Here is a 60,948-nt window from a genome sequence, read left to right as displayed (position 1 = left end):
TTAAATTTTTTATATTTTTAATAAAAAAATTTTAGTTTTTAATAAAAAAAATTTAATTTATAAATTTAACATGTGTCACACAATATTGATAAATCCTTAGGTAGCGTTTGTTTTGAGGTAATGAGATAGAGACTGAGAGACTGAGATTCAGTATCATATTTGTTGGATTAGAGACTGGTACTAAAATTTCTGTTTCTGACCCCAAAATTTCAGTATTTCAGTACCTCCAAAAAGTAGAGACACAGGGACTGAAATTTTTAGAAACGGATATTGAAACTTTAATAACATTTCATACCTAAAATACTCTCATTTCAATTAATTAATTCCAATTTTACCCTTTGTACAAATTAAATTAGAGCTTCATTCTTGTTTCAATTTCTGTCTCCCACTTTGCACCAAACAAAATACTGAAATTTATTTCAGTCTCTATCTCTCAATATCAGTCTTTCAATCTCTGTCTCTCTAACAAACGCTACCTTATTATTATTACTCACATCTAGGACACTATACACTCACTACGGCACAGATAATAATGTTTTCTTGCAAAGATTCTTCTCTTTCAATTGGTTCCATTCCATCATTAATTCACTTCACTATTGTGTATACATTATACAATATCAACATTACAGTGGAATGCTATTCCAACAGTTTTAGGAAAGTAATTTTTCTTTAATCAATAATCAACGAATAAAATAGTTAATAAACAAATATTAAACGTTTGAATTATTATCATAGGATAAAAATTAAAAAAAAATAAAAATATTCATTGATGATTAACTTAAAAATTTAATTCCTAGACATTTTCAAGGAACAAATGTGAATATATGTTTAGAGAAAATAGAGTGTTAGACAATTTTAAATTCTTGAAATAACATTCTTCAAAACTATATTCGCCCAATGTTTCCATCAATCTTTTAGTATTATATTTACTTTCTTAGAGTTTAGACTCGAAAAAAAATGAAAAAGAAAAAAAATGCACTTCACTATCACTCAATCAATTTCATGTTGGTGTTTTGGAACATGTTTTTTAATGGGATTGTTTAGTTGTATTCTAAAGCAGTCATGGCAGAAATGCAATTCAAGATATTTTTTTTTCCCTTCTAAACGTTAAACTAAATTTTGACAAAACAAAAGCTCATATTAATCATATCTTTTATTATTTTTCTCTATTTGCTATATGTTGTACACAACCTCCCCCACCCAGATGTTGAAGTCAATTTGCAGGAAACATTATGCAATTACGAACAAATTCTTTTTTATTCACTTTAACCTAAATAATTATATTTAGTACCGTAATAAATTTATCTTTTGATGAATTAGTCATTCATTCAAATATTTCTCTTAAATTCTGACATTAAATTTAACGTTAAAATATTTTCCCATTATCTTTGTTCTTTGGTTCATCATTCATATGTGATTTTCCACTTGATTATCCAATCTAGAAGATCATCAATACATTTCAAATTTTAAACAATGATTTAAATGATAATGCAGTTATGAAGTGCAAGATACTAGGTATTACAAATTGTCAATATCCCATTTTTTGCTCTCCTTAGAAATGAGGATATATTTATAAGATCATTGGATGAAAAGAATGAAGCATAAAAATGTTAAATTTGAAAAACCCAGTTAGTTGCTTCTTTTTTCTGTTAAAGCAACTTCTTTAATTGAGCTAAACAACAAAGATTAAAAAAAAAAAATCAATTTGTGCACATCATTATGATGAAGAAGAAGAGCCAATAATCAAAGGCGACGACGGTGGAAGGGCTCGCCTAGTTCTACTTCTTCCCCTGCGAATCCCTGAGGAAGTAGACGACGCAGGGGAAGAAGTAGATGTTGAATTTGTTGAAGCAATGTTCTTATCTTTGTTGTTGTTGTTGTTGTCTGAGTCACTTTTCAATGCTTGCTTCTCTGCTTCACATGGCTTGTCTTCTATTCTATGATGCCTAACTTTGGTCGAGTTCAATGTCACGGGAAGAACACAGTTGCACATAAAACCTGCCATGAAATTTGCCCAACCAATCCAAAAAGAAAAAAAAATTCAATCAATGTTGGATTAATTCAACCAAAACTGTGCAACTATAATGTAAAAATAGATACAGTAAATTTCACCTGCAATGAGGTTATGCAATATTAAAATTATAGAATACCCGGCATCCCTGTATCTTATAAAATTTAATGCATGTGAGTGAGTGAGGGATTTGAATGTAATTTACCCTAACAACCAAGTCTTATTCTACTAAGTGAGGGATCAACATGAGAGTTCAACTTGAATGTGCACAAATCATAGCTAAGTAATTTTCATCACCACTTAACAATCATAAGGTACTGCAAAAAGGTATTATAAGTTGGAGAAGTGGAGTAAAACTAGAAAGCAAGACAGTGCATTAGCATCAAAAGTTGTAGAAGTCTAACAAGTTGCGAAATTTTTAATTTGGATCAACACAACCAATCATTAAACATTTATAAGTTGAATCAACATTTCACTGAAGTTCAACTATAAGTATCAGTTTGGTTTGTAAATGGAACGGAGAAGAAATTGACATAGATTCAATTCACATATGAAATCAAACATGTCGTGAACTGAAAAAGTAATGATTTAACAACTAGTTCAATTTTAAAACATTGAAAACAAAACTGGTGTTTCAATTATGGTCTCCAATAAATTGCAGTTGTGTCTTTCTCATGAATTTTTGGCAATTATTAACAACATAACTATAACCATTACCACAACATAACATCATGGGAATCACAATGGTATCAGCTGTCAAATTTTCATAATTCAGTAATGACAATGTATCTGCATCTGAGATTCTTAAATTAAAATCAAAAGGTGACTATTGTAATGAGTAGTAAGTTGGCATACCAATTCGGGCAAGACGATTGACCCAACTGGGAATAGGATTTCCGGTTAGCCTAAGACAAGTATCATTGCAGAAATGGTTACAGTTTTTGGTGATCAAGTTGTAGGCGTTGCCTTTGTAGTCAGCTGCAAGTTCTTCCATCACCGCTCTCACTTCGTTCGGCCCCATATCTGTTTTCCCAATCAGTATTGTCTTCCTGAATCTAAACCCTTCACACCTCTTTGGTTCCCCTTCGAATATCCCCGTCGAGGAGTACTCGTGAGCTCCAAACGCATACTCCACACTGTGCACTGCAAACAACAAAATTTCAAAACCAAAACCAAACAGCTACATGAGAAAAACAGAGTCAAATGCATCAACTTATAATAGAATATGGTTTCATTTTGCAGTGTTAATAAATCAAATATGTCACTCTCACTAGTCACAACCATTGAAATTTCTACAGATCAATTCATTTTTAGTAGGTTCTTTCATAAATGACGTAATGTTTTTACAAGATTAGCTTAAACTACAATTAACCTCTACTATAATACACGAATTTTGTTGAAACCATGAGCAGCTAATAAATCTTCATAACTTTAGTCATTTAAACCATACATGATGCTAATAAAACTTCATGATTTTCATAGCCTATAATTGAGATTCTTAAATTCAGGAAAACTTCATTCTTAATGCAAACCTAAACAAACAAACTTCATTTGAAATTAAATTATACTGTGACTAAGATATTCTAAATTTTTCTGCGGCAGTCTACACTAGTCAAAATTGAGTGAGAAATTATGAACACTTTACAAAAATGCATAAAATGATTTTGCAGTTTATCCAATATATAGAAATGAAACACATTACTACCGTTTTTCTTTTCACTAACAGATCCTAGATCTGAGATAGTTCGTTCTGCAGATTCAAATTCCAAAAAAAAACAAAAAAAGAAATGGAGTAATGAAGATGAGTTTCAACAAAATTAAGGTTCCAATTAAAATTCTAAAAAACAAAGAGAGAGAGAGAGAGAGAGAGAGAGAGAGAGAACCTTCGACGCCGGAATGGTACACTCCGAGTCCGAACCAGTAAGCGTAACCGTTAATTGGCGTAAGATCGTAGACGTTCAGGTACACCGGCACCGATCCCGAAACGACGCCGTTTCGAGAACTTTTCCTGCACAGCATCATACGCCGTCGTTTTGCTCCTCCTCCTCCTCCTCCTCCTACTTTTTCTTCTTTTTAGCTTCTGTTACAAAAACAGCATCGTGCAAAAGAAGCAGCACATGAAAACAGTTAGTGTTTGTTTCGCTTCAAAGTTATTCAGTTTTCCCGATTGGATATCAGAATTTGCAGAAAACAAAGAAGAATGTGAAAGGAGTGTGAAGCTTGTTCTGATTGATAATAATGAGTTCCTCCGGCGACTGGTGTCGCCGGTGATGAGTGAGAGTGAGTGAGAGTGTGTGTGCGCGTTATGTTTTGTTTGTTATGTTTATATGTTTCTATATAAACTATAAAGTATAGGAAACTCAAAATAATAATTCAGAGCGTGACATTTATATTTATAATTTTATATTTACATGTATAATATCTCTCTATCTCTATGATTATATAATTATATTAATGTGAAAATTCGGTGCAGTCGATTTCACATGAACTTAATAGTTAAAAATTGTTAGATAAAATTTAATCAAATCAATCAAATTATCTAACCGTTTTTAGTTATCAACTTCACGTAAAATTAACTGCACCTGAATTTTTATTTTATATTAAATAATTTATAAAAAACTAATATAAATTAATTTAATGATTAATTTACTGATTCACTTAAATAAATATTAAAATTTAAATTTTATTTTATATATTATATATAGTAATTTATTGACTAATAATAAATATTTAAATAGATATTTGATTCACAGTAAATTAATTATTGATCTACTAAATTTAAATATTACTCGGTTAAGATGAAGGTTAGATAAATTAGTCGTTAAATTAGGTTAATAAACAATAGCGATTAGTATGGCCCTTTAATTGAGTTATCTGTTATTGATGTGAAAATAATTCAATATTTTGGAGAAATAAAACATTTTACTCTTTTCTTTTTACCTTTTTTGTTTTTTTCTTTCTCTTGCAACATGTATGTTTTTTTAAGTGAATGCCCTTGGATTTGAGTAAATTACGGTTTTGCCATAACATGGGGCTGGTCTTGGATGTAGGATCTGAGTTGTTTTTTATTTTTTCTTTATGTAAGAAAAAAACTTAGGATAAATAAAGTAACGTTTGCTCATAATTGTGGCGTGTGGTGGGGTTCTAATGCTATTATGCATATATTATTAATGAATTATGTTACTTGTAAATCAAAATTAACTATTAAAATTAATTATTTGTATAAAATTTATAATAAAATATAAATATATATTAAAAATAAATTAAATTATATATATTTACATATAAATATACTAATAATTAATTTTAATGTCAAATAATATTTATTATTATTATTATTATTGTTGTTGATGTTATTATTGTAATTCTGGTGATTGATTAGTGGAAATTTTAAAATTTTAAAGTAAAGAAAAAGTGTGGGGTAGTGATGATTTTGGGCCTTGGTGGAAAGGAGAGTGGGGCCCAAAAATATTATATAGGTCAATTCAAGAATTATTTATGATTTGAGAAGATTAAAATTTTACTTAACTTTAGTATATGATATCTTCTATGCTACTTAAATTCCACTCAGAGAATTTAAACATAAAAGAGTATATCCCACTTTATTTTATTTCTAATTTACCTAATTAGACATAATTTTCACAGACACTAAAGAATTTCTCTTAATATATACTTAAAAGTAAATAATGTGCAAAATAGCTTGATATTTTGTACCATGCAATAAGTTAGGGAGTGAATATTATAATTTTTAGTTAATAACACTAATTTTTAGATTAATCGTATGATTCATTCATTCTCACTCGTATTCCCTTGTTTGAGAATCTATTCTTTTATCCAACGTCATAAAAGTGGTGAAGATGGAAAAGACCATGCCCTTGACTAGTGGTTGACTAGGTTAGGTCTCTTATTCTTAGATTTTTTTATAATGTTAATCATAATCATTATGTATAATTTATTATATAAGATATAATTAAATTTCTACCCCCACGTGGGTGTGGACGTGTGGTTAACTAATAACACAAAACAAACTCTAACCACAAAGATATATATACATTCCATAATAGGTTTGGGGACATCAATTTCATGTATTGGAATAAAGTTGTGTCAAAAGTTTTATAGCTTCAAGTAAATAGGAGAAATCTATTAGTCAAAGTCTCAAAAGATTGGTTCATTTCATTTGTTTGTTTTAATTAATAGATAACATAATTTAGATTGAATTATTAAATTAGTTTTGTTTATAAAATATACTATCTTATCTTGAAAACCACGACTCAATTTTAGTTGCTTACATTGATTAAATAAATTATTAGAAGGTTTTCATTTGAAAAATTTTAGTATTTTTATAAAATTACTATAATTATTTTTTTCTATCTTTTCACTATTAATAATAGGATTTTGACTAAAAATTATTTAATTTTTTTCAAAAAAAATACTTCTTTACACACATTAAAAAAATTATAATAACTGAAATCTCCAAATTAAATATCCATTCCAAAATTTTGTCATTTTGAAATTTCTATCGATTAAAAATTCAATGAATTTGAATACAATTAAATGAATTAATATATAGATCTAGTGAGCTTTCAATATACTAAAATTTTTCTCCCCCAAAAATATACTACATCTTTAAAATAATAAATAATATTAAATAATTGAAAGCTAGATATGCTATCATAAAATGAAACATTTTTGAAAGATATTAGGACTTTTATTTTATTTATCGGTTAAAACGTTTTTTGATTCCCAATTTCACATCAACATTTTAACTCGTTATGCTACTATTTAATTTGCTATGTTACCATTTAACTTGTCATGTGAGTATTTAACTAAGCAAACTAGTAATAGGATTAAAATAAAAATCCTTAAATTTTTACCTTGGATCAAAAGCTAAAGAAAAAATTTACAAAGAATAACATAAAAAAAGTATGTTTTCAAAGGCAAAAAATTATTTATTTTTTTCTACTATCTAGTCAAGGTCAATGAATTACTGCATGTACAAGGTAGAATTTGAATTTTTATACTTTTTTTTGTTTTCCACTGTATCTCCCAATTCAGCAGGCAAAGGACTAATCTGTCAGCTCCATTTAAGGGTTTGCTGCTGGCCAATGGGTTGCTGCATGCACAAAGCGGGATTCGACACTTACTTAAACAAACTAATTAACTGATCACTAAACTAATTGCTTGACAATTTTTTTATTATTATTTTGGTTTAGGCCTGGAAACCAGAAACTGGCCCACTGCCGTCGCTCCTGCTTCCTCCAATGTTGCCTTTCCACATCGCCAATTTATTTACATATATATAAAAAAGACCCCAAATAAAAATGGGCCTATTAAGGTCCAATAACTTCAATTAATGGGCCCGGTATTGGGTCCATCTCGGAGATCCGAATTCTGATTTGAGCTTGAGGTTGAGAAGGTGGGTGGTTTTTACGTCGTGAACGTCATGTTTGGTGGCCGAGGAAGAAGCTTGCTACGCTTTTCGCAGCGACTCGGTTTTCCTCAAACGACGTCGTTTTGCACCAACGCTAAAGGCACCACTTCCAGCAATGCCAACAAAAACGACGTCGTTCCCACCACCGACGAAAGGTACCGCATGCTCGAGAATCTCGACATGATGACCGCCGCTAAGATCCTCTTCTCCGAAAATCCTAACAAGAAAAAATTTGGGTATTGTTCTCATTTCCCTTTTCTTTCACGTTTTCCTTGTTTGATGATTTAATATTTGTTGGCAATTGGTTGTTGAGGTTAATCATCATTTGGGTTTTGCTCTGTTTGGCATTTCGTCGAGCACCTTCACTGCAATGTTTCTTGTGCTTTGTTTACTTCAATGGGGAGTCAAAATCTGATATTAATTTAGTTTGAGCTGTTATCTTCACTTCACTAACTCAGTCTGCATTGTACTTGGGATTCAACTTTAAGCTTAAGAATCCAAGTTCAGCTTTTTCATTTTTAGTTTGAGTAAGTCTTCATCTTGGTCCACCAAAATTTTGGATACCACTTTAGTCCTTAGTATTGTGAAATGACAAGCAATTTAAGACCAAACTGATATGTGAATTGATGCTTATTTTACACATTGAAGACTGGATCAAAATCGTTGTATAGGCCAAGTTATTTTAGAGGATTAGTTTGTTTTTGTTGGGAAGATTCGTAGCTTTGTTTACTCTGTTTCCCTTTTCATTAGCAAGAATGAACCGCTAGTTTTGAAGCCAAAGTTTAAGTTTGTTGGATTTTTATGAACATAGATCAATAAGGTGATAGTTGTTTTATTATTGCTAAGTTTACTGAATTTTAATGTGATGGTAATGGCAGAAAAAAAAATTCAAAATCTTACTCTCTATCTTTTTTTTTTTTTGTATGTTCAGGTTTGATTTCCATCTGGTACAATTTTTTTTCGCCTGCTTGCCTTCATTGGGTATGATACTGACCCTTGTTCAGTTATTCTTGAAGCATGAGCTTCATATCAACATCTAAATAATTTATTTGTTTCCCCAGCCGTATATTTGGTGGCGCAGTATGCTCGATATGAAATGAGAAAAATGGAGGCGGTATGTTCTTTCTCCCCTTTTGATTGATATTATCATGTGAGGGAAACTTTTTGAGTTTTGTATAAATGATGTTAGGATCCTCAGTGATCTTATGTCTCTTCAAAATCAGACCATTTCTTGGTTTGGAGCTCCATCTAAGTACAGTTTATGTAATCCCTTTATAAATGAAAACCTATCCACTTTTAAAGACTACTCCATGTTCTTTGATTGTATCAATTCTTATCTGATATATAATGTATACATATTTCTGCAATTATTTGTTGTGGAAGCGTATATATCTATTTGACCTTGTAATTATTGCTTTCGAGTAAACAGAGGATAAGTAATCCATTGTTTAAGTTATTTTCCCTCTTGCTCTAAAAATTTTGTTAGGATGTAGAGAAGAAAAGAAAACAGAAAGAAGAAGAGGAAGCTAAGGAAAAAGAAAAAGAAATGGAATTAAACCCCCCTGAGGAAAAAGAAGCAAAATCTAATGTGGAGCTCGTGGAGGTGAAAGAGAGGCTTGAGAAACTTGAAGAGACTGTTAAGGAGATTGTAGTTGAATCAAAGAAACAATCAGACAGCAACCTAGCGAAAAATCAGATAACTGATGCTGAGAAGAAGTCCCCAAAATCATCCGAACCGAATGATGCAAGTAGCAGTTCACAATCGAATAAAGCTGTAGGTGAAGACCGTCTTGATAAGCACAATTCTCCAAAATCAAGGCCAGATTTAGGTGAAGAGGGCAAGAGTTTAAATGCAACTCCAAATCCTTCTCACCCAGACCCAAAAGGCCAGAACCAAGGTTGAGGGTTTTCCTGAGTTAGTGTAGTAGGATGTTTAAAGAAAATTTTGAGTCATTGTACATAATTAATCAGAATTCAGAAGTCATAGAGGTGTGTATTGATTTTATTTTCTCCTCAGAAATGAATAGTAATTTAATCATGTTCCAAGTTTTCTTGAGGCTATATTGGAAAGGAAGATTTTTATTTGGGAAAAACCATGATTTGTGCTTCTGTTGAATTGGTACTGTAGGAACTAGGAAGCTATTATAGTATTGTGTTGTATATTATGCATTTTTCCCATGGTTGATACAATATAAACGCAAAATGTGGAAGTTTATCTTGGTCTATATGTTATTTATACGCTTCAATTTTGTAGCTACACTTGGATTGAAATGATTATTCCACCATTGGTGCATTTCATTAATAAGCTCCAAATGTTTTGAATTTTGAAAGGACTGGAAAAATAAATGGTATATGGCTATATGCTGATCTAAACCACCTCCCCCCCCCCCCCCCCCCAAAAAAAAAAAAAAAACTATGAAATGCTTTTGTGAAAATCGGACATGAGTTTTTGAACTTCTAGAACATATTTGTTGAACTTGAAAGGTAAAAAAGGATAGAAAATTTCATAAGTAAAATTTGATTTATAAATTTTAAATGAAACTTGTCTATTAAACATCAACCAATTTTATTATCTTTAATTACACATAATTATAAAAGTCCAAGAAAAAAAACGCACAAAATTATAAAATTGCAAGCTTGTCCTTATTTAACCCAACCGTTCAATAGCAAATTAGTTAATTAAAATAAATACTAGTACTAAATTGTAAATACCAAAACTACATTTCTGCCTTCTTTGTTTTTGATGTCATAAACCTTGCTAGCTACACTGCTTCGAAGCTCTAAAACCCTAGTTCAATGGCGCGCGTGTTCCGTTCTCTCAGAAAAACCCTAGTTCACCATCTTCACCATCACCATCACCATCACCATCATCAGAAATTGCTTCTTCCACAGCTAGCTCGAAGAACTTACTTGTCGGAAATGCGCAATGAAGCTTTCGAAGGGAACATGCTGAGGCTTCTCCGTCGCGAGATTCAGTATGAGCTCCAATCTTCTCCTCCAAACCAGGTTTCTCTTTTCCCTATCTAATTGCAGTGCCTCTCGCACTTCACAATTTTCTATTTTGCATTTCATCTTCTTCTTTTTTTCTTTTTTCAGCTCAAATTTGATTCTTGTTTTGCGTTTGAATTTTGATTAAGGGATCAACTTTTACTATCAGGATTTGCTTTGTTATTGAATGGAATGTTGATAAGAAAGACGAATTTCTAATTTGAAGTAAGCGTTTGAGATTTAAGGGGATGTTCGGTTTATAGTTTGCAAAGCATGATTTCTTCCAACTGAAAAATAATTTTTTTTAGGAAAAATAAAAAAACTATCGTTTGAGGAATGTAACCAAAACATGTTGAAATGAATAGAAACTCAATCATGTGTAGGTTGTGCCAACTGAAACACAATTATGCCATTAGTTTCGAGAAGCTACTGAATTTAGCTTCTAGCTCCAAAATCAGGTTTGTGAATTAAGAGCTCGAAAATCAGCCAAACAAACTGTTAGTGCCACTTGAACACTAGATGTTTTGATCCAAATTAATGGATGAGATTTGACTTATTTCTTATTGGGATGGTTGCCTTTTGTATCAATCACACTGTGATTCTTTAATTTTGTTTTCCTTAATAAATTTATCAGCAAGCAACAGCATTTGGAAGCTTTTCCGGCTCTTGCGAGTTGGATTCGACGAATTATAACTTAATTTTGGAGATGTGCCTTGTTTTGTTTTGTGTTTTGCAGGCAACTACTTCCAAGTTTGATTCCTTTGTGGTGGATGGACGACCCGGGGAGCGATGGATTACATTGAAAAGACAATATGCAAATGAAGATATCAAAGTTGAAGCCACCATGTTCGATGGGGTTGCTCCAGCTCCGACTACAAGTGGTGGTGTTGCGAATGCGGACGAGGAGCAGATGCACATTACCGTGATTGTCAGCATCTCCAAGGGAAACAGTAGCTACCTGGAAATCATGTGCTCTGCTTGGCCAGACAGTATAGAGATAAACAGGTTGGTCACAAGGTCGGATGAGAACATGTCAGACAATCCCTATTCCGGTCCCGAATTCAAGTAAGTTTACTTATTCTTTACCGCTAAGAGTCTGTTTGATTTATGTTTTTGCAACCTGTTATTATGTTCAATGCTTTCTATTATTAAAATTTAGAACTTCAGATATAGCTTGATTTTGAAATGTGTTTTGAATCTTTTCTCCGTTGGTTCTTTGGCAGGGAATTGGATGATGAATTGCAAGATGGGCTTTATGATTTCTTGGAAGTAAGGGGCATAAATGATGAACTTGCTGTTTTCTTACACGGCTATATGAAAGGTAAGGATAAAACAGAGTTCATCAAATGGATGGAGAGGATTAAGTCTTTTATTGAAAGGAAATAGCAGGATCAAAAGTTTTGGATGATAGAAGCCATTATTAGTTAACATTTCTATGTAATTTTGATACTGAGATTTGAACTAAAGCAGGTATACATTTTTACGGAAATATTTGATAAAAAAAAAATTTAGCCAAAATCAGCCAAAATTTGTTTTATTTAGCATTCGTTAATGAATGTTAAATAAGATAAATTTTGATTTTTTTTTTGTCTTCCTAGTATTATCATATTTTTATTGCCCCTACCTCAGACTTATTGTTGACGTTGGTGGGCATCATAAGAAAATATGTTTTAGTTTTTTTGTTTTTTTGTTTTTTGTTTTTGAAGATTTGATTTTTATGCACTTTTTCAATGGGACAATTATGCATTGTTAAGTAGGTAGGGGTGGTTTCTTTTGAGATAATGTAGAATTCAATTAATTTTATTATCCACGCGATAATAATATATAGATATTAAATTACTTCTTAAATGAAAAGAATAATATTATAGATTCTCATAAAACATTTCCACTATTTTGTTTTTAGCTTGAGGAAAATTGTATAACAGGTGATAAGATGAAAGATGGAATCATGTTTTCATCTCCTATCTATCAAAACATATCCTATGACCTTTGGTATATGTTTGTTCACCTTTGTGATCATGATGTCTGGTTTTTACATATAAAAAGTGAAGCGTGAGTGAGAATGTGCGGTAGCTATTGATTAGTGGTAGAAAAGAAAAGCTGTGATTATAAGTGGCAAGCAGATTGAATTATGAGCGTTCAAATTCAAATTGATCTAATTAAACTGTTTATTTAATTTAAATAAAAAATTAATTAAAAGTGTATTAATTTAGATTTGATTAAATTTTAATTATGACAAATTGGATCGAATTTCGAATTTAATTCTCAAGACCATCCAATCTAAACCGATAATATAATATAATATTATTGTTTTATTATTATATTTAAAATTTATTTATAATATTTAATTGATTATATATTTTATTTTATTCATATATTATTATTATTTAAAAAATATTTTATGAATTTAAAATTTATTTATTTATTTATGTTAATCAATCTGTAATTTATTTTCTATTGTTATGTTATTGTTAGTTCTTTAAGATATGATTTAAATTATTGTTGTTGATTTAAGATTTGATATTGAGACTTGTTATATATGTTTATTTTTTTAGTTTATAATTCATTCTATTTCATCATATCTGAGATGAGATATGGTTCCAAAGGATGAATTTAAAATTTATTTATTTATTTATGTTAATCAATCTGTAATTTATTTTCTATTGTTATGTTATTGTTAGTTTTTTAAGATACGATTTAAATTATTGTTGTTGATTTAAGATTTGATATTGAGACTTGTTATATATGTTTATTTTTTTTAGTTTATAATTCATTCTATTTCATCATATCTGAGATGAGATATGGTTTCGAAGGATGAACGAGAGAATTTCAATAAGATTTTATTCTTAAACAAAAAATCACAAATTTAATTAAAATCTAAACGATTTGAAATTAGATCAGATTATTTAGAGAAAATTATCTATCATCTAATCTAAATTGCACCACAAATAAAATTAATATTCGATAAGATGAGTTTGATTTAAAATTGATTCAAATTGCATTGCAAACACTAGTAGATTAAATTAGATATTTGCTTAAAATGGTTTGAGCTTATATATATATATTCTTGAATTGTCATTTTCCCTTTGGGTGTCACACTGAACCAAGAACTCATTCATCCGATATTTCTCGTCCTCTAGTAATGTTTAATATGTTCAATCACATCTAACTCAGACAGTGGTTGGAATACTCAGACACTAGTTTGGACCTTGCTTTGCTGCATTTTAAATTAATTGCATTAATTTACCACAACCTGATTCTTTAGTTGGAATAAAGTATCTGATGTGGACTTAAGTATTGGTACAGAGCATGAGGCATTTAAGGTTATTTTTCCTCCTCAATAAGAAGGTTTCTTGGTATTTAAACATGTGTCCTTGTCTTTACAGGGACACAAAGTAGTACATTGAACACCCAAATCCAATAGCTTATTGGTTATCAACTAATTAAGTGATGTAATTATGGAAGACATTCCTACTCAAACATGTGGGTACCCATTATGGGATGGATTCTCTCCCAAGTGTTTTTTGTTTTTATCAATAATAATAATAATAATAATAAATCAATGATAAAAAAAAATTAAAATTCAAATAACATATTTAGAAAAAAAATTATTATCTATTCACTAAACCAATTCACACGATACTCAAAAAAACTTTTTTTTTAGTATTTTATTTGACTCATAATTTTTTTTATCATTGTTTTATAAATTTTAATACTTAATTTATATACTGAATTTTAGAAGTTATAAAGGATGGATATTCACATAAACATGTTAACGTATAAAATTTTACAACATGCAGATCGTTGAAACGAATATTTTATAAGTCTAAATATGATAGAATAAAATCAGACAGGGTAAAAATTCGTTTTTATCGACTCTACTGCTGTTCTATTAGTAAACAGTCAAAACTCATATTCTTAAAATTAGATTTGGATTATCTAAATTTTGAATTTCAAAGAATAAAATGTGATCTTTCACAATTTATTTTATAGGTGAGACAAAAAAAAATATAAAAAAAATCATTTAAAAATAAAAAATCACACTTTATCTTCTAAAGTAAAAATTTAAAATTCAGAGGATCCAAATTATTTAAAACTATACATAGGTATCATTTCAAAAGCACAATCATAATTCACAACATACAGAAGGTAGACAATGACATAGCTGGTAGTGTAACGAGTGTATATATAAATAGTTTGTTTGGTTTGTTTCCTTAGGTTTGTTTTTGTTTACCCCTTTAAGTTGTGTTACCGACTTCTAGAACTAAATTGAGCTATGGAAAATGACATGAAACCTTAGAGGACTAAACAAACCTGAATAATTATATATGTGGAGCACCTTTGCACTTATTCATACAATTTTAAATATAAAGTTAGTTTTGAAATAAAACATGTCCTTATTGCGTATTGTTTCATATGGTTTTGTTAAACCATAAATAAAGGTTGCCCACATAGACCTAGTAGCTAGCAAGATGATGTATTGAACTTGGTAGCAAGTCATATAGAGAATCATAGTATATATATAAAATAACTTTTTGATTGTTTTATTACGGACCAATAAGTGATTATGACTTGACTAAGTTTTAAAGTAGAGTAGTATATATTAAGAATATATATAATACACAACAAACATGCAGATGAGGACATAAAATCTCACATGTGTTACTTTATCCTATTAATATATTTTGATGAACAATGCTCAAATTTTTGCTCAAAATTTCACATTCTAGAAGAAAAAATAGCTAATAGTATAATAGCTAAAATATTTGATTTTTAAAATTTTTGATATTATAATTTTAAACGAGTCAATCAATTTTAAAATTTTATTATATTAGACGATTTTACAATTTTATGATTTAAATTTTACTACGATTTTATATTTGTTAGAATATAATTAGGATCAATTAGGATCAATTAAAAATATTTAGTATATCTGAATATTTAGTATAGAATATTACGTCTTTATTATTACGATTCTTTTTAGTTCCTATAAATATCTTTCTATATTGTATTATTTCGAGATAACTTGAATACACTCAATAATACACAAATTTTTTCTCCAATTTAGTCTCTTGTTTTTAACAATATTTACGTATTTAATTTACTCTTTTAATTTTATCTAAAATTTTTTTTTGTGTTTAATAGTTCGACACATGTCCATTGTATTGGTCCAGCTTTTGGTTTTCTTGGTTGAGAGGCAAAATTAAAGGCTATTAATATCTTAATGGAATGAATGGTGATTGGTGAAGACTGAGTTATGCTACCACAAAGTTAAATAGACACTTCAACCGAAGTGCTACAATTTGGGAATAAACAGATTAGTGTAAGAACCTAAACTATCATAATCAAATGCCTAGGGAGAAAAAAAAAAATCATAGATCATATCACCATATCTCCTTGTTAGTGTAAGATAAGATTACTATGATTATTAACGGTCATAATGACTAAGCTTTCAGCTGTTTTTTCATACACATTATGCTTTTGTTTCATGATTAAAATGAGATTAGTGTAAACATCATGCTGATATGGACCTACAAAATTTGTGGGGTCCTCCTTTTGGTATGTCCTTAAACAATTGTTTACTTATTAAATAAAGTAGTAATGTATTAAAACATCACTATAAATTATAGAAAAGTAAGAGTATATACACAAATAAATTTTTAAAAAAATTTTAAAAAATTTTATTATATTAAGATCTTTAATTTTTGTAAAAATAAGATATATAAATTTTTATTTGAATAAATAAATACTTAAAAGTATGACAGAAGAATTTATATGTTTTATTTTTATAAAATTCAGAGAATTTAACGTAATAAAAATTTTTTGAGGACGAAAATATTCAATGTAAAATTTTTTAGTTTTTTTTAGGTATATACTCGGAAAATAAATTACCTTTCTAATTTATTATCTTACACATCCTCCTAACTATACTGAAGAAGGAGAATTTAATTATTTTTTTGAGACTAATAGGATTTTCATTGAATGATTGTAATTACTTTCTACTTGATTTAATAATACTCTTAAAGAAATATTATGTGTATATTAAGTGTCACATATTATCTCCATTTGCATCTATCTACTTTATTATTAAATTAAACATAAAGTCTAATTGATACTTTTAGTAACAATAAATAAAGTATAAATCAATACATCATTACAACTTATTATATATATTTAGACTTTAGGTGAGAAATCAAGGGCAATCAAGATTCAAGATTTTAATCAATTAAAAGTTCTCATTTTTCTTCTTTTAATTTTAATTATATTAAAATGATGATGTGATGGGAGAGCTGAGTGTGATTGTGTGGCTCAATTTCACATGGCATGCCTCACCTATTTCTTTTGATCCCAATAGAGATGGTCTATTCCTCCAACTACAAGTGGGTCAAAGTTAAAATCAAAAGTAGGGGTCACACACTCACATAATCACACCCATTCAAAACAAGTAAATTGCAACAAAAAACTCACTAGACTCCAAATTTCTACACACTATTGTGGACCTTATTAGTTATTATGTCACCCCAAAACTCATTGAGACACACATATATATACCTTGATCCAAACAGTACCTAAGTTGACACTATATAGTGCATTGTCAAATATGAACTATATATACTACTATAACCAAATACAATTCCCTTAGACATCTTTTAATGCTTCCTTTTTATATAGAAAATTCAATGACTATAACTATTCAATGCACATATAAAAAATATCAAAAATACTATTCGTAAACTAATATATTTGTGTATAAATATATGTATAATTTAATTTATTTTTAATTTGTATTTATATTTTGACATATATTTTATACTGGTGGTTGACTTTGATGGCTGATTTTAGTGTATATGTAGCATAGTCCAAAAAATATAAATTATACCACATGTATACTAAAATCAGCTACCATAATTAGCTACTATAATATAAAATATATTTTCAAATATAAAATATATATTAAAAATAAGCTACACAATACATATATTTATAACTAATTTTAGTCTACAAATAATATTTTTTAAAAAATATGAATACTCAATTGTCAAGTGAAATCACCTACTCCACCTTCTATGTTGGTTTTTTCTAATTGGGAACTAAGTGTTCAATTATATATTTTTTCTTTGGTAAGTTGATTATATATATATATATATATATATATATATATATAGTTATGTATGTAATAGTAGTACATCACATGCATGCCCCTTCTTTCTTTGTTAATAGTGTTATCAAATCAATTCTTGAACAGTCAAAAGGAATTGAAGAATCGCCTTAGCATTTAGTTGAGAAAATTAAGTTTGGTTGCATTTAGTTTTAAAAGTTTGTGTTAGCTTTTTTGCCTTTTTTTTCTGTTCAGATAATAAGAGAATATAGAATCCTTACGCTATTATTATTATTATTATTATTATTATTATTATTATTATTATTATTACAAAGGGAAAGTTTGATGAAGTTGTGAAGATGGAAACAATGTCCATGGAGATAGAACTCTTATTTTACAAACAAGTTAATTTGCAATTAGCTAAAATAATGCATTTACAAATTACAACAGCTAGAATAAGATCAGATACATGAAGATAATAAAATGATATAGGTGGAAGCTCTTTCATTAAGAAAAATACACAATTAAAAGAAGAAAAAAAATTGTAATTAACTCCTCCAAACCTTATTTATTTCTATGCAATTTACATTTTAAGTTTTTAAAATATAAGTTCGATATTCTAAAATTTGTCAAACGTTATTTAAAAAAATGATAATAAGACATTTTTTTCATTGAATTATAACGTTTGACAAATACAGAATGTCGAACGACAGATTTTAAAAATTCATAAATGTAAATTCACAGAAACAAAAATTCGAGAGAAATTAATTACAATTTTGGAAGTGAAAATGCTTTAGAGCTTGAGTGACAAATCAAGCTTCTGCAACTTATTTTCATGTTTAGAATTCAAATGAGAAACACTACCAAACCAATATCCTCCAAAACCTTGTGTCACAAGCTTTGTAGGATGAAACTTCCCTAACCTCGGCACGCCACCGCTGCCGCCGAAAACAGCCATGGATGATGGTGATTCAGATTCCAAACCATTATTACTATTCAGCTTCCGATTTGCAGGGTGTGAATCCAAATAAAGCTTCTGTCTCTGCCACCCGTTTTCGCGACAGGTCGTCGCGAAAAAGGGTGGCTGAGAAGAAGGTTTATTGATCATAGAATGAAGCTGGATCCCAAGTGGCTTGTTATAGGATCCATTTGAAGAAGAAGAAGAAGAAAAAGAAGGAGAGAATCTGTATCCAAAATCTACCATTGATGATGATGATGATGATGGAGATTTGTGGTGTCCTCTTCTTGCTAATGTTCCTTCTCTTTTGTGTGCATTTTGATGCCCACCAAGTGCTTGAGAACTGTAAAACTTTCGCTGGCAATAGTTGCATGAGAATGTTCTGTGCTCCATTTCATGATTCTTGTTCTTGTTACCTTCTTCTTCTTCTTGGGTTGAATCTGATGAGTTTTCTGATGAATTTGGATCAAGGAAGTTGAGAAGGTTCAGCTCTTGCTTTGTTCTTGATTCATCATTGCTTGAAAGACTTAGATCAAGTTGAAGAACAGTACTAGTAGTATTCTCTTTCACTTCTTGATCATCATCTTGATCTTTGTTCTTTGATGAAGATTTTTTCAAATTCTCCAAGGTTTGAAGGTCCATGTGCAAAGATTATTATTATTATTATTGTTATTATAAAAATAAAAAAAAATATGAATAATAATAATAGTAATAATGTGTGTTTGGTTTAAGAGAAATGAATGAAGGAAAGAAAGAAAGAGTGAAAGATGAAGTTTGTTGTGTTGTTAGTGAATGATGAAAGAAGAATAAAAGGGTCATTGGGTATGTATAGAAGTAGATATAGCACTATTTTACAGTTACAAGGTCTTAATATTGCAAAATCTAAAAATTAAGTCATCCAATTTTTTATTTTTTATTTTTATTTTGTAGTGATTGCAACTTGTTGGGAACTAACACTAACAAGTACGGTTGATGATGTAAATGTGAGTGAAAAGAATGTCACGACAAGAATCAAATAGGGAATGTCAAAAATCTATCTATGTGTATAGAAATCAATGTATTCATTCATTCATTCATACATACATAGCTAGAGCTAGTACTTTGAGTAATTGAGTTTGAGAGTAAAAGTAGTACAATGTAAATTTTAGAAGTGTTAAGTTTTATGTAATGACAAGTGTAATTTTTTTAATATAAAAGTAACAAATTATATTTTGAGAAAAAAAAAACTCAAAACCGGACAAAATTTATTATTTTTTATTAGTATTTTAGTTATTGATTCAATTTTTTTAGTCTAATAATCTAATAATATATTTTTAGACTTTTTTATTTAAATTAAATAACTATAGTAATTATGAAAATGAATAAACGCTAAGATATTTACAAAAATGCATCTTGAGACATATCTTGGATGCTGAGGGGTAACCTCAAAATGCGCATATCTCGAATGCTTAGTTCCCATGTTGTGACAGAGTGACGTTGAGTCACATCTTGGGTACACCTAGGATATGTATTAGGACGGAAATAAGATACTAAACATTCGAGATAAACACGTAATGTGAATGGAGTTTTAGCATCCAAGATATGAGTCATCATCGTGGATAGAGTCACAGCATCCGAAATAAGTTCGCATGCGTATATAAGTTACAGCATCTGAAAATTATGTACATAATCACAGCACGAGAGCTAAGCGTCCGAAATATGTCCATTTTGGGATTATCACCTCACCATCCGAGATGTGTTCTAGAATGTATTTTCATAAATATCTTAGCGTTTATTCATTTTTGTAATACTATATTTATGTAATTTAAATATAAAAAATCTTATATTTTTAGCCTATATTTTTTAATAATATTGATTAATTAATGACAAAAAAATAAAATTTGCTGACTCTTTAATATTTTTTATATTTTTATTTTTATGACTTTTTTTATTTTATGCCTAGCTATTTAAATAGTAAATAGTGAAAAGAAAATTTAATTCATCAATAATAATAATAATAATAATAATAATAATAATAATATGCTATGACTAATATTCTATTTTCTACTATAACTAACTCTATTTTCATTAATTGGACTATTAATAAAAAAAATCAATTGATAATGTAAACTTTTTTTTCATAATCAACAAATCATATTATTCCATTTGCATTCCCCTATTCATTGATGATGTATGTAGTAATAAGAACTAAAAATCTTCCAAGCTGATTGAACTCCTCCTGCCAACACGTGCAAGTCCATAACCCCTCCATTGGTTCTTGTCTCTCTTTTTTTTTTTTTTTAATTTCATGTCTTTTCAGTTTTCACATTGCTATGTGTTGTAGCTATGTACCTTTTTAAGGGTATATTCACGTCTACATGCTATGACACACTAAAAAAATCCAAGGTATGAACAATAGTCAATAGACTACATACTTTTTATTTTTAATTTCTGAGAATTATTAGTTTTAGAATAGACTTGTCTAATGAAAAAAGCTGTGATGCTCTTAATTTCTTAATCAACATGGTGGATTTGTAGTATCTCCACAGAAACTCTTGTCTTTGTCCTCTTATTATTGTTTGTTTACCTCATCATACCAAATAGACGTGTCCATTACTTTATCACTAATTTATTATAATTATACTATATTAAAATATATAAAATAATATATATATGGTTAATAATTTAATTTAATTTAATTTAATGTTAATTTTCGGTATATTTATAATATTTTTTAATTTATTAATATCTAAGTGATATTAGCATTATTTTTTTTTCGTGGGTTTGATAAAAATATAGACACGTGTCAAGTACGTGTATATATGTAGCCATTGATTCCTAACAAGAAATAAAGTGGTCAAGGAATAATATAATGAATAATTATTGTGCCCTATATGTTCTTGTATAGGTAAATTACTTGATTTAGTCTTTAATATTTAGGTGAAGTTTTAATTTTATTTTTAATATTTTATTTTTATTTTAAAGTTTTATTTTATTTTAATTTTTTAATTAAAATTAATATTTTTAAAATACTCTTTTCTTCGATTATAATTTTTTTTAAATAGTGATAAAAATTATAATTGTAGTGATTATAGTAGTGATTGTAATGATTTGAATATGAAAATAGTAAAAAAAAATAAGAAGATAATAATAAAAAAAATTAATTTTTGAGTTCAAAACAAACAAACAAATAAAAACAAGAAATAGAATTAGTGCCATTGATTCTCGTTAAAGTAATACTTGTATAAAACTATTATTTTATGTTTGATAATGCATAAAAATTAAATCTTTTGAAATATAAACTTAATTTCAGCAGAGAAAATTCTAAAATATAGAAGGGAAACTAGGAAATAATATACAGTTGAATTTATTTTCTAATAATACAAATTAAATTTAAAGATCACACTACATCTAGACAAACAATCAAATATCTATGCTAGCTAGCTACTATATGTTATTGCCCTCCTTGTCAGTTAGTGTCAACATTAAAAGGGTCCAATTGGATATTTTTAAACTATACTTTATATGAATGAGATGGATGTATGGTATGTACATGTTTAAAGCTGGTTTGATTGCTCTCAAAGATTTTCATAAAGAATTTGGGATTCATGCACTCACCAAACTCTCTCTCTCTCACTTCTCCTTCAATCAATACTCTCTGAATTTTGCATTGCTTTGTCATTTTATTTTTTTGGTTTTTTACAGTATCTTTTAATACGACAAATTAAGAATTAATTTGTCGCGATACTGAGTTTTATTTAAAAATTTATTGTTGACCAATAAATTACTGCATATACAAAACAAGATTCAATTCCCAGCACTTACTTAAATGGAGTAATGAGCTAACCACTAGTTAAGAATTGGCACACAAGCTAGGTACTTATCACAAAGTGTTCTATATACTAAATAGCAATAATGGCTTGTTTAGTGGTTACTTGATCTCTCAAAGGTATTTATTACCAATTATTTCAAATAGTTACTTATAAATGATGATATTCTCTAAAAAGGTGTATATTAAGAATATCTAAAGACAAGGGGTAATAAGTAATAACTAATAAATAATAACTAAAATAATTCAGCTTAAAGTTAAATTTTGATCTTTTAATAATATAAAATATTTTATACAATTATATTCAATCAAAATAATCTTTTTAATGATAATTTATGCAATAAATAAAAATAGTTGTTTTTATTAATGTAGCATTGCGTAGTTAAATATAGCAGTATTTAAATTCAAATCAATTTAAATTAAATCGTTCATCCAATTCAATCTAAACCGAAAATTGATTAAAATCACACTAATTTAAATTTGATTGGATTTTATTTTTGCAAACCACATAGATCGAATCGAATTTCAAAACTACTATTTTACAAAACCAATCCAATCCAATTCAAATCGAACAATGTACTATAATAATATTATTTTATTATTATATTTATAATTTTATTTATAATATATTTAATTTATTATATATTTTTATATTATTCATGTATTATTATTATTTAATAAATATTTTATAATATTTGAAACTTGTTGTGTTATTGTTGGTTATTTAAAATTTGATGTTAAAATTTGTTATGTATATTTAATTTTTGAAAAAAGCCAAATACAACCTAAGCCAACTCAATCCAACTATAGACCTCTTATTTTTCAACTAATTGGTTCTAGTTGGCTACCCTAGCTCCTAATTAGTCCCTAGCAAAACCGTTAATTTTTTTAATTTATAAAATCGTAAATCTAATCTAATCCAATCAAAACTGCTTGAAATTAGATCAGATTGGATCGAATTTTTTTAAAATATCATCCAATTCAATTTGCAGGGTAAGTAAAACTAGTATTCGGATCGGATAAAATTTTTATTCAAACTTGATTCAAACTATACTATAAACACCCATAATTAAATACATGTATAAAATTATTTTATGATGATAGGCATCAAAATTAAATTATATATGTCACTTGAACAATTTTTGAGAGTATGAGCTACTTTTCCTTCTAAATTATAGATCGTGTATGTGTACAAAATAAAATAATTTCCTAAACTTTCTTAATTATTTATTTTAGTCTAATAATATATTCTTAAAGAAAAATATGTTTAGTGATAATATAAAATCACAGTTGTGCATGCATAATATATATTTTTTTCTAGAAGATTCACATCATGCATGCTTACTAGCTTATTAATAATATTATTATTACTAATTTATTCGGAATCTTTCAAAATGAAGAATCTAATTATATTAGGCTCACCCTCATCATGATATAAGTTTGAGAATTACTAAACTGCCCCTATTACTCTAGAGAGAGATGAGAACACACTAGGTAGGTAAGTTCACTAGTATTATCAAAGAGCAAAATCATATTTTTCATGGTTGGATGGATATGGGTCCTTTCAATTCCTAACACTCAATAATAATATAATTGTCTAATTGAAGCCTATTCTAGGAATTTCAGAGGGAAGTTTAATGTCCTTTCTTCGACAAGCAAAGGTGACATGTGAATAATTTCATCCAAAGATGATAACCAATCCCAACTTTCTCCTTTTATGGCTCCACATTATTTCATTCATGTTCCTTCATAATAAATATCATCATTTTGCTTATCAATAATAATGCTTTGCTTGATAGAATCACTTTTCATGGTTGTAGGATATGGTAGGGTAAATACACAAAAATTAAAGAGTGAAAAAAGAAAATATGGTGAGTAATTAACTATCTTCTAGATAGTAAGAATTTAAAACATGTTATATTTAAAAGGCACAAAATATATAAAGAGCACTTTTATTTAGTATGGAATATATATAGTAACTATTTAAAAAGAAAAATAGATAATTCACCAAAAAAGAAATAGAAAATAGATAACAACAATGTAGAGTAAAGATGAGTATTTATCAAATTATTATAGAGTCTAAAAAAATAATATATATATATATATATATTAATATATATATAGAATATCATAATAATTGTTCATGCAATTTTATTATTTTATTATAAAATTTAATTTTATATAAAATTAAATCATTAAAAATAATTATTACTTTTTATATACATTGACTACATGAATAGTTAGTCAAAAAAATATGTGATTAGACGACTATATAAAATATTTTATATTATCAGTCCAAATTAATAAACTTTTTAATATAAAATAACAAATCATCGTTCACAATTTTGTGATATATACTTCACATTTAGGTAGCAAAATTTTAAATTTAATTAATTATAATTTGATAAAAACATACATCTAATACTCCATATAAAATTACAAACCCTAACAATACATTGGAAAACTATAAGCAATCAAATTTCGACACGTACTTCTATCAACATTCACATTGAATTATTTCCTGCCATTCAGCAATTTCCAAGTATAAACATGTTCATCTCAATGGCATACTACATAATTCTGGCAATTCAATTTTGGCAATAATTTTTGGCTCTATATACATTTTAATTTAATTTGCTTATTTTATTCTTTCCCACATAACATGTGCATGATTCCATGCACAAGTTAAATTTCCAAATTAGGGCCAGAAATTTTGTAGTGCTTTCCTTCTCCCCCTCCTTTGTTTTTTCCTTGTCCCCTTATTTAATTTCTCTTTCTCAAGTTGAATTATTGTCTCCCTTAGCTTATTGATCTCAAAAATAGAACTGTTATTTATTTGGTCATTAGTGTATTAATTAACTACCAAGGTTTAGGTAGAAAGTTGACTTTGTCATGGCAAATGTTAGGTAAGTAGTTTGCAAAATCATATATAAATCTAAAACTATAGTGGGATTTGTCTTCTAAGTTACACACCAAATAATAATATATCAGAAATATTTGGTAACAAAAAAAAATTAATCAAAAACAGTCATAATTTATCTTATTTAGTATTTATTAATTGTTGCGACAATTAATGAATGCGAAATAAGACAAGTTCTCACTGTTTTTTTTTGTCTCTCTAGCATATATATATTCATATCCTAATAATTAAGCCCTAGGGACAAATTAAGAAATAATTACATATATCTAATAATGTCTTAGTACCAAGTAAGATTATGCTAATCACATCAAATTTAATCTTTTTCATTCAAATGATGAAATGAATGCTACACAGCATGCAAAGTGAGGTCCCCCACTTCATTCCCTTTCATTTTCCTATAAGGGGATGGAGGCTTTTTTTTCTTGCAACCTCATTTTTATTGTGTGATTGTGACAACAACCAACATACACAAAGTGTTGGACACAAGCAACTATGGCCGCACGTACGGTTGGCTTCACGAAAATGCTGAATAGATCTAACTCAACTCCAAAAATTAGTTTAAAGAATTGGATTTAGAGATAATTGTCGATTCGTAATAACTCGCATACTCTTTTAAGATTGATTTTTTTTTATTTATATCATTTCTTGTTAAATTTTATAAGTAAAAAATTAAATAATCATACGTATTATAAAGTATAGATTTAATCTGTTTTAAGAATATGTAAGTATTTTTTTGCGACAGTAGTCATATCCGTCGCAAAAAGAAGAAATTCAAAATTGGCATTTGGTGGATGGATTAGTAGCAACTTTTGAGTTTGCTTAACTCTTTGTGGTTGTGTGTACGTTGGCTTGGAATCAAATCCATTTGAAGAAAAAGGATAATGACAAGAAAATGATATCTTCTTTGTGTGGCTTCCATAGGAAAAGGACCAAAATGAAGTTAAATTAAAGTTAGTGCATATAATAACACCATGAACAAATTGGAAAATTCCACTACAACTTGTTTTCTATCTCTTCAGGATAATTGGCTAATAACTATATGCAAATTTGGTCTAATAGGAGCCCTTGAACAGTTTGAAATTGAATGATAGATTTCCTTCCTTTAACTTTGATTTGGTTGGAGAAGCATACTACTTTAATCGTCTTCCACATTAGCTAGCTGTGGAGATTTTGACATCAGGCCAGCAAATATATATATATATATATATATATATATATATATATATATATATATATATATATATATATATATATATATATATATGAAAATTTTTAAATGTACTTAGAAAATCAGTAGTGTTCTAATAATTTTAGCCGTTAATTTTAATTAATATATATTTTAATATATTTTTTATAATTAAAATTAACCGTTAAAATTATTAAAATATTGATATTTTAGATACATTTAAAAAATTTTTGTATATATATATATATCAATGAGTAAGACGAGTTGGAGGGATACAATAATTCTCACTTTTTGTTTTTATTTTTTTCTTATTTACAAGAAAAATCTCGCTTTTTTAATTAATTACAAGAAAATATAAGTATATATATATAGGTGCTCTTACTTGTCTTTTAATTTTTTGCCTCAAGGAAAAAAATGATACTTGTGTGATTGATTTCAACCCTAAATATGAAAATTTCCCTACTTAATTATAACTTTCTTGGAAGAGAATTGTTGTTAGGAGATTGAGGAAGACAATTTTATATAAATTCATCATGCTTTGTTTCATTGAACCAATAATAATATGATCTTAAACATATATTGGTAGTAGACATATACTATAACCTTGAATCAAGTTTTTTAAATAAGATGATATATATATATATATATATATATATATATATATATATATATATATATAATTTGATATTTACAGATAAATTTTTGGCATTGATAATTATTCGAATAAAAATATTATTTACACACTAAAATTAGTTATTAAAATCAGTCATTATATATATATATATATATATATATTGTTTAACTTATTTTTAATGTATATTTTATATTCTAACATATATTTTATACTAATAGCTGATTTTAGTATATACTTAACATAATTGTTATTCAAATTATACCTTAAAAATATTTCTTATATGGTAACAACTATATATATTAAAATTATTAAATGACACTCAAACAACAAAAATTATCATTTGAATTGACATATAAACTTTATATTCTTAATTAAGTGATCTCTTAATTACTCTTGGAAACTATATACTCTTAATCTCAAGGTAACATCAATATAATGGACAAAATAAAGAGAGCATAAGATGATATATATGAAAAAAGAAATAAAATTAAATAAAATAAAAAGGTGAAGACCTAAAAAGAAAGACTAGGATTTATGTGAAAGAATATGATATTTTGCATAATATAGAATCCTTGAGTGACAATGATAAATGTCAATGAAAACATGAAACTAAAGTACATGCATTATGGTTGGAGATGATGTAAGAAGGATAAGTATTCTCTCCATTGCTTAAAGTGCATGCATTATTCTTTGGTATTATTGTGTTTGCTTGGCTAAATTTGATCCAAAATCCCTTCATAAAATGTCATTGCTTGTTTACTTTGTATGAAACAATGTCAATAAAGGCAATAAAGAGTGATTCAATAATGTGTTGTCAATCACCAACCCATCACACCAAATACAAGAACATCTACGGATGATTCAAACTCCACTATTGAAAAAAACCCTAGACGTGTCTATAACCCATTAGTCATATATAGGATCATATTATCATGTGCTTTTTTTTTAAAGAAAAAAAAGAGTTAAATTCTTTTTGGTAAACTAAAAAGGATTAAATAGATTATGAGGGAAAAAGTAGACCCAAGTGAAAACTTGTATGAAATTTTCATTTTGAAAGTAATCTAATTTGGAGGGTAAGTAGGTATGGGGTTTAAAGTATTTTTAAAAGGTTAAACTGATAAAAATAAATAAATATTTATAATATATTTTCTCACACAAGAATTTTTTTTTTGGGATTTACATAAAATTAATTTAGATTTTTTTTTCATTTGTTTTATGTTAATTTTTTTTTCAAGTCAATAATAAGAATTGAATTCTAGAACTTTAGATTATAAAAATTCAGATACTATATCATGAAATCACTTTTTTAAAAAATGTATAAGAAGAAATATATAAATAATTATATATCTAATAAATATTTTTTAAATGATAGATACTTTAATGAAAACTTTATAATTATCTTGATGTTAAAATACTTTCTTCTGTTTATTGAATGATGGATTGTAGAATTTAATTTTAGATTTTTAATATATAATAAATATATTATCTTTATCTAAAAGCGTTATTATTCTCTTTAAACTACTATTTTTTTTTCATAAATCATGTTTTTAAAGTATGTCTAAACAAATATTTTAATCGAAAAATGCTTTAGACATTTTCATTAGAATAAGTGCCTTTTTAAATAAGAATCTAAAAAAAAAAAAATCAACAACAAAGCCTAGTTAATTACATAGATTAAATCACATTATTACTTCCTGTCATTATGAATACAACAACAACAAAGCCTTGTCCCACTAAGTGGGGTCGGCTACATGAATCAAACGACGCCATTGTGCTCTGTCATGTATCATGTCTACAGAGAGACCGTTTACATGTAGATCTCGTTTGACCACCTCATGGATGGTCTTCTTAGGTCTTCCTCTGCCTTTCGCCCTTTGTCCATCTTCCATCTCATCCACCCTCCTGACTGGATGTTCTATCGGTCTTCTTCTCACATGTCCAAACCACCTGAGACGCGATTCAACCATCTTTTCCACAATAGGTGCTACTCCAACTCTCTCCCTTATATCTTCATTCCTTATTTTATCCAATCGCGTATGACCACTCATCCATCTCAACATCTTCATCTCTGCCACACTCAGCTTATGTTCGTGCTCCCCTTTAGCCGCCCAACACTCCGTACCATACAGCATAGCTGGTCTTATAGCGGTGCGATAGAATTTACCTTTAAGTTTTAAAAGCACTTTTTTGTCGCATATAAAACCAGATGCACTCCGCCATTTTGACCAACCTACTTGGATCCTATGATTTACATCATGTTCAATCTCTCCATTATCCTGTATGATGCACCCAAGATACTTAAAACTTTTAACTTTTCGTAGGGTGTTCTCTCCAATTTTCACCTCTATATTGGAGTTTTCCCTTCTCAGACGGAACTTACATTCCATATATTCCGTCTTGCTACGGCTTATGCGCAGACCATACACTTCTAGAGTTTCTCTCCATAACTCCAACTTCTTATTTAGGTCTTCCCTTGACTCTCCCATAAGGACGATATCATCGGCAAAAAGCATGCACCATGGCACAGGCTCTTGGATGTGCTCTGTGAGTACTTCTAAGACTAATGTGAAAAGGTATGGACTTAAGGATGATCCCTGGTATAATCCTATACCAATAGGGAATTCCTCTGTCACACCACCTTGAGTCTTCACACTAGTTGTGGCCCCATCATACATGTCTTTAATTGCCCGAATATATGCGATCCTTACTCTCCTCTTTTCTAAAACCTTCCATAAGACCTCCCTTGGTACCCTATCATACGCTTTTTCCAAATCAATAAACACCATGTGTAGATCCCTTTTATTACTACGATACCTCTCCATCATCCTTCTTAATAGGTATATCGTTTCAGTGGTAGATCTGCCTGGCATAAATCCAAATTGGTTCTCTGTTACTTGTGTCTCTTTTCTCAACCTCCGTTCTATCACCCTTTCCCATAACTTCATAGTATGACTCATAAGCTTAATCCCTCTATAATTTCCGCAACTTTGTATATCCCCCTTATTCTTGTAGATAGGTACCAAGGTGCTCTTTCTCCACTCATCAGGCATCTTCTTTGACCTTAAGATCTCATTAAAAAGCTTGGTTAACCAGTTGATGCCTTTTCCTCCAAGACCCTTCCAAACCTCAATCGGGATATTATCAGGTCCTACTGCCCTGCCATTTTTCATCTGCTTTAGAGCCTCTTTTACCTCGAAGTCTCGAATCCTTCGATAGTAGTCAAAGTTTTGATCTTCTTCCCTTGTGCATAATGGACCAAGGCTCGGAAGAGTCTTCTGTCCCTCATTAAATAACTCGTAGAAGTAGCTCTTCCACCTTTCATTAATCTTCTCCTTTTGAGCCAACACCTCTCCATCCTTATCCTTTATGCACTTAACCTGATCCAAATCTCTCGTTCTTCTTTCCCGGCTCTTTGCAATTCTATATATACCTTTTTCTCCTTCTTTCGTGCCCAAAGACTGGTAGAGACTCTCATATGCTCTTGTTCTTGCTTCACTTACAGCCACTTTTGTCTCTTTCTTAGCCGCCTTATATTTTTCCCAGTTATCTGCATTGCGGCATAAAGACCACTCTTTAAAGCATTCTCTTTTTATCTTTATCTTTTCTTGTATACTCGCATTCCACCACCAGGACTCCTTGTCTCTTGGTCCTATTCCTTTAGATTCACCAAAACTTTCTTTTACTGTTCTTCTAATAACTTCTGCCATCTCCCTCCACATCTCTTCCGCGCTTCCATTCCCATCCCACTTTGCCTCTTCTCCTACCCGTCTTAGGAAGCTTCTTTGTTCCTCACCTTTCATCCGCCACCACCTCGTCCTTGGGTTCTTCGTATGATGTCTTTTCCTCAACTTTTGCTCAACGCGAAAATCCATGACGAGCACCCTATGTTGTGTTGTCAAACTCTCTCCCGGGATAATTTTACAGTTAATGCAAAATTTCCGGTCGACTCTCCTCAACAAGAAGAAGTCGATTTGAGAGCTTGTCATGCCACTCTTATAGGTTATAAGATGTTCGTCTCTCTTTTTAAAACATGTATTTGCGATGAGAAGATCAAAAGTTGAGGAAAAGTCCAAAATAGTTTTACCCTCGGCATTGATCACCCCGAAACCATGGCCTCCGTGAATACTCCCATATCCAGTCACTTCTCTCCCAACATGGCCATTTAAATCTCCTCCTAAGAAAATCTTATCTCCCAAAGGTATGCCTTGAACCAAACTCTCTAGATCCTCCCAAAACCTTATCTTGTGTTGTTCGTCCGAACCCACTTGCGGTGCATAGGCGCTAATCACATGGAAAGCACCTCCCTCCACCACAAGTTTGATAGAGATGATCCGATCTCCCACCCTCTTGACATCAACTACGTCCTTCTTCCACTGCTTATCCACAATTATTCCAACTCCATTCCTATTCTTCACCTTTCCTGTATACCAAAGTTTGAAACCAGAAGAATCCAACTCCCTAGCCTTTGCACCAACCCATTTCGTTTCTTGTAGGCACATAATGTTAATCTTCCTCCTTGTCATGGTGTCCACCACCTCCATGTACTTTCCTGTTAGAGTGCCTATGTTCCATGTCCCAAATCTCAACCTTTTGTCGCTTCGACCTTTACCTTTTCCTTTGTGAACTAGCTTATTTACCCTCGTCCGTTCACGAAACGCGAGAATCCTTGCTCATTTAACACTACATCCAGGCACCGATGCAGCGGCTCTTGCTTTGACACCGTACTCGAGCCATACGGCGCGTTACTTCCGGGTAACGACCTAGCTTTAGCGCAATAATGTCTTTGATTCATGTCATGGGGGTTCGGCTATATTTTTACGTTGGTTGCCGAAGACCTAACACAACCCTCCTCCTTTATCCGGGCTTGGAACCGGCTATGTACCGCAAGTGTAACATAGGCGGAGTTTCCTGTCATTATGAATATTGAAATTTAACCCACTTACTCTCTTCTCTTCAACCCATGCAAAGAAATAAGAAATGGAAAAATATGTGAATGTTCAACTTGAATAAATTTCCAATTAAAATATATAGTTTGAAATAAAAATTGAAAATAGAAAAGTAAATAAAATTTCTAATCATCCTACAATGCGAATAATGTAGTTATTGTTGTAAAATAAAAGATATATAAAATAAAGATGTATAAATAGAAGACTCTAATATTAAAATAATTAGCTCAATAATAATTTATATATATATAATAATATTATATGTTGTAATGTATATATATATACAAAGATAGAAAGGAGTATAAAAGTAAAGAGAGAATTGCATAAATATATATATAAAGATAGAAAGGAGTATAAAAAGTAAAGAGAGAGAGAATAGCATTTGCTTTTATTACTGCTATGTGTATAAAGGAAGAGAGAATAATATTCAATTGTTGTTGTTGTGTGTAAAATTGACGGAGGCTTAACCTCCTTTTATAGATACATAAGGTCAAATCTTCAAAGCTCTATTTATTATCATTTTGGTTTGGGAGCTTCATTTTCATAGGGAAAATGGGCATCCACGTCCTTTTGGACTTATTACAACACTCCCCTTGGATGACCATTTTAGGATTATGTCTCATTAAAACCTTATTAAAGAAACCCAGTGAGAAAAACTTTAGTGAAGGAAAAAGAGTACAAAGTCCTTTAGTGATGGGGACTGCCTCATTAAAAACCTTGTCAAGAAAAACCCAATGGGAAAAAAACTTGACAAAGGGAAAAAGAGTACAGTTTTTCCCTCTTGCCGACATCATTTAATGTCTCGAAATCGGCGCATCTCAATCTCATGTACCAATCTTTCAAAGGAGGATTTTGGGAGTGACTTTGTAAATAAATCTGCCAGATGAAAGTGAGGGTAATTTTTCTAATATAACTTTCTTATTTGAATCATGAGTTGTGATACATAAATACTCATGATTTCCCTCATTCATCGTCTTAACATAATATCCATTTCGGCGAATATCTTTGAAACTCAACAAGTTCCTCAGAGACTTGGTAGATAATAGTGCATTATTTATTATAAATTTTGTTCCTCCAGGAAACAAAATTATAGTTCTTCCGGAGCCTTCTATCACATTGCCTGAGCCAATAATAGTATTAACATATTCATCCTTTGGCACAAGATGGGTAAAATATATATCACTTTTGAGAATAGTGTGCGAACTTGCACAATCCGCAAGGCATACATCTTCATTACATATCCTTGCCATTCTCTTCAAAAACAAATAATAATAAAATGAGTAGTATGCATAGTTAAATTGAATACTTGATCAGAATTATTTTTCTAAGAAACACTGTATATAAAATAATGTCATATACTAAAATTTTATTTTAAAATTTGACACATTTAATAATTTCAAAATTCATAAACATTAATATTTCATTATTTATGTACATCACATTTGAAACTTAAATACATAGAAAATAAAACTTAACAATAAGTTCTTTACATTATTTATTTACATAGATACTTCACAATCCCACATATTAAATTATTCCATCATTGATCAGATGACCAATATTTCCTTCAGGATCCTCAAAGAAATCAGATACATCATAATGAGTGGTGGAGTTCTCAGCATCATTTGAAACAAATTTGTTTCCTTTCCTTTGTCGTCCTTTTTCAAAGATGCCTGGTAAAGATCGACTAGGTGCCTTGGGGTACGACATGTACGAGACCAATGGCCCTTTCCACCACAACGGAAACACTTATCCTCTGTTGATTTATTCTGTCTGATATTCCTTTCTTTATCCCACTTCTGGTGAGATCCTCTCTTTTGAACATAATTCTTTTTCCTTCCATAATTTTTCTTATTATTAAAACCTTGCCATTTACCTCTTCTGGGGTAATTTGCCACATTTACTTCAGGAAATGGGGCAGCGCCAGCTGGGCGCGCTTCATGATTTTTCAATAACAACTCATTGTTACGTTCAGCAACAAGAAGGCAAGAAATTAACTTAGAATATTTTTTAAACCCTTTCTCTCGATACTGCTGCTGCAGGAGCACATTCGAGGCATGGAAGGTTGAGAAAGTTTTCTCCAACATATCATGATCAGTTATTTTTTTCCCCACACAATTTCATTCGTGAGGTGATTCGAAACATTGCAGAATTATATTCATTTATATATTTAAAATCTTGTAAACGCAAATGCGTCCATTCATATCGGGCTTGAGGAAGTATCACCATTTTCTGATGATTATACCTTTCTTCAAGGTCTTTCCAAAGATCTGCAGGATCTTTTAATGTAAGATATTCATTTTTCAATCCTTCGTCAAGATGACGGCGAAGAAAAATCATGGCTTTAGCTTTATCCTTCTGGGATGCATTATTTTCAGCCTTAATGGTATCTCCAAGATCCATTGAATCAAGATGGATTTCAGTATCTAGTATCCATGATAAATAATTGTTTCCAGATATATCAAGAGCATTGAATTCAAGATGAGAGAGTTTCGACATAATGAAAAATTGTTACCTGAGTCTTCTTAAAAATTTGATCAAAGTCTCGTGCTGATAACGTGTTGTAAAATAAAAGATATATAAAATAAAGATGTATAAATAGAAGACTCTAGTATTAAAATAATTAGCTCAATAATCATTTATATACAAGTTTAATCACCCGTGCCATGCACGTGATAAGATTAAAATTATAATTTTAAGTTATTATGTTAAATTTCATTTTAATTATAATAATTTAATTAATAAAAAAATAACTTGTATACGTTATTTTTCTTTTTTTAATATAGTATTAATTGTATTAACTATAAAATAGTTATTTAATCTACTTTTTTCAATAAATCAGGCATATATACTCAATATGACCATAAATAATCTAGTAATATTTAAATCTACTAACAAAATTTTATATGTTGGTTTACTGTGAAGTAAGAAAATATCAAAATCAGCTCAAAATGAAGAACAAATTAATAGAGAATCCTAATGCAAAAAGTTTTGTAATAAACAATAAATAATTTAAATTTACTGAATAACAATTCAATGCTATCTTTTGATACCTGCAAAATATATACATGAAACAATACCGTATCAATGTTTGTATATAAAATTATACGAATTTTAATGATAATTTTAATATTTTCAAACAATTAATGTATAATAAGAATTCATCTATTAGTTCCTAGAATTTCTAAATTTTTTTAAGTGATAGTAATAAATTTTAATAAATAAATAGATTTAGTAAGACATTTTGTTATTACCTTTTTATTATAGGCTCTCAAAAACTTCTCTATATACCACATTTATCATGCAGTTATCTTCCAAGTGTCCATGATCTTGCAACAGCACTCGCAGACCATCTTTACTCGTTACCCTTGATAACGTAACATACAATTGACCATGAGTGAAAACTGGCCTTGGAAGTTTCAATAGAGTTTGTCCATGGGACTTATTTATTATCATTGCAAATGACATGATAATTGGGAATTGTCTTCTTTGAAACCTGACCGGCAATGTTTCATTATTTGGAATTAGATTCACTCTTGGGATAAGAACAATACTTCTAACTTTGTTACCAGTTAAAGTCTTGCATTCTATCACATGATTTCTCATTCTTCTAACTTGCATCCTCGTTCCATTGCACAAACCATTAGTTTGGTCTATATTCCGCAGCAACATAACAGGAGCGCCAACCTTCAAAACCAACTTGTGTGGTGGTAGACCTGAACAATTTATTCCATTTAGAATCTCCGGCGAGAAAGCATCTAACTCAAGTTCCATATTTCCCTCTTCAGCACACACAGAGTCTGAACTTAAGTAGACTATTTCTTGTCCAGGTAGCCCTGCAGTCATCTTGTTGTTGACATCAGTGACACAAAAATCCAAAATTGGTGCAAGAATTGCTCTATCCTTGAAATAAATTTTAACGGATAAATTGGATAACATATTTGGATACACAAAATCAATGAGGTCATCCAAAACTGTCTCAGAGTTCTTAATCAAAATGTCAGATGGTATATGAACGATCGATTCACCATCTGTTGTATCACCAGCCAAACCATCACCAATTTTTAGTAGCCATTCTGCAAAATTTCTGAGTTCTTGTATATTGTTGTTTTCACCTAGTGACAATCTCATGTTTTTTGTAAGCTTCAAAACCTTACAGTTATGTCACAAATATGAAGAATTAATAGAAGACTGAATTATATCTTGCCTTGAGCCTCTGAGAATTACAGGTAAAATTTGTCTAAAATCTCCTCCGAGAATAACAACTTTACCTCCAAATGGCAAATGAGCATTATACGAATCTGAGCACCTTAAGATGTCTCTGAGGCATTTATCTAAAGCTTCGTAACAATACTTACTTATCATTGGAGCTTCATCCCATGTGATTAATTTGGCCTTAGCTTGGATATTAACCTTGCAAGAGGACTTCCCTGTTTAATGCTACACAAAGAATCCTCATTTATGGCAAAAGGAATTTTAAATCTTGAATGTGCAGTTCTTCCATTAGGCAACAAAAGTGCAGCAATCCCACTCGAAACATTTAAAACTATACCTCCTTTAGACCTAATTGAGCATGATATAGTTGACCATAAAAATATTTTTCCACAACCACATTGACCGTATAAGAAGAAAAATCCACCCATATTACCGCTAACAGCACCAATTATTTGATCGTATGCAAATTTCTGCTCATTAGTTAGCCTTTTTAAATACCCACTTAGTTCATTCGCAAGAGCATTAACGTCAAAATAATTGAAACAATTGACTATTACGACTTATATATATATATATATATATATACTAATTACAAACGATATGAATTTTTAATGAAAATACTTGATACTAATAAAAAAAATTATATAAATAGAAATTATTTAATTTCAATTTCAATTTCATATAACAAAACAGTGGTTTTCAAAAATTATGAAATCTTTTGTTGACATATGTATTATTTCATACGTATAAATTATACGGGTTATTATATAAATTCATATATATGCATAACAAAACAGTTTAATATTATATATTTTCTACATTAATTATATGTCAATATTTTAAAAAAAGAGATAAAAGAAGAGATATATAAATATGTATAATATTATTGCTATATATGAAGCAGTTTTATATTGCTTTAATTATAGAGACTTACTATAATTATATAAAATTTAATTTGAGGAAATAATTTCCCTTGTCATAAATAATATACTAAAACTGTTAGTATATTATCTTCTTTATGATTAATTAAATTTATCAATGATTTTCCCGTGTAAATCGTTATTACCCAATTTTTAATAATTACTTAATATACAAAATTTGAAATTGGAAATTGTTATTACTAATTCAATTAACTGGTTAATTGAGTAATAATTGTCAAATTATTAAAGTACAAAATCATTGATTACTCAATTGATTTTCATATATTATTTATATTTCAAGTAATAATTTGAAATTATATTATTTACCTAGTTAATAATACTATTATTAAAAATTATATTTTGCATTGATTTTTAAATCAATTATTAAATAATTATTTTTGTTAAGATAATTGTTTATAAATTATTTCAAATTATATTTTGTTAAGATATAATTATTTAGATTATTACTCATGACACGGGTATAATTTCATTTTATACCAATTAATCAATTATAATTATATGACACGGGTGTAATTTCAATTTTATCTACGGATTATTTTTTGTAATAATATACAACATATTATTTACCGTGATAATTTAATTTGATTGATTTCTAATTATTTACGTACATAAATGATTAAAATATATAACATAAATATCGTAATTATTATAATTCTATGATATAATTATAATTAACATATTTTATCATAACTAAATATTGATTTGATATAATTATAATGAAAATACTTTCCCAAAATAATATAATCTACTATTATTCATCCACTAATTATTTGGAAATAAACCTTAATATGATTTTTTACATCTTCACTATGAAAAATAACTACTTAGATATACCAAATAATATGTAACATATTACTACTTGTATAAGTTAAGGCACAAAGACAGGATTTAATTAAGGTGATTAAAACTTTCACCAAATAGAATATGACCTCAATCGAATAAAAAAAGGTACTCGATTTTGCATTAATTAGCTAGTCGAAGAAATAACATACTCATTCATTATTCATGTTTCATTATATTTTTTAAATAATATATAGAAAACATATATCTTGTGTATAAAAATGTGATTATTAGTAATTTTATTAATAAACTTTTTTTTAAACTATTACTAATTTCAATTTTAATAGAAAATATGAAGAAATAATTTCGCTTGCCATAAATAATATACTAAAACTGTTAGTATATTATCTTCTATATGATTAATTGAATTTATCAATGATTTTCCTGTGTAAATCGTTATTACCCAGTTTTTAATAACTACTTAATATACAAAATTTGAAATTGAAAATTGTTATTACTAATTCAATTAACTGGTTAATTAAATAATAATTATCAAATTATTAAGGTGCAAAATCATTGATTTATTCAATAAATTTTCATATATTATTTATATTTTAAGTAATAATTTAAAATTATATTATTTACCCAGTTAATAATACTATTATTAATAATTATTTTTTGCATTGATTTTTAAATCAATTATTAAATAATTATTTTTGTTAAGATAATTGTTTATAAATTATTTCAAATTATATTTTGTTAAGATATAATTATTTAGATTATTACTCATGACACGGGTATAATTTCATTTTATACCAATTAATCAATTATAATTATATGACACGGGTGTAATTTCAATTTTATCCACCGATTATTGGTAAATAAATTTTATTCCAATTATAAATAAAATCTATTTTTATTGACAAATAAATTGTCTTTAGGTCAACGATTTAATATATGTGTAGGTTCATTTTTTGTCAAATATAATGAAAATACAAATAAAGAAATAAAGGATAAAAATAAAGTTAATAATATCTTACACTACTTCATTTTATTAAATTATTTAAAAATAGCACATCCACAAAAAATAATCGTAATATATAAATTGAGACAATAATTTAAAATTCTATAATTATAATTTAATCAAATACTAATAGTAAAACCAAATTACCTAAACAATATTGAACCTATTCTAATCCTTATTCACGTATAGTATAGAATCATTCTTGTAACAACAACCAACTGAAATAACATCGTAAGTTTTAATATTTAGAATTCGTGCAAAATCACACCATCCTCTTATTAGATAAGCTTCATCATCCGCTATCCATGCAATGCGGCAAGGTATAGAATTGCCACACCGAGAAACCAAACTAACTCTTATTTCCCTCAATGGCATTGCATACATGCAAAAGAAAGCTGGTAATTTCTGAAAAAAATTAAAATATGTTAAAAAATTATTCTAATAATGAACATCTTAAACTAAGAAAATTTAAATATATTACCAATCGTTGAAATTGCATATCTGAATTTGTCATGAATTTAGCAAAACTGAACGCTTACATCCTTCGGTAAAGTAGAGACTATTGCCTCTTCTTTGAACGCTTACATCCATGTAGTTGGAACCCGAATCAGTGAAGACAACTCGATAAGGTATTTTATGGATGTGATGCATTGTAAATGATTGTGGCAAAAGACAATCAAACTGGAACATTAGACGATAAGAATAACTTAGAGTAACAACAAATAAAAAATTATCAAAAGAATAATATAATAGAATGAGTATATAAAAAAATATTATAAAAAATTATAAATTGTACCTTAAAAGGATCGGATCAACTTCAATAAAAAACGAAGAATACATTCTTATTCTATGAAGTAGTAAAAAAAACACTAAATATAAAATTATGAATTGACTCTCAAATTTAGATTCATGTACCACAGGAAAACACTATATATAGACTTTAGTAAAACAAAAATAAATATGTAAATTATCTATTATTAAGGTAATTTTTTAATAATGCATTAAATTTTGATTTGATATAATTATAATGAAAATATGTTTCTAAATTAGTATAATTATATATTATTCATTAAATATTAATTATAATATAATTATATTAAAGATATTTTTTATAAAATAATTTAAAAAGATTATTTGATATACGTGAATTGGGTAACAAATATTTATTATTATTATTATTACTATTATTGATATTATTATTATCATTGAAATTATTAAAAGTATTTTTAATTGATAATTGATAAGTAGTTTAATAGTGCATTAAATATTGATTTGATATAATTATAACGAGGATATGTTGCCAAATTAGTATTATTATATATTATTTATTTAGTATTAATTATAATATAATTACAATAAAATAATTTAGAATAAAAAAAATTTATTCGTTTTGGAGGGAAAACGGAGGCATGAGAGATCGACACGTCACCTTTAGTAGCTGGGGGAAAACCCAGTTTTAGTATATTAAGTAGATATATATATATATATATATATATAATAATAATATTATATGTTGTAATGTATATATATATATATATACAAAGATAGAAAGGAGTATAAAAAGTAAAAAGAGAGAGAATTGCATAAATATATATATAAAGATAGAAAGGAGTATAAAAAGTAAAGAGAGAGAGAATAGCATTTGCTTTTATTATTGCTATGTGTATAAAGGAAGAGAGAATAATATTCAGTTGTTGTTGTTGTGTGTAAAATTGACGGAGGCTTAACCTCCTTTTATAGGTATATCAGATCAAATATTCAAAGCTCCATTTATTATCATTTTGACTTTGGAGCTTCATTCTCATAGAAAAAATGGACATCCAAGTCCTTTTAGACTTATCACAACAGTTATCAATGGTCTTGCTTTGTTGTTTATTAAGTTTTTCAGGCAAGATTTGTTCTAGTTATCTTGGTTTGATTATATATGTTCGTGGTCACAAATTTTTTAAACAAAAGATTTGTTCTGCTAATGACTTTATATATAAAAAAAAATCTATTTTCAATCACAATCATCGTATTCTTGGTAGAAGGGATTAGTTACCTTCCTTAAAAAAAAAAAAAAACTGAAAATATTGATCACCTCATAATTATCTGAATTTAAAACTACAAATAAAAGAGCAAATTGAATTTTTTATGCTTCATGGCACATAATATGAGTGTTAATATCTTGGGGTTTTGAGGTTGTCATTTGTTTACATCAAATGGAGAAGATATTTTTCCAATACTAGAAATATCAATCCACAACCGAGCAGGTTAAGGACTAATTTGCTACGAATCACTATTTAAATATCTGTTACTGATCAATAAGTTATCAATTGACAACTCGATCAACCCAAGTTGGTTAAATGTATTCTATTTAATTTAACCATAATACCGAATTATTTAGATTCAACCATTATATTTTGAAACCATTTTAAGCACTACCTTTTATTTTATCATTAATTCTTACCCAACAAATAAATGTTATGAGAGCAAAATCACATTAGGAATCTAAAAGTAACACAATGAATATCAGCATCGCATATGAATTAAGTGATAAAAATAAAAACTGAAATAAAATAAACTAAAATAATTAACATTCCAACAATATTGGTAATGCCTTTTTCATTCCAACTATTAACAATAAAATAAGTCACCTCCAATCTTCCACATGCTATATGAATATTGGATATCCTAAACAAGAAACATGATCCAATTTTTCAGGAACAATCTGATCTTTACTCAACATTGCTTGTCATACAAAGATTATACAACAACAAACCTTCTCATACAAAGATTATAAACAAATAAAATGAACAATAACACTACTCCAAAAAATTGACCCTTCTTCACCATGGTGTACATTTCAGTAAGCATAACAATAGACAATAAGCAGCATACAACAGTTTCAAACGGGTGCCGAAAACCCAAAGAAAAAACCGCCTCATTTGGTTAGCCAGTAGATGACAATGAGAAAGGTGCAAACTGATGCAACTAGAGAAAGTATAAGGGTATCCATTGACTTTTTTCGCTTTATTGCCGAAAGTATGGTATTTACCTGCAGCATAATTAAAAGCAGTACATTAAGCGGCGGAATCTCGAACGATATCCAACAAGAATAACAGTTATGCCTTGTAGCACCAATGAGGGCATGGCTATAATGCAATGCCGATCGATTTCAAACAACATTCATGCATGCTAATAACATGTGACATCATATTTCACGAATAAACTAAAATTGTTGTTCAATGTCTTTGGCGAGAATTACTTAAACGCACAAGTTAAATTCGAGCATCTAGATAATCCAATGGTGTGGATCAAATTGAGATATTCTTGGTGTAAAAGATTATGCCAAGATCTATATCATTGGTTATCTGAGTACAAGCATTCTCCTTCTTTGCAATCTTACTCTATCTCTCATAAGATAATTTGGAAGTAAATTGCGAAAATGGAAAACATCAAAACACTGAAATCCATTATGACAAGAGTCATACCGTTGGGAGGCGACTGCTAACATTGCTGAGTTTTGAATTGATGCCACCAAATGTTGAACGTTGGAGTACAAGCGTGCCAAGTGTTGCTTGTGCTTGTGAAATAACATTGTCCATCTACGGCAAAATAATAATCATAATGGTTCAGAGTAAGACAACCCCAGTTTAAAACTAGACAACTGTTCTTCATTCTTGAAATATGCACTGGATCAAAGGCGTATTGTTCTTGATGAACATCCAAAAATATTTCCTAGTTTTACTTTTTACCTTCCAAATCTTTGAAGAAAATAAATCATAATAATAAAAAACGACGACGAAAGCAGTGTTTAAACCAATTTCTTCCAATATAACTAAATCCAGCTGAAGCAAAATTATATAATACCCAAATCAAATACTACGCTATTGACAACATCATACTCGTAGTAACAGGTAACAACAACAACAGCAATAAAGGTTCACCTATGATATAATAATATTTAGCACTCCACTGGGAATATCTGGATGGAAAAAGATACAGAATGCCTTGTTATATCAGAAAAGTAAGGTGAATCGTTTGTGTTGCTAACCTGTCCTGTACTTCTACTGATGGATGCATGTTCTTTTAGGAGTGAATGCTGTTCAGAACCCTCTTCCAAGTCTAATCGAGTTCGATCAAATTCTTTAAAATCCTCCAGTAGTGAAGCATGTTCTTGCTTAGCCCGAAGACTTTTGCGAAGGCGAAAAAACTCCTGGAGTTCACTTATGTCTTAGCTCAGTATGAAAAGTTCAAAAGGTTGAAGGAATTCAAAGCAATCAAAGCAGAATTAGAGGCACATAAAATCATAAATCAAGCTAATACCATAGAATACCTGGGTGAGATCTTGAAGAATTTCTTGGTGTCTATTCAAAGTATGAGAAACCACTTCTGACCCACCAGTTGATACCAAAGCTTGCATCTGTGAGTTTACTTGTTGGAGTTGTTTCAGTAATCGATCAATCCATGATTCTAGATCACTCTCAGTGGCGTCAGCTTTTGTAGAAACATTGGCAGAGACCAATTTGCGATACAGATTCATTTGCTCATCCAACTGAGCTTCAAGTTTTCTCGCCTGCAAAAGATTGGTGAAATATTCATCTATAATCAATCATTCACCTCACAAAATCAAAATTTAACGGACAAATAGATAAAAACACCTTGAATGAATTATTTGATGTCCCTAAAAGTACATATGAATAATGATATGCTTGGTATAGAACATTGTGAAATTCTAACAAGTAACAAGTCCTCATGATACAAAAATCTAGGAAAGTTTCCATCTGCATTGTAAGAAAAAGTTACCATTCTAACATCTCACATCATTCATTTCCATAATACATACAAATAAATCAAACTAAATGATCATTATTAGGTCACTTGATATCACAATGAATTCACATTTTCTAAAGAGTTTCTATTAATCATTCGCATTGATCACATATTACAAATTGCAATATCCATCCACAATCTACCGTCAAACACCTGGTTCGGAAACAACAATCTACAGCTCGATACGACAACCCCGGCACATGAAGGGAGTTGGATCAAAGAGAGCTAACACATATCTATTGGTCTCACTCACATCCATTTTCTTTCTAGATGCATCAGATGAACATACAAATTACCTAATTTCTAGATCAAATCAGGGTTCTAAAAATTTCCTATATAAACAAACGAACCTGATCTAGGAACAGAATTCTCATTCAAATAACCTCAAGTCTTCAAAATTCAAAACCCTCATCAATTCTCAAAAACTAAACCAAACCCAAAATTCATCACATTCCAGAATTATCCCGGATCCACCACCATTACAACTCTTTGCAACCTCAATTCATCAAAGTAAGCTCTCTCAGCACACAAAAACCATTTTTTATAAGCTCAACCCACGAATTCCACATCACCGACAAACAAATTGAAGAAACCCCAAAAAGAAAGATCGAAACTTTGACCAAAAGGGTATCCGAATTGCACATTTCCTCATCAAATTTCGTAAATCTACAACATACTAAGAATCAAATCTGGCTAAGAAAAACACAAAGAAAAGCAGATAAATAAATAATCGGAACCTGCTTGCGAAGTGCATCCCAAGAACTTGGCACCTCCATTGATGAGGAAAAAAGCAAAAATAGGTTAAAAAAAAAAAAAGGATCGTTGTGTTGGGGATTGTGAAATTTGATATTTCTGAAGAAAGAATTATTTTAGTTGGTTTGTTTGAGGATGAAGACAGCGCGTCTGCTCCCGCGAGACAGACGACTTCACAATGTTGCCATTACTTCCTCCTCTTTCTTATTTATTTTTTTTATATTTTTTAATTAATATATAATATATAATTAGTAAAATTTTTATTTTACAAATATATAATAATTATATTAACATATTATGTATTTTAATAAAAATACTTTTAAATAATATTTTTAATATGTGTCTTTAACATAATAAATATTATTTTTGTTAATATAATAATCCTTAATTAAATATATGTATACGTTAATGAGTAATAGATCAAATGATATAGTCTTTTTATACTCATCTAAAAGATTGTGAATTTGAGTCTTTTTATTTTCGGTAAAAAAAAAAATTTAAATATATGTATACATTTTTTTATAAGGTGCATCAAAGTTAAATTAAACAATAAAATAGAAAAATAAAAAGAGTTGCTTTCTTGTGAAGGAAGGAACTCTTGATCTATTTTGAGAAGACTTAATTGTTATTGAGAAGAAATTGTTACAAGCAACCAACATGAATATTTATATTTATTTATATCTTAATCTACAACTCAAGTGAGTTAAGACAATTAGTTAAGCAATAGAGTTTAGTTTTGAACTTTCCATAAGATATGTAATAGATGGAAAGATTTACAGAAAATTGTCAAAATATACTTTTAAAGATTTTGATTTGACAAAAATAAATTTTAAATAGTTTACATAATAAAAATCTATCAAATATATAAAAATTTTGTTAAAATATTTCATTTATTAACTTATATTGTTCTGTTAATAAAATAATATTAATGTGATAAGAAGATAATAAATTAATGATCAGATAATTTTGCGAAATTTTAAGTATTTTTAAATAATGTTATTTCAATTGTTTGAAATATCTGTTGTTTATACACTAATTTTAGGGTCTAATTTGCTAGTTTGCAAGAAGATTTACGAATTTTTTTTGATATATTTTAGTTCCAAATTTTTTCATATAGATAAGACAAAAATAAATATTTGTTGGGTCACATTTTAGGCACATATAAGTACTGTGTACATGCCTTCATTTCACTCTTTCCTTTCAATGGGTTTTGATTAATACGAAAAAGGGCCTTAACCCAAAAATGGGTAATTGAAACTTGAAAGCATTAGCCCAAAACAGAAAACAAAGGCGAAATTAGTTTCAACCCTTAAAAGAAAAATAAATAAATTAAAAAAAATCTAACTTAATCCATATTCTTAAATTTTTCCCCTTCTCTTGTTTATTAAGCATATCCAATCCATTAACAGATTAGTTAGTGAAAATGTTAATAAAAAAGACCATTTAAATGGAGCATAGAGTAACTCATTCGTCTTCGACAAATTATTAAATAAAGTTCTCTGATTCGCAATAAATTAATTTTTAACTTGTCGAATTAGAAAATACAGTATAAAACTAAACAACAAAAAAGAATTTATTTACACGCGTCTAAAAATAATAGTAATAATAATAGAAAAAGTCTATTTACATCTTTTTTTAAATGTGAAAGCATGCTGGTTTTTTTTGTTCCTAATTAATTTCAGAATTGTATAAAGAAAAAATAATATTAAAATTGATTTTATTATTTATATTATTTTATAAAATCTTAAAAATAAAAATATCAAAACTAAAATTTTAAAAATGAACACAAGACAAATAGACTCTTAAGATTTGATTTAACACATTTTCAAACATTAGAAAATCAAGTGCGCATAATTCAAATGTTAGGAAGTAAAGTACATTTACCTTTAATTTCTCACTTGTTTGGTTTATAGGCTAATATCACATTAATCATGCATCAAAAGAAAACTATTAGCATGATTGGGTGCAATAATTTTCTTCATTTTTGTTCATGAAAACAAAAATGTCAATGGTTTCCATTTATTGCTTCACTATATATTGAAAACCAAAGCTTTTGTCTTTTTTCCTTTTCAACTAAAGCCGGCTAGACTTCACATTTGCACTACAACACATCAACTTAAATAATTGATGGTGTATATATATATATATATATATATATATATATATATATATATATATATATATATATATATATGTATTGTTATATGCTATTCTTTTATTTTAATATTCAATAAATAATTAAATATCGAACTCTATACTTTTTATTCATAAAAACTCTAATATCATGATATTACTTTTTTTAATTTAAATTAATAAAAATAAATACATAAATAATTATATCTTTAACACATAATTAAAAAAATTATTACATAGAGATTTAACGATTTAACTATATATCCTATATTATTATGTCGATGAAAAATTATTTAACACTACTTAAATAATTCATTCGACAAGTGATGAATTTATTTAATTATTTAATACTATATATATCTTAATGTTAAACTCTTATTTATTTTATTTTATTTTGAAATCATGGACCATTTTGATGCTTATATAGTTATATCATATCATATATTTTCTGCCAGGTGTGTGGTGTAAATTTTTTATTTAAAAGACTATCTTTTTCCAGAAAGAAAAGGCCTTTGGGGGAAAAAGTTGATTTCATGGTGGTTTCTAATTCATTTCGAAGGGTCTCTTTCTGTCGAGCACTTGAGGGTAGATATAATAATACTCATCACTTCACTCATAACTCAACTTACTAATCATTTTTTTGTGTTCTTCTCTTTGTCTTTATTATTGTTCCTTTTCTTTTTCTTTTTCTTTTTTCTAAGTGCAATAAGTCACATGCTACTCTTCTTTTTTGGAATTGTAATTTGTAATTAGTAATTGTTTTATTCATTCAATGCAATTACATTTAAGACCAAATTATATTGAGTACTAAACTTGCTTGACTTTCATTTTTAAATAAGATTCAAATATTATCACTCATTATTACTCATACATATAAAAAATTGAGTGTGTATGGTAAGTTGGTAACATACGAGATTACAAGCAACTATTTTGTATTAAGAGAATAGTTTTAGAAAGAGTGAATAAAAAATTTGGCATATTAAAAATAGTAAAAATTAATATATAATTATCTTTATACGAAGTTATTAGTTAAAAATTATTAGATAATTTAATATATTTGATTAAATTATTATCTAAATATTTTTAATTTTAACTTTATATAAAAATAATTACACGTGAGTGTTTATAGCTAGAAATATTAAATAACTACACGATGACGTAATTATTTAAAAAAATCACTCAAAATTAAAAAGACCTCATTAAATAAACCACAATAATAATTAAGTAAAAAAAATTAAATAAAATAAGTAAAATATCACATGTTAAATTAAAAATTTAAGGAGAAAAAAAAGTATAAATCCATTGTCCATCCAAATTAAAACTCTAGGGCCAAATTTATACTCACTTTTTTCTTGGATTTTCACCCAACCAATCCTATCCACATATATCTAAACACCATTACATTCTAATATATAACATATATATATGCATATATAGCAAACATTATTATTATTCTCATTTGCTAATTTCCACAATATATATATATTTTTTTACATATATTATTTATTATATGATACATATAAGTTTATATATATCCTGTGAAATTGATTCTAATAATCAATTATTCTAAATCACCTTCTGAAGCTTCCAGGGTTTGAAGGAGCCTTGAGTTCAGGATTTTCATCTTCATTAGGAAGTTTAACAGCAGAATAAGCACCAGCACCACCAAGTGCACCAAGAATTGGAGCGGTCAAATAAATCCAAATTGCTTTATAATTATTTGCTGCAATTGCTGGACCTAATGTTCTTACTGGATTCATTGATCCTCCTGATACTGGTCTGTAATTAATAATATCATTATAATAATTAATTTATGTTTAATTATATAGATAATATAATTCTTTTATTTTTAATTATGTGTATATAGATATCGTATTTTTTGTGTGCACAACTTTTTTTTATATAATAAATACTATTTTGACTTAAACATTTTTTTAACAATCAACATGTATTATTTTTGAATTTATGAGAATTATATATATATATATATATATATATAAAGATTTAAAAAAATAATTAAATAATATCACCTTATTAATTAATTTAAGAAAATAATATGCATACAACCATAACCATAAGTATTTAGTATTTTTTTTAGTCTATCTTTTTATTTATTTATTTATTTTTATTCAGACATTTGTGCAATTATTTGTGATTACAGATTTGGTCTAGTAGGACATATATATATATATTAATCAATCCATCAAAAATTCTTCTAAACCAAGACCATATATGGTGAGAATATCAATAACGTGAAGGAATGAATAATAGAAAGAGCATGTCTTTCATTTTCAAAATTTATGAAAGCATATTTTTCCTTCTTATCTCAACGTATACCCTTTATTATTATTATTATTATTATTATTATTATTATTATTATTATTATAATGGGGACCATATATATTGAGACATGAAAATTATATAGCCCTCCTATAAAGAATTTATTCAAGTCGATCTTGAAGAACAAAGTTACTTTGGTATAACCATAATAAGGTCCATACCCCAACATGCATGTATGCGCTACGAAATTATTGCTCACCACAAAAAATATACAACAATTTTCAGAATTTATTTAAATTTGCATGTTCTAATTAAGAATTAGTTATTAATTGAATTGACATTTGAAAGCTCTACATATCCACTATATATCAACAATAATAATTAATAATATTTTTTTTGAGATAGAAGTTTTCCTAAAAGAATTAATCAATCTGTCTATGTAATTGTTCATGTACACAACAAGGACAATAATGTATGATCAAACTTATTGTTGTTCCTACCTCCTAGCTAGTGAGTCATGCATGCATGCCCTTATTATTATGATTAAAAAATAACAAAAAAAATTATCCTTCTCTCTTTCTTTCCCTATCTTTAATATATTTTCCTCTCCTTTATTTTCTCATCTAAAAAAATAATTATATTAAATCGTTCTTTGATTAAAAATAATTTATTTTGTCTTAAATTTAAATTGATAAAAAAATAATATAAATAATTATATTTCTAACATTTTTTTTAAATAAGAATCTCTTTTAAATTTATTTAATTTTTATATAAATCTGTTTTTTTTCTTTTATTTATCTTATATTAGCTTTTTATTTTTAGTATTCATTAAGAATCGAATTTTAAATTTTTCAAACACAAAACTTTAATACTATGTTATAAAATTACTCATTTTACAAATTTAAGTTAATAAAAAAGATAATATAAATAGTTATATTTATACCAAATTTTATATATAGATGTTATTATAATAAATTAATAATTAATTATTTATATAATTATATGAAAGTGAATATAGATTTGATAGAAGAACATACCCGGCTATAAGTATGTTGAGCATGACGGTGGCTCCCACCGCAATTCCCGCTAACTCTCCAACCTTTATTTATCACCATAAACAATTTTATCAATATTTAATATTATAACATACACACATCCTCTTTTTAATTAATATGTTAATATCAAATCAATTTTGTTATTACATACAATCAATATTATAAGTAAGAGTTACATTTATGGTGTAATAAACAAACAAAAGATTCTAAAATTTCATCTCAATTATTATTATTATTATTATTATTATTATTATTATTATTATTATTATTATTATTAAAAAAATGTAAAATAATACAACAGTATATCTTACTGCAAAAACATGTTCATATTATATATATGAACAAAATTATTCATACAAGTTGAATAATTGAGGACTAGATTCAAATACTTATAATATAGATGGATATATTTTTCAACATTATTATTTCTATATTCATTGACTCAAATATGGCAACCATAGTCCATAGCATTTTAATTTGGATTTTAGTGGCACCGCCCTACCACCAAGGCTGCTTGTCTGGGTTGACTCTTTTTCAATAATAATAATAATAATAAAGAGATATATACAACCAATTATTTGGCTCACTCAACTATTCACAAAATTTCTCCATTACCCATACGGCCATACACATACTAGAAAATAATTATTTTATTTTATTTATCTGATTAATATTGCAACACACAGCAAATTATTTCCCTTTATTCAAGATATATTTAATTTTTTCTAAATGTATCTAGTAAAAAACATAATTATTATTGAATATATAACGATAATTTTTTTCTAAAAATTTAAACTAATTAAAAGATAATAAAGAACAAATGAATAGAGTAGTATTCATGTTTACTAAAGTTAAAAAATGACTAATTATAAACTTTTTAAATCAGAGTATCCATACTCAGAGACAAGTTGAAAATTTTATTGTTTCTTATATAATACTTCACTTCATTGGAAACTACAATTATTGCAGACGCATATGCACCCATTTTTTAATATTTTTTTTTCATTGACTCTTGTCCTTTCAGCTTGCATATTAAACACGTACAGCCTCGAATGTCTTACTTCTAATAAATGCACCCAATCATATAATAATAAATAAATAAAACCAAAAATTATATATTATTCAATCTGCTCCCTACAAAATAAGAAAATGAACTTATAAAATAAACATTGTGAATATACTTCTTTTTCTAATTAGCTATATTAGATTATTACTTAATTAAGGAAGAAATTATTGGCAATTAGCATATTAAATATTATAGAGATAATATAATATATACTTACAGCTCTAGTGTCGGTGGCGACAGCAGTGACAACAAACATGAGATTGAAACTGATGATGAATTCTAAAGCAAAAACTTGGCCATATTCTTCTGAAGGAACCGTCACTCCTCCCCCCATAAATGGATGATACACTCCCTTAAGTGCAAATGCCGCACACACTGATGCCAATATCTGTGCTCCAATATACATTGGCACCTGCATGCATGCCATATATATTTTAATAAAATTCAATCTTGGTATAAAATTAATAATTAAAAATTATTAAATAATTTAATAATTTTTAGTTACGTATAAATTTTATAAAAAAATTAAATTTTTATTATATGTTTTTTTTTTTTAATACACGAGTCTCAGCACACTACATAAAGAGTTGATAGATAATGACATATAAATAATTATATATGATAAGTTCTTACATTCCTCCATGGGAAGTGCTTCAAAGCGGCAAAGGAGATGGTGACAGCAGGGTTTAGATGAGCACCGGAGATGTGTCCGGTGGAGAGAATGATCACCATAACAGCAAGGCCGGTGACCGCAGCACAACCAATCAGAGTTTCGGATCCATTTGTCTTTTCATTCACTATAGCCGCCGCTGTTCCGGCGAACATTAGAATGAAGGTTCCGATGAACTCAGCTCCCACCTGATCATATAAATTTGAAATTAGTTAAGTGAGCAAACAGTTACAAGAAAAGTTAGTTACGAAGGAGTTGGGAGTGAGTTAGTTAGAGATGGTGTTTTATGTGACGAAACAGTTTGCAACAGAAATTAGTTACGATAGGAGGTGGGAGTTAGTTAGAGATGTGGCGCACGTGCGTATTACCTTTCTGGCAAGAGGAACAGGAGGAGGTGGCAAAGAGCAAGAGACTTTGGGTAAGGCACCATCTTCAATGGTCCATTCTTCAACGCTGAAACACTTGCAGTTCTTGAGGAGTGATTTTCTACTAAGACCTCCACCATTATTGTTGGTGGATCTGAAACCTCCGAAGAGAGGTGCACCTGGAGTCCCTGGTGTGGCTGGTGTTGATGGTGCTGATGGGATTTCTTCATTATTATGATTCTCCATTATTATTACTACTCTCAGTCTCCTTAATAATTGTTTCTCCTCTCTCAAAGTCAACAAAACAGTAACGAGCCTCCTCTCTCAAAATCAACAAAATAGTAACGAGAGAGAGAGCCTTGAAATTGATGTGAGTGGTTCAAGAGTGGGAATGGGTATTTATATATATGAAGGGGGTGAGAGAGAGAGAGAGATTTGGGTGCGTCTTTGAAAGTGGGTGGTGGGACACTCGTGAAGGGAGAAAGAGAAGAGAGAACCTTCAGTGTCTTGGAGTAAGTAATAAGGACTTTCCTCTCTAACTTAAATCTTTTGTCAAAATAACATTACATATATTAAAGAAATAAAATGACTACTTATGAATAATTGAACATATTTTCATACAAAAATAGTAATAATAATATTATTAAGAAATTCAATTAAAAGATTTAATATATAATTTTGATACACTATTAACGTAAAATTGTTCCATAGGTACATCTAATCATATAATGGTATATTAACAAAAATAACTACATACATAATAGTATAAAATATTTTACATTATCAATGCGTTAAAATTAAACTCTTAATTAAATACCTTCAATTATATAATAACTTTTAACTATTGTATTCACATGAAAATATTTCACTCTAGTAGTTACTTTAATAATAATAATAATAATAATAATAAAAGTAAAAGTAGATAAAACTGATATTTTTGTAAGAATATTTTTAATAAAAAATTAATAAATAAAAATAAATGAGTAATTGTTACGTTAGTATGGTTTAAAATGTTATGATATAAAGAAAAGAATTTTTAAAAAAAGGAATAATATTAGTTGATTATTTATAAAAAAGGTTAATTCACAATTTTTTTCTTAAAAATATGATTTGTTAAAAAATAATTAAACTTCAACTAATAGTATATATTGATATTATACTTTTATAATTTCAAGTTACATAGTTATTAGGGAAAAAGAAAAAATAAATTAAAATATACTACTTAAATATTATCATAAAAAGAATAAATATTTTAAAACTTTAAAATATGTCAATTGGACATTGAATCTAAAATGGAGGGAATAAAACTAAAAGCAGGCTTTTGATGAAAAGTTTGTTTGATTTTATATATATGTATTTTTCCGTAAAAAGTTATGCTTTTCTATATATATATATTTTATTTTTTTTTCTATTTCATTTTAAAATTATTTTGTTTCGAATTGGAAAACATTAATTAATTAATCTTTTTACTATTAACTTTAAATAAAGAGTAAGAATAAGTATAAAAAGTGAATATATAAAAGAAATAAAATAAATAATAAAAATTATTTTATTTTTTTAATTTAATTTGTTTAAAATTTATATGCATAAAAAAAATAACAATTTAGTTTTTGCATTTTGTGTTGTGAAAGGATCAAATTAAAGTGAAATGCATATATGTTATTTTAAAATATAAAAAAGTATTTAAAAATATTGAAATGGGACTAAAAATAAGACTAGAAAAAGAAAAGTATTTACTTTTTATTTTCAAATTATAAATAGTTTAGGTACATGAATAAAATATATATTATATTACTCATTTAAAAAAAATGAATAAACTTTTACTCTAGGAATAATATTTGTCAGGCTTTAGACATTAAAACATTAATCATGATTTTTTGAACCATATCCACCATTAAATGTGAGTGTGTGCCATTGGTTTTTTGCCATTTTTCTTTTGTTGGTGTCCATTGCTTTTCTTCTCCCATGCCTCTCAGCAGTCAGCAATAAATATGGATAAAATCACACAGCAACCCGGTTAAAAGTGTGGAATTTTTTATTTTAATATTGAAGAGTGAATAGAATTTTACTTTAATGTTATAAAAAATAGAATTTTACAGTATTTTGGAATGCAAACACAATATGCAGGATATGTATTGTATTGACAATATGTAATCTGTGTATTATTTTTATAAATTAAAAAAAATATGATTTAACAATTTGTTCTTTGCAAATTTTATAACTTCGATAATTTTGTAAAACATTGTATCTTCTAATATTATAGGATTATACCAATTTTTACCTCATATTTAAAAAAATAAATCCAAAAGTGTGTAGTCAATGACATATTATTTGTGTAGTCTCTGGATTGTATTTGCATGATTCTAAATAGTCACCTATTCATTCATTCAAAACCTAACTCAAATGCTATGTTCGAAAGAAATGTTGAGATTGAAAGACAGAAATTAAAAATAAAAAATTTTAATTAAATTTTTGTATTATTATATTTTAGTATTTTATTTATTTTAAATAAAAATAAAAATAAATAAAATAATTAAATTACTTTTACTAATTAAAAAAATAAGAGTTTAACTCTCTAATCTCCAAGTTTACCTTCAACGAAGAAGACTTTTCATCGTTTTTCCATTGTTTCACATAAATATTTCTCTCCTTTTCTTTATTTCTTGATTGAGCTCTGTTGTTCTCCTCTTTATTTGTTCTGTTTTTGTATGATATCTTCTTAAATTTGTTTCTGTACTTAGTTATAGCTTTATAGGGACTACTGTAGAAAAGAACAAATTGATTGCTATTGATGTTAAAAACAGGCACTACTCTCAAAATAAGCTATGTAATTTGATAATTATGATATGTTCCACATAAAATTTGAGTTAAATTTAATGAGTTATGTACTACACCAAATTTAATCTGAACAGCACCCAAAAGGTTTTACCAATCTGCCAGCATCAATAATTAATCAAGATGTTTATAGAAATTACCAACTTAATTGTTATACCAAGTGACAAAGCTTATGTAATTTATTTTTATCAATTTCATTGATGACTTTATGTACACAATTTAACATGAAAACTTACCATGAAAATTACAATGGTGTCTGATCTTTTGTGCTGATTTTTTTAAAGTACAAATGTCACAAGCTATAGTTGAACTTTAATGGATAATTACCATTTTATTTTTGTGATATTTCTTTTAAGACTACGAAAGATCATGATTCAAGAGAAATTCCTTTAATTTTATTTTAGTGCTAAATATGTGTCCATATAAACTAACCATTCTCCTGTATTAGTCACAATTTCGTTGAGATAAAGACAACATATATAAGGTCTTAAACAATGGATGAACTTCAATACATAGTAAATATGATATGTGTATATTAAATGGAGGATGCTCTTGTAAACACGCTTAAAATATCTTTTTGTAAATTTATAATAATAACAATAAATTTAATTGTTATCAGATTCAGTTGAATCGACTAATTTATATAACCTACTGGATCATGTTTTTTTTTTATTTTTTTTAATAAAAATTAGGAATATATTTATCTTTTTATCAAAAATTTAAATATATTTCGGTTCAAATTATATAAATCGATCGGATTAAATCGGGTATACTAATTATAATGTGGATAATTAAATTTATTATTATTGCTATAATAAACCGATTTTATTCTGATTTATTAAAAAATAAATTATTAATCGATTTAATAAAATATCTAATAATATTATAACATATGTAAACGTCTTTAAAAAAAAAAGATATTTTAAATGTCTTTTTCAAAAGTGATCTCCATATTAAATTTAGGTGCTTCTACATACTTTTTTTGATAAATACTAATATTTAGTGTACAGTTAATATAGTCAATCATTTTTATATATATAAGTATATAACAATGAAATTTTATTTTCAAAGAATAGTGAGGAGATAATATATATGTCAATGCATTTAATTTCTTTTTAAATTGTCACCTAGTTTCCGATCTCCGCAACTATCAATCAATGATATAAGTTTAAATTAAATATATTTTATTCTCCAAGTCGCAAGATATTTCAGCTTTAGCTGATTATTCAAGTAGTTTTTGTTCTGTTCTTTGGTGTGAATAGACTATAGAGCCTTCTCTCTGAATTGATAAAAAAACACTGTATTATTTATGAGTTATGCATGAATGTAGACCTCATATATTAAATAGGAAGTTACACTTCCAAGAAATTTTTTTGAATATTCTAATAAAATAATTAGAGTGTGCTTGAATTAAATTATATGAATTTACAGTATTATTGTATTATTATATTTAGTGGCATTTAGAAGATTTAGACTTTTCAATCTATTTTTTAGTTTATAAAAAAATAAAACAAAATTCTTATTTAAAAATTTATTATATAAAAGTATAAATTGTATCATATATAATAGTATATTTTTTAACATCTGCAGTCTTGCACTTATAAATATTATAAATTTTTTATCTTTGATGAATGTTAAGCTTTATAATAATAATAAAAAAACAAACTATTCTTATAAGAATATAAGAATAACCTTTCATTCAGACGGTCAAAGGAGAATAAATTCCTGTTAGAAAATACTTGCTTTATTTGCAATAACAGATTTAAGAAATATAACACCCAAACCAATTGGATCCAATGAAGTAGATTACTTGTGAGAATTGTACATCAAGAGTGGTGTTTAATTTGATTTTGGTATTTAAAGAACTGATCCTAAACAAAGTTAGTTCTGTTATTCAGTTTGACGAAAATCTATATTTAGATGAATAGTAAATTCGTTGGAAATAGATTTTTTTCAATTTTTTTAATAATTAAATGAGTAAAGTATAATTTTTTATTATTAATTTTATAAATAAAAAAAAAAGAAAAAAATATAAAGAGTTAGAAATTATAATTTATTTTTTTAGTTATTAAAAAATTGAGAGAATATATTTTTTAAAATTATCTACTAACCCAGCCAAACTTAAATAAAACAATTATTTCTTTTTAATTAATTCAAAAGATGATAGATTTTGCTTTTTAATTTTAGAGTAAAGGATAAATTCGTCCCTAATTTTTTTTTCTGCGGACATTTTTGTCCTCGAGAATTAGAAAATACTTTTATGTCCCTAACCCTCTGAAAAAGTGGACATATTTATCCCTCCGTTAGAGTTGTTTTGTTTGGCCTGACAAAAAACGGTGATGTGGGTCCCATGACGCTGACCTGGCCGTTACGGACTGCTACGTAGGATGAACTTTTGAAAAGAAGACGTATTAGTCTCCAGGAACCAAAACGTCGCCATTTCTCCCTCCTCCTCCTTTCTGTCACCATCGCAGCCGTTGCTGCCGATGACTCAGCCGTCATGTCCAAACTCCTGAAATCTCTGACCTTCCCGCCCACCGACTAGTCCCCCAATACCCCTTACTGCCAATGGACCGGCATTACCTGCGACTCCTCCAACCGCGTCACCAAAATATCACTCTCCTCTAAGTCCCTCACCGAAACTCTTCCCTCCGATCTTAAATATGAAAACTAAAGAAAGTGAATATGCTTCCTAATTTTATTCAACAATGTTTCTCCAGGTTCTATTCCCTTCAATGGAAAACATGGGCTGCATGTTTCATACAAACAACTTGGCGTCAATACTAGAAAAAGAGGGCTAAGAAGAATAACTCTATTATTGATGGATTTCAAGAAAGACAAGTTCAATCAGGAACAAGTCCTGCAAGTGATGGACCAACAAAAAATTTTTCTTCTAGGATCAAAGTTCTTGATCCGCAGGGGCCCTATTTCGTAAATGGAACAAAATTTGTGTGGTTACATGCGTGATGGCAATCTTTGTGGACCCTCTTTTCTTTTATGTCCCAGTGATCAATGAAGAGTTAAAATGCCTTAGTTTGAATAGAAACTTAAAGATTACTGCATGTGTTCTTCGCACATTCTTTAATCTTTTCTACATTCTTCACATGATATTTCAGTTTGGAATCAAGTTCATTCCCCCTCTCTCAGCTCATTGACCTATATCTTCAAGAAAACTCCCTCTTCGGCCCACTCCCTTCTCTATCCGACCTTTCTAACCTCCAAACTACCTACTTCGGCTGCAACAACTTCACCTCCATCCTCTCTGCCGCATTCTCCAGCCTCACCAGCCTCCAGAAACTCAGCCTCTTCAACAATCTTTCCCTATCCCCCTGGCCCTTCCCCACCGACTTAACTCAATCATCAACCCTCAGCGACCTCGATTTCGGTTCTGCCGGAATCACTGGCGACCCTCAATTGAGGTTCTATCCAACATGACACAGTTGTCTCAGTTGTGGCTCCACAAGAACCAGTTCACCGGTGGGATCACTGATTTGTCCAGATGCGATAGCCTCTTTGATTTGCAGCTTAGGGATAACAAGCTAACAGGGGTCGTTCCGAGCTCATTGATGGCGCTTCCAAGCTTGAAGAACGTATCTTTGGACAACAATGAGTTGTAGAGTCCTGTGCCAGTGTTCGATAAGGGTGTGCAGGTTACTCTTGATGAGATAAATAGTTTTTGTTGAGATACTCCTGGACCTTGTGATGAGAAGGTGATGGTTTTGCTTAAGGTTGCTGAGGGTTTTGGGTATCCGAGTCAATTTGCAGAATCGTGGAAAGGGAATGATCCTTGCACATAATCCTCTTGATTAGGGCTCAAGAATTTCATAGGTTGGGGGTGGGCAGAGAAACGGCAATGTTTTGGTTTTGGGGACTAATACGTCCTCTTTCCAAAAGTTCATCCCACATGGTAATCCGTAACGGCTAGGTCAGCGCCATGGGAGCCACGTCACTGTTTTTCGTTAGGCCAAACGGAGCGACTCTGATGGAGGGGTAAATATGTCCACTTTTTCAAGAGGTCAAGGACATGAAAGTATTTTCCAATTCTCAGGGACGAAAATGTCTGCAGAAAAAAATCAGGGACGAATTTGTCCTTTACTCTTAATTTTAATATGGAGGTAAATGTGGGGTTGGACGTGGTTATGGAGGAGAGAGGTGCTTGACCTGTGTGTGGGATTTGAACACTACAAATCGGACTATGCGAGTTCTTCATAGTTAGTCGGACGGTCCGAGTTGTGGTTCATACAAAAAAATTCATGTATATATAGAAAACGCACCGTTCGATTTGGATGCTGTGAAATTCAAATTTCCACCCCTGCCGAATCGGACCCTCCGATTTGTTAAGCAATTTTTGCCAACACAAAACTCGTACGGTCTGAGTTCTAATCCCTGCCACTCACATAAAGCTGTCCTATAATTTGGTCTAGTACGTCCTATTTCCATACCGAGGCACATCACATTCATAGATTGCATAAGGAAAAAATGAGCCGATAGATTTCCTTATGTACACATTTTACTGTCCAATATGCGGCTAATTTTTTTTTAAATGGAATAATGTATGTGTGCTATTCTATGTTATTGTAAATTCTCGTATTTTTTTCTAATATGAAATTTATTTTTTTATACATAGTAATCAAACAAATCGAAAGATCTGATTTTATGGTTGTTATTCAAAAAAAATTCGAATAGTCTGAATTTATGAGTACTCAAATTTAAACGATAGAAAACACAAATCAAAGACTCTTTTTTATTCGGTAAGAATTCATTTTTAAATCTATACCTAAATCTGGCTCTTAGATTTCAGTATTTAAATTTGATCAAACACCATAAAATCTTTTATCAATAATTTTGTCCAATAAAAACTGCCGCTATCTACCGGTGAGAAGAGAAATGTATGCATGGTGCTGGTGTGGCTGACCAACTAATTTATGTATGAGAAATTCTTATTAGATAAAATTTTGTAGGGGAAAAACAAAGAATTGATTTTCAAAAAAAAAAAAAACATCCAAACATGTTTATTTTGCAAGATATCATGGTTGATTTATTGGTGGTTCGCCATATATACTTTACAAAGATTTTGAGTGTCCTATGTACTTAGAGTCCAAATTGTATGTACTTGTTTGATCGATGAGCTTTTAACTGTAAATTGGAGATAATGGAATCAGATCCAACAACAACAATCTATATAACATATAATGGTCTTTAAATTTGAGACACCCCAACATCACCACTATGATATATATCCCTTTAATTTTGTTAACCTATATTTCATAGCAGATTCCGTTTCTTGACATTTTAATATTTCCTTTCCTGTATATGTTTTAAGCTTTTAATAATGGATTAATGGTCAAATTCGTTTTTAAAAAAATATTTATCTTTTATTAGTTTTAAAAAAATTAAATTAATTATATTAATTTTTGAAAGATAAATATAAATTAAATTAGTCATTTTGTTAGTTAAATAACGACATATTATGTTATATATCACAAGATGATTGATTGATATGTCATAAATTTATTTAGAGTCAAATTAGTTTTTAAAAGATATATATATATATATATATATATATATATATATATATATAAATTATTTTCATTCTTAAAATTTTAAAAATTAATCAAATTAATCTTTATATAATTTTTTTATTTTTTATAATATTAAATTTTTAATATTTTTTAATTCTATACTTATTTTAATCTCTTTTTTTATACCGTAATAATAAACAATTCTTTTAACCCTCTAATAATGATATTAATTTTTAATAATGGTGCTTAAAAATGAATGAATATAATGTTAAAACAAAATATCACTGGATTATATAAATTGAAATCAACTTTGAGTTAAACAAAAAAATTCATAAAGCAATGTTTAAACAAAAAAAATTCAAGTTAAAAATAATATTACAGCGGTTGAAAGAAAACTATTACAAAAAAAGTATCTAAGTATATTCGTCAATGTAATATTTTGTGACGGTTACAGTAAAATCGTTGTAAAATAAAAGTTTTTAGTAGTCTCTTCTAAATTTGCTACAAAAATCG

The 60,948-nt window shown here is 28.3% G+C and overlaps 7 protein-coding genes across 7 annotated transcripts; 2 read left to right on the top strand and 5 right to left on the bottom strand.

Annotated features, from left to right (window-relative positions):
• Positions 1 to 1,429: 1,429 nt before the first annotated feature.
• LOC112709755 (deSI-like protein At4g17486) lies at positions 1,430 to 4,393 on the bottom strand. The gene is made up of 3 exons (XM_025761669.3): positions 3,895 to 4,393; positions 2,867 to 3,154; positions 1,430 to 1,998 (listed from the first exon to the last, which is right to left on the bottom strand). Exons 1-3 carry the CDS (start codon positions 4,031 to 4,033, stop codon positions 1,718 to 1,720), a joined length of 708 nt encoding a protein of 235 aa, XP_025617454.1. The 5' UTR covers positions 4,034 to 4,393; the 3' UTR covers positions 1,430 to 1,717.
• Positions 4,394 to 7,334: 2,941 nt separating this feature from the next.
• Positions 7,335 to 9,667, top strand: LOC112709754 (uncharacterized). Its single transcript, XM_025761668.3, has 4 exons — positions 7,335 to 7,678; positions 8,374 to 8,423; positions 8,504 to 8,556; positions 8,929 to 9,667. The coding sequence occupies exons 1-4, from the start codon at positions 7,455 to 7,457 to the stop codon at positions 9,343 to 9,345; spliced, it is 744 nt and encodes a 247-aa protein (XP_025617453.1). The 5' UTR covers positions 7,335 to 7,454; the 3' UTR covers positions 9,346 to 9,667.
• Positions 9,668 to 10,120: 453 nt separating this feature from the next.
• On the top strand, positions 10,121 to 11,948 carry LOC112709753 (uncharacterized protein At2g39795, mitochondrial). The gene is made up of 3 exons (XM_025761666.2): positions 10,121 to 10,448; positions 11,167 to 11,495; positions 11,654 to 11,948. Exons 1-3 carry the CDS (start codon positions 10,239 to 10,241, stop codon positions 11,814 to 11,816), a joined length of 702 nt encoding a protein of 233 aa, XP_025617451.1. The 5' UTR covers positions 10,121 to 10,238; the 3' UTR covers positions 11,817 to 11,948.
• Positions 11,949 to 17,906: 5,958 nt separating this feature from the next.
• On the bottom strand, positions 17,907 to 19,323 carry LOC112709752 (zinc finger protein 3). Its single transcript, XM_025761665.3, has one exon. It carries the CDS (start codon positions 19,127 to 19,129, stop codon positions 18,323 to 18,325), a length of 807 nt encoding a protein of 268 aa, XP_025617450.1. The 5' UTR covers positions 19,130 to 19,323; the 3' UTR covers positions 17,907 to 18,322.
• A 12,783-nt stretch (positions 19,324 to 32,106) lies between these two features.
• Positions 32,107 to 36,112, bottom strand: LOC140175404 (uncharacterized). The gene is made up of 2 exons (XM_072203749.1): positions 35,273 to 36,112; positions 32,107 to 32,115 (listed from the first exon to the last, which is right to left on the bottom strand). The coding sequence occupies exons 1-2, from the start codon at positions 36,110 to 36,112 to the stop codon at positions 32,107 to 32,109; spliced, it is 849 nt and encodes a 282-aa protein (XP_072059850.1).
• Positions 36,113 to 41,505: 5,393 nt separating this feature from the next.
• Positions 41,506 to 44,725, bottom strand: LOC112709751 (Golgi SNAP receptor complex member 1-1). The gene is made up of 5 exons (XM_025761664.3): positions 44,494 to 44,725; positions 43,260 to 43,499; positions 42,978 to 43,139; positions 42,415 to 42,528; positions 41,506 to 41,978 (listed from the first exon to the last, which is right to left on the bottom strand). Exons 1-5 carry the CDS (start codon positions 44,530 to 44,532, stop codon positions 41,865 to 41,867), a joined length of 669 nt encoding a protein of 222 aa, XP_025617449.1. The 5' UTR covers positions 44,533 to 44,725; the 3' UTR covers positions 41,506 to 41,864.
• A 3,161-nt stretch (positions 44,726 to 47,886) lies between these two features.
• On the bottom strand, positions 47,887 to 52,620 carry LOC112709750 (aquaporin NIP6-1). The gene is made up of 5 exons (XM_025761663.2): positions 52,082 to 52,620; positions 51,677 to 51,901; positions 51,261 to 51,455; positions 49,960 to 50,021; positions 47,887 to 48,421 (listed from the first exon to the last, which is right to left on the bottom strand). Exons 1-5 carry the CDS (start codon positions 52,322 to 52,324, stop codon positions 48,214 to 48,216), a joined length of 933 nt encoding a protein of 310 aa, XP_025617448.1. The 5' UTR covers positions 52,325 to 52,620; the 3' UTR covers positions 47,887 to 48,213.
• Positions 52,621 to 60,948: the final 8,328 nt, after the last annotated feature.

The sequence above is a fragment of the Arachis hypogaea genome, chromosome 9 (assembly GCF_003086295.3).
Source record: "Arachis hypogaea cultivar Tifrunner chromosome 9, arahy.Tifrunner.gnm2.J5K5, whole genome shotgun sequence".
NCBI lineage: Eukaryota > Viridiplantae > Streptophyta > Magnoliopsida > Fabales > Fabaceae > Arachis > Arachis hypogaea.
This window is presented reverse-complemented; position numbering and strand designations above follow the sequence as displayed.

Excerpts from the sequence above, each read along its gene's own strand:
- LOC112709755 (XM_025761669.3), bottom strand. The coding sequence starts at position 4,033 with ATGATGCTGTGCAGGAAAAGTTCTCGAAACGGCGTCGTTTCGGGATCG. Across the intron at positions 3,155-3,894 it reads GTACCATTCCGGCGTCGAAG|TGCACAGTGTGGAGTATGCG; the intron begins GTTCTCTCTCTC and ends TGTTGTTTGCAG. Across the intron at positions 1,999-2,866 it reads CAATCGTCTTGCCCGAATTG|GTTTTATGTGCAACTGTGTT; the intron begins GTATGCCAACTT and ends ATTTCATGGCAG.
- LOC112709754 (XM_025761668.3), top strand. The coding sequence starts at position 7,455 with ATGTTTGGTGGCCGAGGAAGAAGCTTGCTACGCTTTTCGCAGCGACTC. Across the intron at positions 7,679-8,373 it reads CCTAACAAGAAAAAATTTGG|GTTTGATTTCCATCTGGTAC; the intron begins GTATTGTTCTCA and ends TTGTATGTTCAG. Across the intron at positions 8,424-8,503 it reads CGCCTGCTTGCCTTCATTGG|CCGTATATTTGGTGGCGCAG; the intron begins GTATGATACTGA and ends TTGTTTCCCCAG.
- LOC112709753 (XM_025761666.2), top strand. The coding sequence starts at position 10,239 with ATGGCGCGCGTGTTCCGTTCTCTCAGAAAAACCCTAGTTCACCATCTT. Across the intron at positions 10,449-11,166 it reads AATCTTCTCCTCCAAACCAG|GCAACTACTTCCAAGTTTGA; the intron begins GTTTCTCTTTTC and ends TGTGTTTTGCAG. Across the intron at positions 11,496-11,653 it reads TATTCCGGTCCCGAATTCAA|GGAATTGGATGATGAATTGC; the intron begins GTAAGTTTACTT and ends GTTCTTTGGCAG.
- LOC112709752 (XM_025761665.3), bottom strand. The coding sequence starts at position 19,129 with ATGGACCTTCAAACCTTGGAGAATTTGAAAAAATCTTCATCAAAGAAC.
- LOC140175404 (XM_072203749.1), bottom strand. The coding sequence starts at position 36,112 with ATGAGATTGTCACTAGGTGAAAACAACAATATACAAGAACTCAGAAAT.
- LOC112709751 (XM_025761664.3), bottom strand. The coding sequence starts at position 44,532 with ATGGAGGTGCCAAGTTCTTGGGATGCACTTCGCAAGCAG. Across the intron at positions 43,140-43,259 it reads TTCTTCAAGATCTCACCCAG|GAGTTTTTTCGCCTTCGCAA; the intron begins GTATTCTATGGT and ends AGTGAACTCCAG. Across the intron at positions 41,979-42,414 it reads TTAGCAGTCGCCTCCCAACG|GTAAATACCATACTTTCGGC; the intron begins GTATGACTCTTG and ends ATTATGCTGCAG.
- LOC112709750 (XM_025761663.2), bottom strand. The coding sequence starts at position 52,324 with ATGGAGAATCATAATAATGAAGAAATCCCATCAGCACCATCAACACCA. Across the intron at positions 51,902-52,081 it reads CTGTTCCTCTTGCCAGAAAG|GTGGGAGCTGAGTTCATCGG; the intron begins GTAATACGCACG and ends TTATATGATCAG. Across the intron at positions 51,456-51,676 it reads AGCACTTCCCATGGAGGAAT|GTGCCAATGTATATTGGAGC; the intron begins GTAAGAACTTAT and ends GCATGCATGCAG.